The sequence below is a fragment of the Strix aluco genome, chromosome 2, assembly GCF_031877795.1.
Source record: "Strix aluco isolate bStrAlu1 chromosome 2, bStrAlu1.hap1, whole genome shotgun sequence".
Classification (NCBI taxonomy): Eukaryota; Metazoa; Chordata; class Aves; order Strigiformes; family Strigidae; genus Strix; species Strix aluco.
Window position 1 is genome coordinate 117,791,958 of NC_133932.1, and position 67,260 is coordinate 117,859,217.

Here is a 67,260-nt window from a genome sequence, read left to right on the forward strand (position 1 = left end):
GTATCTCTATCACTATCAAGAATACAGTCATGTAGATCTATGGGCACTTTATTTTGTTAGTTGCAATGGACGGTACCTGTTGTATTTGGTTTACTTCTTTTAAAAAGCTGTGGCTGGGTGGGAGAAGCAAGGTGGCTTGCTGGTTTGTTGCCTTGGACATCGTGTGGGGCTCAGGTAAGAGAGGGGACTCTATGCCTTCCCAGGAGCATGAGCACATGGGGAAAACAGGGGAAAGCATAGTATAAGGCAGATGGGAGACCAGGAGAGCCATGGATTAGTATTCACCGTGTGCTGGTGCTTCGCAAAGCCATGTTTGGGAGAGTGTTGCGAGTAGCCCAGAGCAGGCATCCACCAGAGATGGATGGATGGATGGATGGATGGATGGATGGATGGATGGATGGGACTCACTGTCATGACATGAACAGGCTGTGTGGTGTCACAGCACCTGCAATAGTCACCAAGATGGTGGTATGCAGCCAAGCCTGCAGGCCCACCTGCAGAAACTCAGCATGCAGAGGAAGACCAGTTCATAAATCTCTTTTTTTTACTTTGTCTCACCTAACAGATTTAAGCTTTATTTTTTAAAATTTACTCATTACCATTCCTGTTCAAACGACCCTGGATTTTGAGTTTAAGAGCCCTTTCCATATTTCTGGTGCACTCTATCTTAGTGAAGGCTTCCAGGAAGCCTGGCACAAAAGCTGTGCCTGAGGCAGGGCCCCATCCCTCTCTCTTTCCACTGCAGACCCCTGGGCTGGCCAGTGTGCCCGGGCTGTGCACTGCTGCTCAGAAAGCACAGTAGGGATGAAGCCGTGGGAAAACAGATCAGACTGAGCAAAAGCACGCCTGGGACCTAACCAGATCCTTGTGTAAGGAAGGGAGTGCCAGGGTGTGCAGGTCCTCACAGACAGACTTCGAGCTCAGCACAACCCTGACGCAACAGCTGAACGTTTTACAGGATACTTGTACCATGGGAACTGCACATGGAGGGCAAGGGTTGATAGAAAGAAGCAGCAAGATGTAAATAAATAAATGTTCTGCTTTTGTAAATGTGAGAGGTCTGCGGAGAGAGGGGCAGCAGGACTCTCAGAAGGGATAGACCAGAGGGCAGTGCAAGTATGTAAAGGCAGTCCCTCTCAGGTATTTACCCAGAGATTCGGTGGAGAATTTTTCAACTGGGCAATTCTTTACTGGAAAATAGTGATTCCTCAAGATCACCAGTTTTCATGGAAATTTACCTGTTCTGATTAAAGTTTACTCACAAAAGGGGTCTGAAGCACTAGATGAAATATGGGGACAAAGAAAGGGAAAGAGCCCTTGCAACATGTTGGTATTCAAAGCATCCAGTTAGGAGGGAAGAAAGGTTTGGCTCAGTCTAGACAGAAGTTTGAGCATGAGTTTTCCTCCTCATGAGTGATTCCAGTGACAACCATGAGATCCAGGAGAGCTCTTTTTCTGTGCTTTTCCCAAGGAAAGCATCAATATATCTTGAGGATATGTCAAACTAGAACTTCTTTTAAATCTCAGAGCTTCACGGGATAAGATCATTTCCCAGCGAAGATATCTGATCTCTGGTAGTTTTCTTTTCACACTGCAGTGTGAGCATCTTTTTGAGCAGGCACCCGAAAGCCACAAACAGCCTGTTCCCATGCAAGAGCCTGCTAGCTGGGGGGAAACCACGCAGACCCTCCTGAGGTGGGTATCCCCAGGTCCCCACTACTCTCTGGATGCGCACATAGTGACAGCAACTTTTCTGACAGCTCTACTTGGACAGTTTTGAATGGCTGCAGGTCACAAGGAGGAAGAGTTTTAGGACATAAGCTGCATCTCAGCACAGGGGGCAGGGGAGCTGCTTGTACTAACCCTGAGACAATGCAAAATTATTCTAGCTTTCCCAAACTAAGAACGGAGTTTGGAGGAGTGGTTTCTTGGTTCTACAAATGACCTGCATTTCGAACTGCCCAGCTCTCTTGGTGGGCATCGAGAACTACGCTCAGATGTGGATGACATGAGCAGAAATGAACCGTTGGCATGTGTTATGCCTCTCTCCTCCAGCCAAATGGCTGTTCCAGTAGGAAGCACCAGCTCAGGAAGGGGCAGAGAGGTAGGAGCAAAGTTCAGGAGCAAAGGCCATACCCTCAAATGCACAGCTCATGGGAAATCCCGCAACAATCCGGGAGTAAAGGTTGAACTTTGGACTCCTTCAACAGCACAAGCTGTGAACAATGACACAAGGATGACAGCCCATCCTCCTGTGTCTGTGTAGCTGTTATTCCTTCACTTAGCTGAAATACGTTTTAAGCAGCTCTGTGGTCAGACCATTGTGGTCTTCAGTTGATAAACAGAAAAGGTAGAGATCCTGCAAAAGAGCTAGAGATTTAAAACACTGAAAACCATCTGGACTTAAATTCTTCATCTTCTCCCCTCACAGACATTTTGTTCTTCATCATGTTTCTTGTCTCAGTCACCCCCAGAGATCCTGGACCACCCAGCCATGTCCTCCTACTATCTCTGTTGCCTTTGCTCAGTATTTTGATTCTTCAGCCTCACACTTCGCCACCCCCACCCACTTCCAAACACCCTATTCCTGGTCATCCTTTCCAGCCCCACTGCCCAGTAGAACAGCCCTCCCCACCCACTGAATGTCACTGCTTTTCTTCTAGGAAAAAAACCTCCTCTGCAAGTCCATCCCATCTTAGTTTTTTCTCCATTGCTGCTTCCACACCCAAATTTTTCACCTGTTTTTCCTTTGCCTGTGCTAAATTATACACTCTACTGCAAAAAAGGACTCATTTTATTTGCTTTGTAAAACATCCACATACATGGATGGAGCTGTATAAATAATTAATACATGCCTTAATCTAAAGATTATGAAGAAGAAGGTGGTGATTGCTGCAGAAAGATTAATGTGAATGAAATAACTCAACCAGGCTATAATTTTCTCTGGCGATCCATGAAAGAATTAACCCAAAGGAGGCCCCCTTAAGTACTTCTGCAGATAGCCCAATGAATTCCAGGTATGGCTTCGCTTTGCATTCTTAATTTTCCTCTTTCTTCCAAGACATATCTGCCTATCTTATATGCATACACATATCCTTGCCTGTTCCTCTGTGGGTAGTTTCTCCAAGGCATTTCATGCTGTGGCTCCTGATAAATAGTGTAATTCTTTTCACAGTGCAGGCAGGGTAGCTGAAGAGCAGGTGAGTCAGTTACCTACATACCTTCTTGCAGAGATCTTAAATCAAACAGTATATAGCTCTTGAAACAAGGACTCAGAGCTGCAAGCCAGGTGCAGAAATGCTTGCTGGTCCTAGGTTTCTTATTTTCTAAATGTATCCTCATCCTTTGAGCTCAGTTCCTGCTGGGAGGTAGGACAGGCAGATGAGCACAGGCAAGGTCTGTCAGCAAGCTGCACAGACCTTTCCAGGATAATTTTGTCAGCCCAGTTTTCTGGCCAAGTTACTGAATCTTGCAGGGAGACAAGAGTCATTAACAAGCAGTAGCCTGGTGCCAGACAAGCTACATTGATTCCTAGATCCCAAACTCAGTACTCTGTTTATTTGGATTCGCCTCGGATCTGCCTGACCCTTAGGAGACTTGAGATACCTCAAGTGAGTGGGAGCTGTGCATGTATTAGAGTGCAGAGGTGTTTTGCCCCCTAGCCAGAAGATCTCCAAGAACTCCCATCATGACTGCTCAGTGACCACCAACTGCAGCAGAAGTCCTAGCCTTGCTTTTTTCCTGGGGTTAGCCCAGTATTTCTTTTGTAAACCTTCCATTTGCTGTCCTTTCCTCCAAGAAGCTGTGAGAGCAGAGGCTGGATGGGCTGAGGGGACTGTGATGAGGGAGGGAACACAGAAAGGAAGAACCTGCAGCTGGGGAAGCTGAGGCCAAATCCAGCCAGTCCAATGCAGCTGTGAGGGGAAAGGTCTCTTTTTGCCTTTCTGCCTTCCTAACAATGCCTTACAGGGAAAGAGTAATTTTATAATGGCTGGAGCTTTCTGATGGAAACTTACTTAAAAGCCAAGAGCAGGCTTACACTAGACATCATGGTAGCAGCAGCCGAGTGGAGAACGGATACTTTCCACCCATGGAAAAGCCTTCACAAGGAGCAGAACAGAAGTTCTTTGGGCCCTCAGGGCTGGCAAAACAAGCTGAGCACATACAAGCCTGACATTATATGCCTAGGGTGGGATCTCAGTCCTGTTAAGAACTGTAGGGTGGGAACCTTGGGAAAGTGTACACAGCTGGATTAGGTATCTCAGTGAGATGCAGCTATGTGTCATCTGATGATGATGACAAAATGCAGAGTTCCAGCAGAAGCTGGAACAGAGAAGGGCCAAGTCCAAAAGACTTTCAGGCACCTCAGCAGGGCCTTGCACCTGTTTGTCTCTGGGTCCCTACATGAGCACATCACTGCCGGTTCCTGCTTTCCTTCTGTCAGTGACATCTTATGCCTGGTGAAATAGTCAAATGTGAAACTAGACACAATCATGGGTCACAGAAAACAATGCAAAGCATTGGGGACTGCTTCTGACTTTGCTAAAATTCATTTATCTGTCTTTTTCCAGGTGAGACCTGCTGCAAACTCTGTACTACATGCAAGATTCACAGCATCTGCACACCTTCCTGGGCAGAAGGGGGGAGCAGAGCTTGCTCTAGGGAGGAGTGACAGGCACCTGCCCCCCTACTGGGGACATCATCACTGCAAATCTGTCCCTTTCCTGCCCTTTGTGAGGATGGGAAGGAAGCCCAGAGACCTCACAGTGTGGCTCCTGCAAGCCTTCATTTAACCACATGTCTGGTAGCTCACTCTCTCCCTTCTAGTCCCTTTGAGTCTCTCATTGCTTAAATGTCACATCTCGCTTTTTTTCTCTCACAGGATTTTGATCTTCCTTCCAGATCTTTCTAGAACTTTCCTCTGATGTCAAAAAAACACCTCCAGTATTTTGAATACAATAAATCACCTAAGCCTGCTGACTCAACCTTTTGCAGAAGACATTCAACTTCCCTTGATTTCAGTGGGAGCTGAGGTTACTCAGTGCTTTACAAGATCAAACCTTAAAAGCAGGCTTAATGGTAGTCCCTGAAGATTAGCTTTCTCCTTTGGGTTACATCAAGTGATGATTACCATTTGTTCTCTTTTTCTATAAATTTGAAAATCTTCACCAAAGATACTGATTTTCTTGCTGGTGTAATCTACCACATTCCATTTATCAACCTATTAAAAAAAAGATGGGTACAGTAATTTCTGATATGGATTAGGTGTCTCAGATAATTCCCAGATACTGCTTTTATATTTTGCAGATTTCTGTGCCCACCTGCAAGCTCTGCCTTGACCCTTTTCTCTTCTTGGCTCCCGCATATAAAAAGGAGACTCAATTGCCCAAACACACATTCCTCAGTAACAGTTTACATTAACATCTCTCTGCTTATCCTGTAATTGCAGTGTAAAGTACTCTGGCTCTTTGCATTCATGTTTGTGAAAGTAGATGTATCTCATGTGTACCTGTTTTATCTATCATAACACCAAGAAAACAGAGACACTTTGAAGTACACATTTGGAAAGTGCACAACCAAACTGTTCATAAATATGCTGGTTAATCACTTCATCCATGAGTGAAAAAGTCTTGAGAAATGTTGGGTGTATGGGGCATTCTGTGTTACTACTTTTCAAGATCCAGAAGACAGATTAAGCTGTGAAGATTGTTCTTAAGTATAATTTTGGCCTTTTGGTTTACAATCAATGCCAGTGTTTGGGATACTAAAGAGTCACTAGCAGTAACAGTTTCTGATCACACAATTAAGTTCTCATGACTACACAATAAGTGAACCATGTTGCAGTTTCAGTTAACATGATGGTCTCTGACTCCAATCCAGATATGTTGTCTAAATAGTGATGCGTTAAATTAACTAAGTTGGATAAATAGATAATGGCATTAAATAACTGCTAGGGTGAATAAAATGTCTTTTAAATTAAATTAAATGATCAATGCTCCCTATGTGCTTGGACATACTGTGCATTGCAGCATGCCTATAGAACAGTTTAGGATAGAAAGATTCAATCCTGCTATGTGCTACATGTTCTGGATGCTTCCCAGAAAAGCCCTAAGCACAGTCTTGATTTCAAACAAATTAATAGTCCCTCCAAAAATTCAGCTACATATGCACTCTTAAGGATGAAGGCCATGGTTCCCACAACATTGAAGGATCCAGCCCTTGGCAAGGAGAAATTCAATATGCAGCAGTAAGCACCGCAGGCTAACGTAATAGGGAGCCTGGGAGTGGGAGGGAGGGACCTGCTCCCAGAAACAGTCTGTGCGCAGGCTCCTGTAGAAGTCAGTGATTCAGGATCAGATCAAAAGGGATTTAAGCTATAGCTGAAAAACAGATGGGGAGTTGGTGAGGTGGAAAGAGAGAGCGAGCAATTAATCCAGACAGCTGGCATGGCAGCGAGGCTGGCCTGACCACCAGTGGTGGAAGGGAGCGAGGGGAGAGCCAAGGGACGGCCAGCACGGGAGGCGTTGGGCAGCACGGATGGACTTGCACAAATGTGCAGAGTACAGATACAAAAGGCTTCAGAGAAGAAAAGGCTTCAGAGTAGAAAATGAAATTGCTAAAGGTCATACTAATTCTGAAAACCTTGTCGTGCTGGTGGTGGGAACCTCAGATATCAGTGAACCCCCTAACTAATGCAGGAACCCCTGCTTGGATGAGCAGGAAGGGACCCAGCAGCTTCTGCAACAGCATTTGTGGGGCTTTGGAAATGTGTCTGGGGAGGAGCAGGAGTTACAAAAGCATGAAGTGTCCAGCATTCAAACGAGTGATCAGCAGAGCATACATCAAAGCCAGGGAGCTGGACCTGCAGGAAGGCAGCTTGCCTTGTAGAAAACAGGATGTCAGTCAAAGCACCCTCCTGTCACCTGTGTGATGGGGCTTGCACAAGTGACACCAACACTGCAGAAGAAACAGAGAGGCAGAATATATGTTAAGTCCATGCTGACATGGGGGTACGAAATATTGTGAGCAAAATCATTGTGAGCAAGAACCTCTCTACCCACAGGGAGCTGCCTGGTGCACCAGGAAGCCTGTGGGCTTTCCTGGATTTCTTGGGATAAGTTTTACCTCCTGACACCCAGAGTAGTTCTTATACAGTAGAGTTTCAGCCATCACTTTCATAGAGTCTGGGGCCCTGCTGGTTACAGAGAAAAGCTTGACAACTCTAAATCAAGATCTTCAGAATTCCAGTCCAAAAATTACAATATTTTCTTGTATTTCATGGCATTATGGGGCTTGTGGTGGTTTGGGAGTGCTGGGGATGGGCAATACAGCAGCAGGCAGGAGATGGAACCACAACCTCCTACTGCAAGTGTGTGGGCAGCACGGCTGCGCTCCAGGGATGGTGCCTGGTCATCTGTGCACAACACGAGTCTGCAAAGCAGCTCCTGTCTTTGGCTGTCCTGGGCAACAGAGCAAACTCTGATTAATCCCGTTTTAGTGGGTGGAATGATGGTTTCCGCTATTCGGTAAATATTAACTTCAGTCAGCATGGACTTTACCTGTATTTCTTTTGAGTTTTCTCCCTCTCTTTTTAATCAGGAATGTACTTGCTATACAATTAGGCTGTATTCGATATCAAAGGCCCTGCAGAGTGGAGAATGCTTTCTGAATCCCTTTTGAAGGGGACCCTGTGATGTGGTTGGCTGCAGTAGCAAAGACTGGATTCAGTGACCTTAGAGGTCCTCTCTGGCCATGTCTATTCCTTCCTCCCTCTGTACAGCTTCATACCGTGTTATTTTATTTTTAAATACAAATTCTTAAGAAGTTTTTGTGCAATATTTAAAAGCTGCTGAAAAATCTATGAAACCACAGATTGTGATCTAATTTGTGAAGTGGACTTCAAGATATGTATCCCATCATCTGATCCACTAAACTAAGGTAATTCCTTCAGCAGCAGCAGCAGAGCAGAGCACTATGACACTGTAAGAGCATTAAAAGGTATCTTCTTGACTAATAAAATGACATGCCAAATCTAGGAAGAATTGGAAGACAACAGTACCATGAGGATGAAGTTAAACATGACTTCACCTCTCTAGTACTTACTGCAGCAATGGTATAACGCACGTTAGCTCAAAAACTTCAGCAAAATGAAACCAAACTACCTATTTGAGCTTCTGGTTTCATATGGCTGCTTTTGATAAAAAACTCTAGAATTTCAGGGTCCAAATACAGCTAATTCCATTCTAACTAATGTTTTTACTGGCTGAAACTCACCGTATAAATGTTTGGTTACATGTTATTTTAGCCTTCTGCAGTAAAAATAATTTTCTGGAAATAAATTGAACAAAACAAACCACATGAGTCTAAATTATTAATGATTTATGCCAGTACAATTGCTGAAAGCAGTACAATTAATCCAATTTTCAGCAGTTGTATGGTGTGAAATAAAACATGTATTCTAAGCTGTTAAATCCTTTTTAGTAGTATAAAAATTAAACTTAAGCAAATTTTCTTTCGTGCCACCTTGATGTAGAAATGTTTATTTTAAATTAAAGCAGCTAAACGCAACATTGGAGGTTTTTTGATATGTAACTTAATTCTAATAAATTATAATGGCTGTTACTTTTCATGTGTAGCATGTGGAACTTGTTAATTAAAGGCTACTTCCTTGTGTTAGGTCTTGATCTCATTCCAGCATCTCATACTTAATGTGCTATTAAAATCACTCTTTGACAGCCCAGACCTGGGAGGCACTGAATACCATCAACTCCCAGTGAACTTCCTAGGTTGCTTTGCACTTTGGAGGTTTTCTGTGGGTGAATGTCAGGCTAGACGGTTGTGATTGTCCCAGCTGGATGAACATCTACCCCCCAGCTCTCCATAACCCAGAGACTTCAAGTCCAGGTCTGTTCCCTCACTAAAATTAAATTTTGAGTAGTTAGAAACAGGCGTAGAGTACACATGTTAGCTACGCTTACCTGATGGCTCACTGGTTTTGCTCAGGGACTCCTAAAGGAAGAACTTCAGATATTGAACTCGGACCACAGAGCTTTAGAAAGTAAAAGTATTATTTTATCAGCTGTGGAGAAAAGCTTTGGGAGAAACAGGCTGCACAGAAGTGCAGTTCTCTTACCTTCTTCCACTGAAAGCTTGACAACATTTATATCTTTTGACTCCTGCAGAGGCTTATTGACATCATCTTGGTACCCTCTGCCCATGTGTAGGTCCCCAACGACTGCTCCTCCTCTGCAGAGAGAGGGACTCTCTGATGAGAGTGCCTTGTCCTTGGCAATTCAGATTTAAGTCCTGACTGCACAAACCAATGGAGGAGACTCAGCAGAAAGTCTAGCCAGGATCCCAAGATGCCTCTACGCCATCACTGCCTTTCCATCACTCACTGTGGCTTCTGCTCTTTTTGCATCCTTTTCCTTCCACTAGCCCAAGGGTCTGCTAGAGGCAGAAGTGAAGTCAGGCTCAGGTATTAGCATGGCCAGGTCAGTGTATGGCATTCCCAGACCATGACAGAGCAGCCCCAGCTCTAGCATACTGGACATCTAGCTGGACTCCCTGCATAAAGCTCACCACAGAATTTACCCCAATGGTTCCTCAGTCAAGAGCAATATCTTCCTAGGGAGACCACAGACAGTGTTTTAATGTTTCTAGTCTTGATTTAAAGCCTTCAAGTGATGCATTCTACTACATCTCCTTCATGAGCCTTCCCAATGATTAATTGCCCATGCCATTAAGATGCTCATCATGTGTATGCATTGTTCTAGCAGGTTTCATCTTTCAGTTTCTCAATTCTGCAACTTTAATTATTTTTTTAGTGTATTTTGCTACCTGGCTTCCTTGCCATTTGAAAAAGGAAACTCAATCTCATACTGCTTCTTCCACTTTTCATTTACCCTTGCAGAGTTTCATTCTTGGTCCTCTCTGTTCACCCTCAGTAATTCCCCCTTCACCATCCCCACCAGTATTCACCTTCCCTTTTTTCACTGTGAACCCAGTGCTTGGGGCGTTCACACACAGTGCTCCCACCCTGAGGTCCCATCTTGAACTTACATCTACTACCAGTGGCACAGTGAGCACTCGATGTGCAGACATCTGAAATACGACTTTCCAGCCTTGCCTTGTACAGCTACTCCAATCGCATGGTCTAGTTATTCCTTGGACTGTAGAAGTGTGGTTATGACTCTGCAACCTGGGCTTAGTGCCCTTGGAAACATCAAAAGCTAGATTCAGTTTCTGCTCTTGTGCTACTTAATATAAAACTATGAAATAGTGAAACAAAAATTCAGAAATTCAGAAATTTCAAATCTCTACCTGCACAGGTAAATAACCTCCTCTCCAAGGAAAGAAATGCTGCATGAAATCTTCTTTAATTAACCCAGACTTGGGGGTCATCAATTCATACCAAGGACTGAATTAAAGACTCTTTGCCCTTGCAATGTGAGGAGAGGGAGTCGACCAACATCTACAATCTGCCAGTGTGCCTTCCTCCCTCATTCCTGCCTTCCTTCACTTCTGAGCAGTTTAGCTTTGCTTAGCCAGGTTCTCACAGAGCTGGACGACCAGCAGCTCCTGACACAGACAGATACATTTCGTGGAAGCCTGGCTCTGCACACGGTGGTCCTCAGCAGTTGGCACCATCCCCAGGTTGGTGCCCGCTGGCCTCTGCGCAGCTTGGGAGGGACTGCTGAAATGAACTTTTTTGAGGCAAACCTGCGGGTGAGTGCTGAAGGTCAGGATGCTGGCAAGGAAAATATATAGCAAAGCATAAAGGAGCTTTTCTGCGGAAGTGCTCTTGGATAAATATACTTAGTTCTGAGGAAATGCCAGAGTAGGCAGTGAGGTGGTTGAAAGCAGTCCCATTAACCAGGGGAGAGGCAACAGTCGCATGCCAGCCTCCCAACCTGCCCTGCACCAGTAGTGCCCGGCAGGGCCACCGAGCAGAGGGGCACCCAGCTGGATGGCCCCCATTGACCCAATGATAAAAACTATTAGGAGAGCTTGAAAGTGCCAGTGGGATGGTTGCAGAGGTGCTAACATGAGCTCCCAGCATGGACTCATTTTCCTCCAGCCACTTAGTAAGTGTCATCAGATAGTGATGATATTTTCTTACTACTGAGCTGCACTGGATTCAAACCTTCCTCCCAGTGCCCAGGGGGGCTTCCTGCCACCCAAAATCTTTTTTTAAAAAAGGAAACTATTTACCAAGATGTATTACACGTGGCAGGTTAAGATTAACGCTATCGTTTTTACCAAACAAATAGCCATGCATTGCTAAAGGTCAATAAACTGGCAAAGCAGAATGTACAGCTAGTCATAAAGAAGCTGTTCTGTGAAAGTGTTCTTGGATAAATAAACATGAGTTCTTGTAAACACTCTGTACTCTCCAGATGTAAATATTCAGAAGGTGTGCTCAAAAAGCCTGAGATGATTCCAGCTCAGCATTTTATTAATAGGAGATGGTGAATTCTTGGTCAGCTATTAAGTACAACTTAATGTGAAAAAGTGTTTGTTTGCCTAACAGGACTTACTGCTTACACCAAGCTGCCTCCAAGATTTTGATAAGAGTATTCAGAACAGTAAAAGATACTTTGGATGTTAGCAAACACCTTGTGCAATATAGTGAGATTAGATACAGAGCAGGTCGCAGGATGCAGGCTGGGACAGACAACAGGGTGGGGGGGCCATTTGCAGAGTTCAAACAGGGGTAGGATGGGTTTGGTTCTGCGATATTGTTTCATATCATTAGAAAATTTTAGGCTATTTTTCTGCTTTTTCCCTTTGAATTTGAGCTTTACTCAAGCCTGGGAGTTGTTTGAACCCAGGATTTATACTTGCTGTGTGAAAGATGGAAAATTTGTTCACAAGACAGTGACCCTGCTGGGCTGGGAGGGCAAGGTGAGATGTTATTCCAGGTCAGGAGCACACCAAGGTTTAAAAACTCCAGGCTGATCCGAGGGCATAGAGGAGGTCTGAGGCATCACACGAGCACACCAGTCCTTGCCATCGAAGCAGCCGCCTCTCAAGGGCTGGCACCCTTGCCACAACCCATGGGAGTTTCAGGAGGGGACGTTGCCCTGTAGGCAGCCTTGCAGTCCAGCATTATTAAACCCAGCAGTTGTTTTCCTAACTTGTCCTCAGAGTCTTAATTACTGTTGCTCTAAGCACACCACCACCCTCCTTCCACAAAAGCTGGACAAAAAGCACCTGCTGGGGTCAGGCAGCTCACCTCCCTCCTGGTTTGGGATTACTCCTACTGTACACTTTCTTGGTTTTTTTCCCCCAGGATAACTCCAAAACCTCTAAGCAGCAAGGCTTCTGCTTCCTCCTCTGCAAGCCTGGTGCTAGTGGCTGGGAGAGAACATTGCCCTTCTGTCCCCATGCAGAAGTTGGAATTGCCCATTCTATATGCTCTCAGCTCAAAAATGGGAGCTTGGTTTACATCTCGATGAAGATTGTGCAAAAATAACTGTATGTGGTTGCACTCCAAACCAGGAGAAGATACACATCGTGCATAGTACATATGCAGTCTGGAGCTTAAACACAGGGTGGGTGTAAACTGTGCAGAAATGCATTACAGAGCCTTGTCATGCAAACAACACTAACATCCATGTATGGCCTTGTGTCACATCTCCTTCTCCAACAGGAGAAATTCGGCACACATGCACCGGGCTCACCCTGGGACCTGGAGCCTACTTTTCTCCTCTGAGCAACACACAGTGGTTTCCACCAAAGGCACTGCCAAAGGCCTGAGTCTCAAATTTGGGATTGGGGGGGTGGGGGTGGAGGTGAGCCCCTGGGGAGAGTCCAGCTGTGCACTAAGCCCTTTAAGGGGGCTGGATCGGATGTCATACAGCAACATAACTGCTGAAATTCTTCTGATCCCTCTGCTCTGGCCTCCATCATAGCTGCTTTCCAAGCTACGCACAAGTCTTCTAGTGACCAGAAATAAAGAGATTGCTATCCTGTGGTGTAGAAAGCTCTGACAAAAGACCAACACAGTGTGTAACCTGGCCCCAAGGACAGCCCAGAGCAAGGCTCTGAAGATGAGGGTCCCACTGGTGCTCTTGGTGCCCAGTCTCTGGTTTGGCTCCTGGCAGCACTGAGCTGTGCCACAGCCCTGCTGCTGCCTGGGCATCTCAAACACACCCTCACATCACTCATCCCCACACCTCTGCTGGGGCAGAGACAAACGGCAGTGGTCCCTGCAGAGCTCCCAGGCACCGGGTGCTGCACTGCTGCAGGTGCTGCAGCACATAAGCATCGACACCTGGACAGGTGCTGCTCCTGCTGTTGTTATGTGAGGTGTGCTTCACCACTTCTCTCTTTATTTGTCAAAGAACAGGGAAAGAGGAAACTAGCACTGTTTTAGTTGCAGTGTGAAGAGTTTTGCAATGTTGTTTCAGTGCCCGGGAATTTCCCCCAAACACACTCCCACACAGAGGAGTCCTGGAGCGGGTGGGGAAAGAGTGCCTGTGGGAGAGGAGGCTGAGCTGGCTGCCTTGCACAGCAGCCCCAGATCTCCGTCATGAATGCCAGAGGATACACAAGAACCCACCCCACGTGACATGTCAGGCAGGGAGGACAGGGGACCTGCGCACAGCTCTGAAGTCCTCAGCCATCATCCCTGTTTGGTGCTGCAGCAGAACTGGGCAGCTCTGGGATACCCAAAGCTGCTGCAAAGGGCACATACTTGCCAGAAAAGGTCTAAAAACATCTTCCACTCCTACAGCGTAGGCTGGGTCTCCTTTGCAGTGATGGTTGACCTTGGAGGACAGAAGTAGGAGGAAAACTTGATAGATATGATGTCGGCTTGCTTTTATTCTTACCATGTACCAGAGTGACTTTTTATGATTTTAAATCCTTTTTTATACTCACCAGAATGGAGATTATTTCCTTACTGCTTCTCTGCTGTAAGAAAAACTCATTTCCTTTCTTCTTTTTAGTCAGAGACCAAAAATGTTCACCAAAATCTAAGAAGAAACTCACTGTACTGTTTGATAGAAATATGTATCTTTACCTTATGAAGGGTCAAGCTACCAGGGGTCCCTCTTCAAGGTAGGATGAATGTGTGATATTGTCCCGTTTGTTCCCATCTTTGTTCCCAAGATGAGAGGACTTCAGCCTCAAAGCAGGCTCGGTATAGGAAACTGCTGAAAAATTGAAAACTCTGGCTACATCTGGAGATTTAACAGATTTGCACAAGTCCTCTTTTGTTCACAAGCTCACATTTGAATTGAAATTAATTCTTCCTCTCTCTTTTCCAAGATTAAAGCTGAATTTAGGGAAAGTCTAAATCGAAAGCATAAAATGGAAGAAGCAGAAGTAGAGAGAACACAGTCCTCACAAGGAACAGCAAAAGAAGGAGAGAAAACCTGATCATTTCTGAAAGCCAGATAGCCTTCACGCACTGGTTATACATGCAGTTCCTTTTTAGATAGCTGCCTCCATCCAGCTCACAGTTGTTCATCACCCGCCTAAACATTATCCTCCCCCTCGATCTGGGGGACTTTCCATTTCTTCCTCCCCAGCACAGTTACATGACCTTTATCACCAGGACAAGCTGCCTTCTTCCATCTCACTACAGATAGAAACCACGGGGGATATCATCCATTAGCCGGGTCTCTCCTCCCCTCCTCCTCCTCAGAAAGCTGGCAGAGACTGCTGCCTCCATCCTTTTCTCCAAGGCAGGGCTGTTTCCAAGAAAGGGTCTCCTTCTCACTTCAGGCATGTCCTGGAGGTACCTGCCTGTAGTGGACTGAATTGCACCTCAGTTTGAAGCCTGACACAGCCTAAAGCAGACAGCGTGAGCCACCTCCCTCCTATTTTTTCCCCTTGAACATATATTGGTAAACTCCAGACACCCCTTATTATACTACTTCAAATCATAGCATTCAAGATTTTTTAGTTTATTGACTGCTGCCACAAATCCTTTATATACTGTAACATAAGAGGCAGTTTTTGGCTCATTCCTCACTTCTTTATGTTTAGAGCAGAGAAACAAAGGAAGGGGAGGGTGGAGTAATCTTTACACTGTCTATTTAAAGGCAGCAATGGCTGTGTGCAAACCAAAGCACACAGCAATGGGAATTACATGGCTGGAGAAAACAGTTGGATGGGTGTCTTCTATGACATTTTTTTCCCTAATGCATAGCAAAGTAAAAGAGGCGCAGAATTCGCACATAATGCAAACTACAAAAATTTTTGAGAATGTACTAATGAGAATTAAATGCTGGTAGGTACTCTCAGATGTCATTTGAGAAATTGAAGTGGTGAGTACCAGAAATAGGCTGCCAGCTGTCTCTGGTCATATTCTTTGTACAAGAATGCTAACAGTTCCCCCTCCTATACACCCATGGACAAACTCTGCCACCGTGTAAATCCATGCAAGCCTCCAGCTTCTCCAGGACTGCACAGCTGTAAAAGGAATCTCACAGTTTTATTAAAGGCTGAGAAAAAACACTTGGCACTGCTGCCTGCTGTCAGCTACCACCTTTCCGGGAAGTGTAGCGGTCCAGCCCGGCTTGCAGCATCTCACCCCCCACAGCAGACTCAGCACATTCAGCACATCAGGATGGCAATATTTTAACTTGCCATGGCATGGGCAAATATGCTCTGCACAGGGCAAAAATGAGACGGGTGCCAGGCATGCTGAGTGTAAGTCAGCCCGGTTACTCACGGTTGCGTTATTCCCTTTACTTGCTCCCTCCCTGGGTGATGCAGCCTTCTTGCTGCACTGCAGCTCGTTGCTGTGCTTTGCTGCTGCATGGGGAAACCCTTCCAGGTCTGGCAGAGCGCAGACCCCGCTGCTGCCTTCTCCACAACACCCGGCACAGCGGACAGCCCTGTCTCATGGTGTACACCCTCAGGATCTACACCCACATGCATGTGAGAAAGTTATTTCCAAAAGCCCCAGCATTCTCTATGATGATGGTGCCAGCTCGACTCTCACTGTGACAGGCCACATATTTAATTTTGGAAATAAACATGCTCCAAATGAAGGCTGAACTGATTATCTTTTGAACACCATTTCTTGTTACAGACTTACAAATGTCTCTACAATAGTTGTATCTCTGGCTTGAAAATTGCCTGACTGGGATATCCTCTGCCACTAGCTTGATCCCAGCCCTCCTCTGTGTACAAAAGATACAGGGATAATTTCCAATTTTACTTTATGGTTAACAGTTACTGGAAAAAATCCCCCTTCCTCTTCTGTAGTTTCACCAATTATTTCTGCTTCACACCACATTTCTAAAGACTTTGCCATCTATGAATATCCCCTTTCCCCCTGTGTTCTTTAGTACCCAGACTTTGCAACTTGAGTAAGTAGCCAAACTTCAGTGTCCTACATGTTGTTTCCACTGGGAAGACAATGACACAGACAAGGATTTCTTTTATTTTCTGCTGTAATACTGTCTATTTAGAGACTGTACATAAAGCCCTGCTGCCCTGAAGTCAGCAGGACTCAAACCTCAGGAGCTGGTTTCTTTCCTCACTGACCCAGTGATTGTCCCATCCTCCAAGGCACCCCAAAGCATGTCTTGCCCCGGTCCCTCGAAGGCTTCCCTGCTCTCCTGCAGCCCTTCCCCCCTTCCTCACCCACTCCCCTCTGGTTTCCATTCCTTGTTCCATGCACACAGGTTTGCCCAGCATCAGCTTCCTGCACAGTCCCTTCCCACCAGCACAACAGGGATGTTAAGTCTCTTTGGCAGCTCTCTATGCTTTAGCAATCTGTAAGGCAAAAGCCACTTCATTCTCATGTTAAGCTTGATTAGTACCTTGTTACACCCACCAGGACCAATAAGGCCTCTCCCAGGTTATCAATTAAAAAAATATTATCTGTATTGTATTGTTCGCCCCCAGCTCTTGGCTGCATTTACTGGAGCTCTGATGAAGTTCTCAATACTTCAGTATTTATGGCAAAGGGGACAGTGTTGCGATGGCTGGGTAGAGCCTGACATGCTGGATGCTGTGTCAGCTCCCCTGGAGTCAATCTGACATTTTTAGAGGCAATGAAGGAAGCTTGTACTGGGCAAGCTGTGCACAACAAGCAGGAACCTTTTCTTCAGTAAAAACCTCTAACAAATGGGAATTGGAGGAAATGTTGCCGAGATGTTCTTTTGAAGGTGGAAATTGCTGCCTCCTAAAATTAAATTACACAAAGCTGGACAAAGAAAGCTAGCAAACCACGTGCCAGACCAACTGCCACTCAGCTAATACATTACTTTCTAAATATAAAAACAACCTACTGCTTACACTGACAGTTCAGCCCATAAGCAAGAAGGGAATGATGTATAACACCAGACTGAGATGAGACTGCAGAAGCACATACTCGTCTTAGTTTCCTTTCTGCAATTATTTATGAAAGAGTGCTGGAAAGATAGGAGAAAACATGTCCAAAGAAGAGGAGCAGCAGCACAGAGGTTGCTCAGCTGAGTCCCTTTTAGCCATGGGGGTTGTCCAAACCCACAGCTGACACCAGCCGCAGAGAGACTTCTACCCCATTCCCCCCCAAGACAATTTCTTGCCTTGTTCCTTTATGTAGCTGCTTAGAAACACTTAGAAAAAATGCCTGTAAGTCACTGCAGTAGCTTCTGACATGCTTGGCCACAAAGACAACCCTGGGCTCTCCCCAAAGATATCCTGAAACCCATTTGTGTAGAAAAGCAGGACATAAAATGCTCAGATGTTCATACCCTTCATTATCCCACTCAGCTCATTCAACACTGCAGATAACCTTCTTCAGTCTTAACCAATGTCAAGTATAGGACACCCTGCAGATTGACAGGTTTCTCATTTTATTCCAATTCCCTAGTCTCATGCAGCCAGAGAGTAAGACAGTGAGAAGAAGAAAAGAGCAGATAATTTTCTTACCCTTATTTCTGTAACCTTAATTTCTCATCTGGCCAGCCTCACCAGAATGCCATTCCTACACTGGGCTTCTCTTTCTTTTTCAAATTATAATAAAATCAATTCACTTGTGTATGAAGTTATTTTTAGATCTAGTTAAAAAAATAAAAATCCATCTGTAACACATCTTTGTAGTTGAATTTTATTTTAAAAAAAACAGCTTTCTGAGAGACCATGATTCATAATACTGAAACTCACATATACAATTCTATTGATTACCTAAAAACTTATGGAATAACATGAACTTTTGTTTGAAATTTAAAGCAAAAAATCAGATCTTGGGAAACCTTGAAGATCTCTGATCAGCTATAAGTATGCTGATGCAAAATGAAATTCTTTTCCTTTAGGGGAGAAAATGGATTGACTTTGGCAGGAGTTCATGAACTACTAGATTTTACCCTCATGCTGCTCCAGCATCATCATATTTTCTCCTCCAAGCTTCAGCTCTCAATATATTTTCCAGGCTGCACTCTGAAACTCTGAGAACTAGAAGCATCATGGTCAGTCATCAGCTCCAGTAGCTGCTGTGGCATTTAAAGTTGGGTTAAACTGAGAACAGGAGCTGAAAGCATTAAGAGAGCAGGGAGTAGTCCTACTTTAAAGTGCATGCTCTTAACAAAGGAAGGTAATGCATTAAAATAGATTTTACGTGGTGCTGAAATTTAGCATTATAAAAATTAGCAGTTCACAAAACCTAAATTAGGAAGGCTCCTATTTGTCCTTTTTTGTGTCCCTATGACAGCCAAGCACAAGAACACAGGTCACTCTATACCTGAAGGAAGCTGAACATGAAAGTTCTTGCCATGCCTACACTTTAGTGACCATTTGCACTGACAGGAGGTTCTGCCTGCAACAGGGTCTCAGTGAAGCCTCTTAGGTTTGGAGAGAGAGGAAACATAGCATCTTTCTGAATATTCATCTCTCTAAGTTCCAGGAAATTGTTGATAATTGTCACAATTGAACAAGGTAAAAATGTTAATAGGTTGTTTTGATTAATTAGATAACTCCTGCATTTTGAGGCTCAGCATTGCATAACCTATTTGGGCTAGAAATATTTTGGTACATCAGGACAGATAACTTTCAGGATCAGTTTTGACAGAGCAGGAAGGAAAAATCTGCAGCACTGACCTTCTAGAACCTTTTCTAGTGAACAAACCTGAAAAAAAAAGAGTTTGGTTTCACGGGTCCTTTCAGCAGCAGGATCCCCAGCCAGGGAGAGTGCTTTGTACTAATTTCAAACGCCTGCATCATGATGTGAACGTGTTCCTATGCCAAGTGGTTTCCACTAAGTTAACAAACAGAAGTATTCAGCCCAGTGCTGGAAATCTATTCACATTCCAGAGGACTTGAGTAGATGGGCACCGGGTTGTCATTCACATACTCTGTCTAGCAAAACAATGTTCCTAGCTTACTTACACAGAACAAAAGTGTTCCAGGAATTTGCAAGTGTGGTGTTCTTAGAAACAAGGACCTGCGGCCACTTCTCCTGAAAGCGTAAGGTTACTAGTGGTTTGAGGACAGATACTCTAGGGGGAACATTTGCATTGGAAAGGTAAAACAAGTAAGGGGTGAATAGCTTCAGGAAAGTCATAGTGCTACTCTTCCCCTGGGGGATATTTCACAGTGTTGTGAGCACTGGATACAGGATGATTCATATCAGGATGAGGCAGGGGGAACTCTGATCCCAGATGTCCACCTTTCTGTCTGTCTAGCTGGAGGCTGTAGGTGAACAGAGGTAAAACTTGATGATCCCATACAGGAAATACCATACCTATGCTAAAAATAATAGAAAGATATTGTCAAATGGAAAATATAAGAAGAAAAATCAAACTCAGTATGGAGCTGGAAGAAATGAACTGTTTGTAGCACTAAGCCTTTCATGTAGCTCAGACTCCAGACATGCAGGTATCAGCTCCCTGCATTTCCTTTTTTTACAACTGAAATGGCATCAACAACGGCATCATCTTAACGTAACTGTTCAGCCTGTGAGGGGGAAATGCCACCTCCTGTTTCCTCCAGTTTTAAAATAATGTTGCATCAGACAGTAACTCACAGATTTGCTCCTTCTGGTCTGTCATAATAAGGATGACAAAAGAATTCAACATTTTGCGACTCAGTCCTTTAAACCTCCTTGTAGCTTTCAGGAACTCCCAAAATCCCTCTTCGAATTTCTCCGTCTTTTTTTGTCCCCTGTGGAAGAAAAAGGTATGTAAAATGAGAGTAGCATGCATGGCCTTCCATGAGCTCAGATTCCAGTCTTACTGAAAATGTCTAACTTAAATATTGTTCAAATGTTACACATCCAAAATATATTTTCCACACAGGACTCTCCTCCTAAACTGTCTAGCTGAGCTGAAGTTTTCTCACTGAAGATTTTGGTTGCAGTCATTCTTCCACTGCTAGCAAATGAGGACTCCTATGCCTCTGAGATGGAGTCTTTTCATTTTAGAGGGTTTAAAATGTTAAAAAATCCAGTAAGAAATAATCCTAGCTGTTGCACAATGTCCTAAGAGCTGTGGTTTTTTCACATCTGTGGTACATGTTTTCAGATATAGACTGTCAAGTTCAAAAAAAGTATGCACCAGTTTGAAAAAACAGTGCCCTTTGTGTATATTTATAATGAAATTATTTGGTAGAGTAACTCAGACCCTGCTGAAGCCAACAGCAAAACTCTGATTGGCACAAACAGCAACAGGTGCTCACCTGTAATCTATATCATAAAAACCATTATTGGCCGTCTCCATTAGGACTAAAGTAAGAGGAATGTTGTAGGTCAGGACGAAGGTGTATTTGCAGCCTGCATAGTTTCTGCACACATTAATAGTCCTTCATGACTATTATGTTCACATTTTTCAGAATGTATTTGTGGTATTTTATTTGCTAAAGCCTGGTCGGGTGGTCACTGCTGTCTGAGACAGAAAATTATGACAGTCCCTGGCCTAATCAACAAAACTAAACAGCAGCTGAGCTCACTCAGGTTGCTCGATAAGCTGTACCCAGTCGGAAGCAGTGCTGCCCATTGAGTATCTTTCTCTGTCTTAGTTAGGACATTAAGAATTAGAAAGGAGAAAAATCTCTTTGGGAAGGATGAGAAATGCTGACAATGCACAGTATCTACAGCAGTAGAATTGTATAGTTTGCTTAATTTGCGTCTCTTTCTGTCCCAGCAGGAGAGGAGAGGAGTTTACAAAACACATAACTACCTAACAGCAGGGAACTTGCTTAGACAAATCCTGACTCAGGCTGCTGGTCTTTCTTGGGGTCAGGAGCTCCACTTTTGCTTACTCACTGCAGCAGCAGTCAAAGAAAATCAAACCTGGCACATTAGACAAGACCTAGTGTTATGCCTGGCAGCTGTCATAATGTTGGGCTTTCAGGGCCGAATCATCAGCCTCAGTAGGTATTTTTTGGTGGCAAAAGGATAAGCAAAAAATGCTCTAAGCAGGAGCTGAGCTGAAGCCTGTCTCCAAGACTGTGGGACCTTTCCCAGTGTCCCCAAGATGCACCAGCTGCATCCCCACCACAGGAGCTGTTGGCTCTGCCTCTGTGCTCCTCCAGCCCCTCGGGCACCGCTGGTCCAGGGGGGCTGGGTGTTGAGGACCACTTTGTGCGCTGGCCTTGATCCTCAGGCTTCCCTGCATCCCGGTAAGCCCATTTCACACAGGCAGGCTCTGAGAGCAGCAGCATTGCCCACCTCGGTACCCCGTGCCTGGTGGCTGGCTCACAGCTACTGCCTCCCCACTAGCTGCAATAGGGAGCGATCGAGCCTCTGCAGCACTAAAGCAATACATGTCACATGAAGGGAAATTATATTTTGATCTATTTCTCTGTACTTTGTTTTTCAGCTACATTTTCATGCAATTCAGACAAGTCAGTCCAAATTCTGGCAGTTCAAAAACTCCGTAATATCAAGGCATGTGAAACCAAATGGGAAAAAATTCCCCTAAAATTCCCCTGGTCCAGTTTCCACGGTAAGTATGGACCCTTTCTAAACTGCTTCTCAAATATTGCTTGTCATGAACACAAATTAAAACCAAGCCTGCTAGCTGCAGATTAATTAACATTCCAAATGAATTTTTTTTGTTTTCAGAGAAAGGATTTTGCTACTGAAGGTCACTTTGCTCTGAAGGAGCTGGGAAGAATGGATTCTGCTGCACCACGCTCTGCAGTGAGCACAGCAGAGATTTAGTCCTGTCAACCAAGCACTTCTAGCAGATGTCCACCTTTTGATATGCTTAAATAACTGGACATGATGCTCTAATACTTTAAAGCAGGGCCAAGGAAGAGGATGACAGTTCAATAACTGCATCTCGTGGTATGAAAGGGACTTGGCTCATTGGAGCCCCTTTATTTTTAATAAAAGAGATGGGCCATGTCTGCACTGCATAAAAAATGGGAAATGCTGTGCCCAGTTTTGCAACACATGCATACAGTTCCAGAGGGATAGTAAGAAACCAGAGAAGGTCTAAACTGGAGATTACCAAGATAAGTACAACAAATGACCTGGAAGGGCAGATAAGCATCCTACAGCTACCTGAAGCACAGGACAATGAGACCTGAGCCAAGATGGGAGCAGAAAATAAATCAAGGAGAAGTCAAAGGGCTTCCAAGACTGTATAAATAAAATAGCTACTTAGTTGAAGCTGAAGGTTCTGAATGACCCAGCCACTGCCATTTGGACCTTTCTGCCTCAGCTCACTAAGTAGGTATTCATTTTACGTGTTGCTGTTTAAGTCAATTTTCCAAAGACTTAGAGAATTCAGGAGCAAGAGAGCTGTTTTTCATAGATCTTACAAGAGTTTCAGTGCTAAATGCTCAGCCCCAAAAAGATTAGGAAAAAATTTAAAGCCAAAACTTTGAAAGGGTTATAACCCTTTCCACTGCTTCTTTATTTCAATATCACAGTTTGGGGTGAATTTTTTAGATTTATTTTGTTTAGCTTCAGAAATCCAATATTCTGCTATGTTTTCAATAGGCATATAATGTTTTTTTCATTTTTCCATTAAGCATATAGTCAAATACAAGCTGTGCGGTTGCAATTTTAAACAGCTGCCTCACGAAGTTACAATATACATTCAGGTATTAGCTCATCAATCACTGTTCCAGTCCCCTTGCAATGATTCCATTTGTGCAGGTTATTTCCAAAACTCCTGTATAACTCATTAGTCACAAAGTAGGAACTACCTGTCTGTTTTTACATTTTTTGGAGATGTCCCCATCCATGTCTTCCAAGAACCAATGACTAGTGCAATCCTTCCTCCTCGAAGTAAAATGGAGCAGGCAATTGTATGTGGTTCCCTGTGATTTTCAAAGCAATTCAGGGCCAAGTTCTGCTCAAAATCTCATAGTCTGATATATTTAAGATTGCTATCAAAACAAGTGTTCCCTATTAGAGATCAGGGGCTGTTCAGCTCTGTCAGTACACAAAGAGCCATAGCCTATTTAGGCAGGGCGACAATTGCTATTTACAAGTGTATTCACACGGGGCAGTTTGGTGGCTGCATTGTGACTTTGCTTCCCAAGAACAGCTGCAGGTGAGCTGCTAAAATACTGTCAGTTCAGCCAAGCTGTGTAGAAGACACTGAGCCAATCTCAGTTTTTGAGTTTGATTTACCCTGCTGTTACTTCTGTAGAGTGAATTTGTATTTCCACCAGTTTAAATGTCAGACTCTTGGCCCAGGCTTTCTTTGAATGTTGGGGAAAGGGAAGAAGAAGGTTCTTGTGCATCTCAACAGGAGCTGTTCTGTGTGAATGAGCAACAACTTTGCCTGCGTCACGGAGAACATACACCTTTTACTCACACCTTTTAGCCAGGGCAGGAACAGCAGCATGAAGCTTCATGGTCAGAGCAGGAGCAGCAACATAAGGTTCAATAGATGAAGAATTGCCTACTCTTACAGGAGGTGAACAGAGGGGTAGCAAGTACCACTAGATCAGTGTAAGCTGTAGTTCCTAATGAGGAAACAATACCAGAAAATGCAAATTTTCAGCTAAGGTCTAAAGGTAGCTTCTTTGTTTTCTTGGGGCAGGAGAACCGATTTAAGAAAGGTGAATTCATTGTCTGCATCTTCTATAAAACATAACAGGTGACAAGATCTGTTCTTCTGATATTTCTGATATTTTCTGATATTTCCCAGCATCATAACAAACAGCATTTTGCTTCCAGCTCAACAGTCAGTTACCACCTCAAGTGATAAGACAATGGTACACTTGATGGTCAGTGTTTGGAGAGAATAATCTCTCCTTTTATAAAAAGGGACCCTTTCTGCCCTTTTGGAAGACAGAAGCAAGTCAAAGTGCCAGCTTTTTCCTTAACCTCACATCTCCTGCCTTGTTTCTAGAAGAACCACATTACAATGGATTTCTGTTAGTCTTTAAAGGTCCCAATTTAGGCATTAGCCTTATGAACATGATTAAAGCCCTGTCCACCCTAATTACCTGCAGACACAAATTTTCAGTTTGAGAATGGGAAGAAGAGGAAGAGTCAGTTCACAAAAAGCTGCTGTTTGCCTGGTTTTTACTAGGAAGGGTAAAATACAAAGAAAAGAGGAAAAAGCTCGTTGATCCAGGGGCATGTCTGAAAAAATAACATTGAGACATAAATTTTCCCATTTATCTTAATCAAATCTTAACTCTAGAAGAAGCCCCCATTTTTAAACTAGATATTAATTCTGAAATCCAGGGAGCTTTTGCTGAAAGAGAGCTCAGGGATTGATGCCAGCACTTAAATGGCTTTGGTCCTACCCACCAGTGCCACTGCTTGAGTGCATGAAGACTGGAAGAGCTGGTCCTTGGTTCCTCTGAAGCAGATGGCCACCACATCCTTCCTGTACCAGCCCTTACCCCCAGTACACCAGGAGGAGTGAGTCAAGGGCAGGGAGCATGCCCCATGGGGCACTGTGCACCCTGCCTGCTGCTGCCCATAGAGACAAGCAACAAGTCCTGGGGACAACAGTGGTGGAAAAAGCCTGAGGTTACCAAGATGTCCTGCTTCAGATATTTCATTTTTGGTTCAGACCAATCTAGAACTAACCATATCTTATTTTCATAATCTTTTCACCCTAATTGATGTTCACGAAGTTGTCTTCATCCTACGTATGTATTTCTACAGCAGGCTATAGCTCCAATAATACATCCTAACTGGCTGTTGGAGACCATGCAGTGAATGACCATGACCCCAGAAAGAGGAACACCTCTACAAAAAAATTGATTCGTGACTGTGATGAGCAGCACTATGGAAGAAAAGAAAACTTCAAGGCTATCCTACCTTTCCTCACTATTAAGCCTGATTCTTTGGTTGCATCAGTTATACTGATTATACAGGTTTTTGTTTCCTCCAAGCCAGGGCTTAGCTCTAAACTCATTTATGTGAAGATAAAGTAAGAACAAATTGCCTGCACCTTCAGTAGCTGCCAGTGGCCACCTGGAGATTTTGCAAATGAGCACAGATGTCTCCCGATGCCAGGCATGGCCTCTACTCAGTAGACACCTTTGTTGTCACCACCACAGTCCAGCACACACCTCGGCAGACCAGGCTCTGCAGCACCCGCTCATGTCAACTGTGAGGCTGTTACAGACCTCAGTATAGGGAGAAAGGGCCCCCTAACCCCAGAAAGGGAGGTCTGCTTGCAAACCAGACCTCTTCTGTGGTTTGTGCCACTTGAATTATGGAACTAACTCTTGAGATGGATCACTCATTAGAGGTGTGCAATGCATGATCTTCTAAAGTTGCTAAGAAGCACCAGTTACTTCAACTACAACTCATGATAACTGGAAAGTGAAGAAGAGTGGGTGTGCTTGTGGGAAAAGGAGCAGCACACAGGCAAGGCAGGGAGAAGAAACAAACATTTGTATTTCTATGTCTCTGTCCCTGCTTCCAGCCTGTGCTACTGGCAAACCCAGGACCTTCCTTGTACCCCTTCTTAGACGAACCCTGATTTCTCCATTTCTCTCTCTGTTGCCTCTCTCCCCTCTTCACAGGGACATGGCTTCCCCTGTTTCAGAGAGACGTTCCCTGTGGTGCAGACAAGCGCCTCAGCCTGTCTGAGCATGCACTTTGCACATGCACATGCACAGGCAGCTGAGAGGAAGGTTTAATGGGCATCTGCAGCAGGTGGGTAGTAAGCACTTTTACTGTGCATCAGAGGCTCCACATACCCATGTAACAGCTGAACATGGTCTCCAAGACTACATTTCTGTGAAAAAATCACATTTTCCATCAAGAAAGAAATGTGCATTCAGCTGCACATTGCTTCATAAGCTGTGGAGCCGTTACCTGACCATTAGCACAACTGAAACTATGACTACAAGTAACATGGCTTTGAATTCAAGATTTCAGTTCAAAAGAGGAACTGGAAATAAACTGGTTTGCATGTACTCTCAAGCCTGTTGTTTATCTAGATTTTTTTTCTTTAACATGTCACAGCCACCAAGTTTATATATTGAAGAGAGTTACTGACAACTGAGACAACTTTGCCTGTTTTCCATGACACTGCTGCAGGAGAGTGGGGATACTCCTGGGATGGAGTATCCTACCTTAATCTAACCAAGCAGGCATGTTTGTCTTAAAGATAAGAAGGCTATGAGATGCTTCTAGCTATCCTTGGGAGAAGATGCAGTGTACCTGTGTGTGTATGTACCAATACGAAGACAGGCCACATGAGAAGAACACCAGTCTGCTCAGAACAGCCTTCTGGCATACACCAGCAGTGCAGTTTTCAGATAGATAATGTGGCCATAAAAATAGAAACATTAATTACATGCATGGAATATGGGCTGAGGTGGGAAAGATAAGAGGTGTAAATTCTACTGAAGCCAAGTATGAACTCCTTCATGTGGTCCCGAAACAAGGAAGGTGGTCTCTTCCTGAGGAAACTCCTTGTGCAATACAATAAACCAAGAGACAGCATCTTCCTTTTTATACCAAGCAGCAGCTTGGCAGGCACACTGTTATGGAGGTTGAAACAAGCAGGAGACATTCAGCTTGGAAAAGAGCAGGCTGATCTCAAAAACCAGAAATTGTCAGTGGCCATGGCAGTGTGTAGGAATAGCCTTTTAGCAGAGCATTCAAAGAGCTCATTGTGCATGAACTTCATAGACATTAAAAAAAGCTTTTGCTAGGATGGCAGATAATATTACTTTGAAAATAATGTGACATTACAAGACCCCAGACAGTTAAGAGTATGGAAATCTCTTAAGAAGGATCTTAGCATGAGCAAGATCACATTAGCTCTCCTTCAAACCCACTTTAGATAAGGGGTAACAACATAGTGGTTTATTTTCCCTCACTGTTTCTTCCAATTTTTTTTTTTTTTTTTACTGGATAAGGACTGGCATGATTAGAAATGAGAGTACATTGAACCAATCACAACAATTACAAAATACAGGTTTCATTGACAGTATCTGCCTCAACACCCAAATACCACAAAATGATATTAGAAAGATTAAGGTATAGGAAGAAGCAGTTAAAAAAAAATGGTTGAAAGAGAATATTTTTTATTAAAAGGAAAAGAGGTATTAGAGCAGGCCATTTGGGAGCGATTTCCATGCACATTGAGGAGGCCAAGAGAACTGCTTTCCTCTGAAGGACAGCAAAGTGGATTGGTGCCAGTGAGGAAAATATCCTTACTGGAACTGGGGTGTGTACCTGACTTTCATTCTTCAGAGAACAGTTCAGGTCTTACAACAAAAGTGATTGACAACCAAATGTATCTTTAACACACATGTCAAATCATGATTAAATGAGTTGCGAACATGAAGAAATACAAAGCAGCTGATGAAGAGATTTCAAGTTAATAAGGAGATGCCTATGATGGACTTCAGATATTAACTGATCTTAATGGATAATAAACAAGGGTTTACACAGAACACTCTGTGGAAGAAGAAATGAAAAGGATATGCCACATCTGAATAAATTGACATTAGATATCGAACAAACTTCTAATGATCCTAATAGGAACACAGGGGAGATAAAGACCCAAGCCATCCTGAAGAGGAAGATAGGAGCACTGATTCCATCTGGAGTCAAATCAAACAATGTCTCAAGGATGAAAACGCACAGAGGATCATTACCAGCAAGTCTCCTGCTTCCCTGGGATGAAGATAAGACAGAACACACAGTCTTACCACGCTGGTTCTTTGTGAAGGTTTGTGAAACTAACTACAGTCCATGAATATAAAAAGATTGATTGTAGCAGGAATAAGAGAAAAGAAAAAATAAGGGCCCTAGCTGAGAAGTTACTGCCTGGTCTGCCAAAACATAAGAGGTCCAGAAAGAGAAAATTGGCTTAACCAAAGAAGACAGAGGTACATAATTTGGCTGTAACTAGGTCAATGTGTGTAGGACATTCACAAGCATAAAGGTTTCTAAAAAGCAATAGAAATTACGTTACATAAGAAATGTAAAAGAAGTATGCATTCAAGAGCACAGCTGTGAGAAAATATTTCAAGACACTGTTTCAATGTTTCAATGTTTACACCTATTCTCTCAACAGCGGTAGAAATAATAATTTTAACTAAAGCTACACTATGCAGGGGGAGGGGGGATGTTGTCAATAAAATGAATGAGTTGCAACATTACAGAAATGCTCTTTTCACCTAGACTTACTGCCTCCAACAGTAAGATATACATAAATCCAGGCCCTCTGGACATGGAAAAAAAAATCTACAGGGCATATTTTGCATATCACCATAATTTGATGGTCTGTGACTTCTCAAGAAAACAGAAATGTGAGAAACATGCTGAAAGTTCAGCCTAATTCCAGAATTCTTTTGACTATGTTGTAGTTGCTACTTATGAGTACTGCACATAAAAATAACTTCCCTCAACCTAAACAAAAAATATAATTTTTTTTCTTTTTTTTTTGCTATTAGGTGAAACCCCTCTGCATCACTAAGAAATATGGAGATAAAATTTACTTTATATACAGCTCTCCATGACAGGATATTTGTGAGTATGAGTTCAAGAGACAGATGTGGGTTTAATAAAGCTGGCATGACTTCAAGATCATTTGAAAAGATCTCTCCTGTGATAACAACAATCTACAATGTATTAAGGCACAAGTAACGTTGTAGGTCTCTGTGTGATAGCTACAATAAGACAAGGTCATCCTATGGACTCTACCAGCTACTCTGAGCCCAGCAACAGCATCTTTTTAACACATGTAATCCTCTATCCTAACCCAGGATCATATGGCAACTTTCCTGCCCTGGGGTTCAGACCAGAATGACTCTGAAAAATTATACAAAGACAGCGGGACTTCAGAAATAATGAATGAAGAATAAAAGTGTCTTTTCTAATACCATGAGGTAGAAGAAAATGTACACAAGCTATTAAAGATATATAACCACCAGGGAAAAAGGCAATAAGACTGGGCTTTATAAACTCCTTTGCAGGTGGAACTTGATTATTATTCTCATTTTAAATTTCCTGAACATCAGGTAACTTTTTCTGCATTCAAACTTCACACAACTGAGCTGACAAGGCACCTTGCACAATAGTGTTTCTTCGTTTATAATTACTAATTGTCTTTCTTACCCTTGACTGATAAATTTTATAAATCCTAAAATTTAAGATGCTAATTAGCCATGCCCTGATCACTTCACAATGCCAAACTGTTCAGCAACAAACTGTAGGGCAGGCTGTTTCAGCTTCTTGACAAGAGGAGGTGAGGTTATAGTACTGGTACTTATTTAGGGGCCAGATGGTAAAACCACCTTGTACTGTTTTGGTAAGGTGAAAGATAACACCAACACAGAACAGAACTGACCTGTGAGCAACCCATGGAGACCTCTAACAATTTAAGAACAGAGATGAAAGTCTGGGAAACAGAAGTCTTCTGGTTTCTATTCTCAGATCAGTAAATGATATGCTGTGTGGAAAAAAATACTGAGGACAACGTTGCTTACTTCTTCCCCCAGAGTCCCTATTTACAAATAGGGCTGCCTACACATACACAGCTACATGAGCAGGGGCTGAGTTTCCAAGATTTCGTCAAAATTTCAAAGAATCCAGTACCTCACATTTCTGCAAAACAAACTGCAGTTGTAAGGAACCCGGCCATATTCCTGCCGCTGTGTCTGCTGATGTACCTCACAGGGACCTTGTAAGAATTCACTAGCTGGGGCAGGAGTTCTTACAAAGGGCACAGCCCATCTGTTTCTAGTCCTATAATAATGGGTAACAGAGTTGGACCTTATATTCGCTTCTTTACTTGATACAAGAGTATGCAGAGCAGAGCATAAGCTAAGATGATGATGCAAGGGACTCTGAAAGACATGCTGCAGATGCATCTTCTCTTACCTCCTGCCATATTCTGTCTCTAAAGGAACTTAGAGACTGCCTTGGAAGCAGTCTCTTCCAACTCCCTCCTATTTGTATATTTATTAAACCCACATTTATCTTCTTCCAGGGGGACAATAGCAATGCTTGACTTTTTACACCAGAGAGTCCCATCTCCAGTCTCCACATGTTACAACCAGTCATTTATGAAAGGCATCTTTTTCTCCTTCTAGTTGGCAGGCAGTTTAAGTTCTGCACTGATTGGTGACAATTTAAGACAGCTTTCCTCCGATTTTTCTCTTGCCACTCTCTGCACTGCCCAGCTCTGATAGGTTTCATCCACTCCACTTAAGTTTGGGAGCGCTGCCCAACACGTTACCAGATGCAGCAAAAAAACAGCCCATACATAACATTGCTCTGGCTCTCCATCACCTTTTTGCCCATGCTGCTTGCCCAGATAGATCTGATTCAAGTGAAATGCTAAGGCAATTCTTGCCAAAAAGATATTCCACTGCTTTCTTCCAATCTAGCAAAAAGATATAGAAAATATTGATGGTTTTGGTCTTCCTGGAATTTTCTCTCACCCTTTCTAGGAACAAGAAAGGACTTCTTTGTGCAATCTCGTTGTTACACATGTGCATGGTTATAAGAGCATGCTCTGAAGGGACATCAAGCAAATAATACCAATTTTCAAAATTCTATAGCAATGTATTTATACAAATTACAGAATTCTGTATGTATTTACACACCATTACAGAATATCAAGTATATAAGACCAATTGTTCTTTTGTTTTTCCCTCAGATTTTTCTTCAAGTGATTTTAGTGCTCAAGAAAGGTACCAGTTGGACAGCACTAGAAAATTAAGACTTCTGTTTGTCCACAGCACAGGAGGAGCAGCACTGCAAGCCTCCCCGCTTTGCCATGTCAGCTCTCTCCAGCCCTGTTTTAGCAGGATCACATAAGGAGCGGGAGGGCTTCATGCCTTGGCAAAGGAGCTAAGCAGCACCCAGGTAATGATGGTTTTGCCCATCCCCCGCAGAAAACAAATAGAAATAACTCATTTTACACAAGTGACCGAACAGAATCTGTTGTTTGCTACCCAAAACAGGCCGAATTTGACCCAGTGAACCTGCAGGGAGTGGCAAACTGGACCATCCAGTCTCGCAATAATGCCTATGTTAAATTACATGTTTCTATATTTACATAAAGTCAGTATTTACACACCATTATGGGTTATTCGAGTAAATCGGTTACAGTTTATTGATATGGACTGCCATAAACTCATAACATTTTTCTTGCATTTAATTCTTTCTTTAGAAAAATACAAAAAAAATAAATTAAATAAAACATATTAACTAGTAGTAATGATTTGCCTATGACTAAAAATCCAATTCAATTTAACATTAAAACTCAAACCGTGGCCTAGTATTGTGGCCTCAACTCATGGTATTTTTAACCTTTGCAATTAATTTCCTGGTGTATGTCAGATTTAGTGAACAAGCAGAGAGTTGTAACCTCCCTTCCTTGTGGTAGGGTTGATCTGTTTAATACTGGGCGATGAACCCTAGTCCTCCCCAGAAGCATGCTTTCTTTTCCTATGGTCCAGCATGGCTTTGCACCACCCAGACAAACGATTCAGCACCCGGTTGACCCGCAGGAGCCAAACTGCCTGCGGGTCTCAGCAGCTCCGAAGGGTTAAAAACAAACTTGTGGGCTGCAGACGAAGACTGTAAATTCCTAGGCAGTAACAGTCCCTAGACAAGTATGTCTAACTGTATCCTACAAATCAACTAACGTAATTCACATATCTTTATCATTCATAAACAATTATAATAAAATGCCACATTTTATTTAAGATTATTGATATCACTAGTTGAGACGTGTCCCCCCCCTACCTGCTTGAGTACAGAAAGGTCATGTTCGTTCAAGACACTAAGCCAGAGGTTATTCCAGAACAGAATTATGTTTCAAATAATATATATCACATGGACAAGAGTGCCTTAGAGCAAAAATTACTTAATTATGAATAGGCTACAAACTTATGTATAGCTCCTCGACAGCACATCTGTGCTCAGCCTCTGTGCCTCTGCAGACAGCCATGGGTGTCAGAACCAGCCACGCTCCCCACAGATCCAATGGCAAAGGTTACACTCAATGTAATGGCACTGGATTCAAATCCTAAGGGATACAACAACTACAAAATGCATTTGTCAGACAGACCTTACGTGATTTCTCTCTTTTTTTTTTTCCTTCAGGGTACTGGGGAAAAAATGCCTCTTCCTAAGGGTTAATTCCCAAATGGTAACTGCTAATCAACATGTTTGTGTGCTTAACATAAAATGCTACAATGCCTTAAATATTACATACTGTCAGCTCACTTATGGTTCATGAATATTTGAACATACTTTAGGAAAAAAAAAAGTCTAATACTGTCCCCCTCATTGTCATTATTGATAGAGATTTATTAGTTTCATTTTGCAAGTTTTACTTTAGGAAGGGTGCTAATATCATGTATTATGACAGTTCACACTGAAAGCAATTTTCCATAAAAGATGTTACAATGACCCCTATGGAACTTGTATAATTTCATAGTAGATAGTCAAGTGCACAAATAAACATGTTTACAAGAGTGATCCTGTTAACCTGGTTCTTGCCCTCTGAAACCGTTATGTGCTATTTGTGGAATCTTAAAATTAGTACAATTGTTGGTATTACTTATGTTGTTTCTGGCATTCTGCTTTAGGAAAAAAAAAAAAGGCATGTTTATCATTTAGCTTTGGTATAATCTGCAGTAGGTTTTAACAAGTAGAATATATTCCAACCCCTATATTTTCCACAGCTGTGAAGTTTACAACAATGTAAGAAGTCACTTTATCAGAGAGGAAATATTACAGACACATAAAGTTGAAGACCCAGTTTTCTCTTTAATCCTCTGGGGGTAAGCTATGAAACAAGCAGTCAGAAGAGTGAGGACTCAGTGTCATGAGTGGTGTGCATACTTGTACAATAATACGGGCACAAAAGAGATTGTCGCCTTTAGTACATGAGGGTCACTAGAATTTATTATTATTATTACCTTTTTATTGTTGGTTTTTTTTATCCATGCACCTTTATATTTACTTGCATGAATTTACCACAGGTTCATAGTGGCCTTTGCCAGTTTAATGCTTACAGAGCCTAGAGCTTCCAAAATGCCTATCTGGCCTGTACATATTTCATTAAAAATAAACTCTATATAATAAATAAATATATAAAATAAATAAAATGTTGCCTTTGGAATTTCTATAAATAAATTTAACTTTTTATTTTTATTTTTTTACTAAGAGGTCTTTGCTTTAAACTCAGTGGGGTGAGACCCAGAGAGCAATTAACTGAAAAGTCTCTTGTTTAAGTAAGACTGCACCCTCCATGCCTTTGTAAATGCAGCGTACACTTGAGCAGGCCACCAGCCAAAAATCCTGATGAATCAAAGTATGGCAGCTATGCTGATATATGATGAAGTACAACTGATCAAAAATTTAAAAGCGTGTCTATTCCCCAGCATGCATCAGGCCTTTCTCCTCCTCCTCCCCTTGGCTCCTCTCTCTCGCGCTCTCACTCCCATTCATCCTCTCCCTTTCTCTCTCTCTCGCACTCACTCTCTCGCGCTCCCTCTCATACTAAATCAAGCGAGTGGGCATAGGCTCTCCTCCAGGAGGACAAACCTTTAAGTGCAGAACAAAATCAGCATGTTCCATCCAAGCCTCCATCATACATTATGCATGCGACAAAGTTTGGCAACAGTGGAGCTGATGTGATGACACAGCTAATCAATAAGAACCCACCGCATGAAACCTTTATAGTGGTTACTTTTTAAGGGCTCAAGTGAAGGAATTGTCTTTGTCAACTTTGGCTTAAAATATCCTTATATAGTTCCGGTACTTTCTCAGGGTCCACTGGTCTAGGTAAAAAATGTGTAAATTTTTGATGCCGTTTAGTCCTAGTCCCTTCTCTTGGAGTCCCATCTTTATTTAACGCAACGTAGTATCGTCTTCCAGTGTCCACATGTTTATATAGATTTGAAGAATATGTGTTATACCAGTTTTCTTCAAACTGCTCTCTGAATACACATTCCTGGGTTAATTTTTCCTATGGAAAGAAAAGAAAAAGCAGTAAGGAGATAGATAGCCACAAAAATAAGCTGTTTTTAAAAGAATTACTATTTTCACAGCTTGAAATCAGTACCTCCTTGCTCAATTCACAAAATGAACTCAATATTTCTAGTTTTAGCTAAGTAAAGTTGTATTGCATTATAGTATTTCATTAGTATTGCATCATAGTATTTCATTAAGCAGTCATAAGGGTAGATAACTCTATGTGAAGAAAAAATTATTCTCCAAAAGCCTCACTCTCCAAATCAAAACTGAACGACAAAACTGAAAACAGATATTTTCATTTCTGATCATTCCCAAGCAGCTCACAAGACATGACTGGACTTATATAACTAATTGCTTCAATCGTGAGTGCAGGCGTTCGAACAAACAGACATAAACAAAGAAAACTAGAACTGGTTTGCAGAGCTGCAATACAATTTAGGGCCTTAAAATGTCTATGTCCTTTCATTGCATGGAGAACTCAATGTATTTCATTAATTTTAAAAGATACAGTTTACTATCCTTCATTTGGTTTATGATTTGTATCACAGAACCACAACCCAAGACAGCTTCAAACAGGAGCACAACCCCATGGGCCGAGACAAAGTTAGGTGAGGAAACTCCTCCAGGCTTCCTTTACTGGGGTTGTCCTCGTGTCCTGCCCTACTGACAGGACCCACTGAAGACATCAACCATTCATCAGATCCCCCTGCCACAGACTCCCACTCCTTCCAGTTCACCCACTTATTCAGTCTGTGTGTACCTCTCTACATCCTTTTGGTCTAAATAGATGAGGTTCACTTAAAAAGCAGCCACCTGATAACCAGATTAATTTTATGAAGAACTCACACAAATGACTGAGTAAGAAGACTGAAAAAAAGGTGGTGGAGCTCTAACATGGGAGAGCCTGGAAACAGTCTTTTCAGCTGGCACAAAAAACATAATAATGACAATTTAATATATTTTTTCATAACAAGAGTTCTCACTTGAATAGCACTCACACCAAACTGAGTTTCCAGCTGAGGATCAATTTCTAATTATTACAAAGCTCCACACAACACAGACTTCTGTGCATGTGGAAATTAAATCTTAAAACAGTCCTTTTAGATAGATACACAGGGAGGGAAAACATAGAGAAGGAAGACCAAGGATCAGATGCAGCAAAGCACCTAAGCCATAAATGTGTACCTGAACACAAGTAAGGGGCCACAGCTCAAGGTCCAGTGTCCCCAAGAAGCCATCATCCATGGCTTAATCCAGGAGCTTCCCAAAACCCACCATCACTGAAGCTTGCAGCTTGCCCTGGGACTGCAGGCACCTTTGGGGCCACCTCGGCTTCTCGGGACTCAGCTGTCATTGCTAGGTTAATGGTTGGACTAGATGATCTTCAAGGTCTTTTCCAACCTAGACGATTCTGTGATTCTGTGATTTCACTGCTGCTTTGCATGGCAAGCATGCTGCTCCTGGAGTAGAGCTCTGCAGCCCAATAGGGTTGGGGACTGGGGTCCCAGCCAGGTCCAAGGAGCCCTGTGCACCTTACAGGAGTCACCCAGAAACTATCCCATGTGGGGAGAACAACTCCTGCACAAGTGGATAGAGCAAGCCAAAGCACCCCTCTGAACTGAGTACTGGGCTACAAAGCCAGGGTCCTCCTCAGTGCCTAAAGGTTTGGAATTTGGAGGTTTCTTCTAAGTTCAACCTGTGGCAGCTCCAGTAGGCAAGAAAGGTATCAAGTAAACAGCTCCTGACTTCCCCTTTGATGGGCATTGGGAACCTCATCACCCTTCAGGAAGGAGAAATCCCCTTCAGGACCAGGTTTTGGATGTTAAATACAAGTATTCACTGCAGCAGTGGCCATGTCCTGTGTGACCTGGGTGGCTGCAGCTTGCACAGGCACAGGAGGGGCCTGTGGCTGACAAGAAGACAGCAGTCCCATCCTTCGCACCCTCTCCTGCAGTTCGACCAGGAGACTTCCCTCCCTAGGGTCCAGCTGAGCAGCGCATGCAGAAACGTGAGCATGTGCATATGACGGCTGTATATAACATTTTAGAGGTGTTTCTGACTATAATATTTTTAATGTGCAAAGCAGCTCAAACATAGCAACACTCCATACTGGTTGTAGGGAAAAACAGCATAAATCTGTTTACATTAAATCCTTATCTATGGGCCAGATCCTGCAACCTCCTATTGATAATTACCTCTATGTCCTTCGACAGCTAGAAACTGCGGCAACAATGAGTATTACTGGAGCTCAGAGGCAGCTGAAAGTTGCACTCATTGCAGTAGCCCCCTTGTACAGAATCAGTGTATGAACTATTATAAAAACTACTCAGCTGCTGTAAAAATTGTCTTTAAGTACAGCTTTCATTAGTGTTTTATTTTGCGTGAGATCTAAAATCACTTTGTTTGCTTTAAGGTAGAAGCAGATGCTAAGGGGTATTATATGCTGGGCCTATAGGTCCATGGGGAAAGAGAAACTAATTCAAATTGTTTTCCTGCTCTCAGAAGGCAATAGGATCACATGACAAGCACTGCAGAAACACTCCCTGGTAAAAATAGCAACATTTTAGGAAGATATTTCAGTCCTGTCTTGAATTCATTAATTATTCACTTCATCTGCATTTTTTTTAGCATCATCATAAATTTCTATCTTTGAAAGAACAGTACTTCCCCATGCCCTGAAGGGGAAATTTTAAAATAGCCTCTCTTTATCTGGCAGGTTTGATGGATCATGGCAGTGCTGTGGTACACTTAACTAGCAGACCTTGAATAAGAGGGTTTGCATTGTACTGTGCTCTGGATGAGTTCAATGGATTTCAAGCTCACAGATTCAATCTTTATTTTACAAGCTTATCCTGTTTTAACTTTTCATCCTCTTACAACACAGCTACATATCTTTTGTCCTTCACCAAAATTCTCAGAAATTCATGTATAGACAGCAGGCAAATACTTCAACATTAACTTGCAGAACATGAGCAGAGCAATTAGGATGCAGGTTCAGATATGTAGGGACACTAGCAATCACACTTTCAGAGAAGTGAAATAATTTCTTTATAAATTCATAAACCATTTCCTTCTAGGACACCTAGAAATTGTGGTTGTAGTCAGGAGCACTGGAGTAAATTGGTGTTGGTGACTTTGGATCGGGCCCTGAAAATAATGCGGGGACCAAAATCCCAGCATATCCTTCTTCCCATGCCCTGGAAGATCCTTACAATAATGGCTCATCTAGTACCACGACAGACAGAAACCAATATCCACTAGGATAGTCATCTATGTAGAATTATAGAATCATTTAGGTTGAAAAAGACCTTTAAGATCAGTGAGTCCAACTGTTAACCTAACACTGCCAAATCCACAACTAAACCATGTACTACCAAAACACTACCTAACACTAACTTACACTCATGTTTTGAGCACACATGCCTCTATTCAAGCCAGAAATTAGAATAATACAGGGGTGAGGCTGGTCCTCCTGCCAACAAGCACCTTCTTGCCTCACCAACTTAGAATGGAAAAGCCTTGCTGAAAGCCTACTCCCCCGGTATGGGAAGGAGATGGTGTTTCCTGATTACAATTGGCTTGCATTGCCCCTTCTTGCTCACAGTCAAAAAAGCAAGATTTAGCCCTAGAATACAGCCATTTTTGCATGCTTTTATTCTAGCAACTGACTTCTCTATCATTTTTCCAGTACCAATACTTCCTTGCACCATACTTAATGTCACTAGACATCTTTGTCGAAGACTGATTCAAACATCAAACATACTCAACTAGAACAGCTATGGAAAGCAACCTGCACTCCTGTGAAAGGGGAGGCTGTTTGCCTTGATCAAATCATTTATTTCAGGGGTCAGATAAGGAGGTGACCTCAAAATTATATAAATCAGATGTTGTACCACATACCACATGTTTTCTTTGAGGACTGTCCATAGAGTATTGCACTACAAAGTGATTGATTCTCATTTTACTACATTTCCATGCTTTATCTGTTGAGTTTTTTTTAACATGTTATTTAATTCAGAACGTTCAAATAATTGAATTATGCAAAGATTCACGTATCACAAGGGCAGAAACCCAAGGCAGATTTAATTTAGAAGTCTGCTAATGCCTGGTCAAGCAAACCCTGAATCCCTTTCCCTTCCTACATTCTCCACCATCTAACCAGGGAGAAAAATAATTATGTCATCCTATTTCCAGGTAGATTGACTAAAAGTGAGATTGTAAAACAATAAAGTACATAGTTACAGCCATCACAACATAATATTTGCCAGCTTGTTTAAAAATAGATATCCCTGTGAAGCAGCTAATTGGAAATAAGTGGAGATAGGCAAAACACATGTACACTACCCATAGAATGGTTTCATGACTCTAAAGAATGGTATGACATTTGTGCTGCTTAGTAGTTGAAAGCAAAGTACAGGATCCTGTATAAAACACATCAGCATTCTTTTTTCTTTTAAATAACCTTACAGAGCTAAGACTCCTATTTATTTTGTAACCTGACAAAAGGAAACCCCTTCAGACCACCAGTCCTAAAATCACAACAAACACATTTCATGTCTAGCAAACTATTCTGTTCTATGCCACATACAGTTTCCCCTTTTACAGACTGCTACACTGATTAAATAGACACTTCACAAGAAAACACCTAATCTAGAAGTCCAAACAGCTATTAACAAGAAGTATATGTGATGTAGTCAGCACTTCCTACATACCTGCTGCACGTTATCACCACGTTAATCCACCCTGTCTCTAATAAAATCATGTTTAAAACAGTCTCCTAATAAATTCATGCAAATCCCTCATTATGGCTACATGACGTTAATAAAAACTGCATATGTAGCAAAGACAAACAACAACAAAAAAATCCCTATTCTCTTCCAAAGTGGTTTTCTTTGCTGTTCTGACTACAAACAGACACATTTCACATGCAGTTGGCCCTTCCCATGCTGTAATGCAATCAGCCTCTAGAACATACTACTTTCAGCTAATAATTAACACTCATCCAGAGCTGTAATAAATAAAGGTGTAGTTTAGCATTTGCTGTGGTGTTGTCTGATCTCCCATGTTAAGCCTGTTAGTCTCTGGCTGGGTGGACAACCTCCAGCCACAATAACAAGGCAAAAAACAGTGTCTGAGCAGTGCCACTTTCCTTTCCAAGTTAGACAGCACTGTGAGGCAAGCCCTGCACACTGTCTGACTTGGTGGATGTCACAGAGTTTTCTTTGAACAGTTTCTCCAAGTAGTGTTTTTTCAGAATGCTTTGTTTAATAATTTGATAGAACATGGGGAAAAAAAGAAGAGAAAAAAACATCTGCCAAAAGGACTAGCTGACTGTTTGTTTGTGTTTGTGTCAGGGCTTCTCCAGGAGCACTTCAGAACAACAGCAGGAAACCCTGAGGGGCCAGAAGAGAGACCAAGCAAATAGCCAGGCTGCCACTCACATACATGCATTTCATATTTCATGGCACTTTTTATAAGATGAGGGAAATTAGGCAAGATGTCCTAGCAAAACCACAGTTGGGCAACTGCATTCTCCCTACCTGAGGCCACCTTGTACCTTCACAGAGATGGAGCATTCATCTTAGTTTCTCCTCCTAAACTTCTAGTTAATTTGTATAAAGTTTTTATTATACATAAATCCTCACCAAAAAAAAGTGTCACTGTTCTGTACTACTGCCATGGAGCAGTTATGAGCATGCTTAAAAACTAATATTTTTCATACAAAAAGCTTGTAAAGTTCCCAAGCTCAGGCAGAACCTGCTCCCCTTTGGAGCTTTATCATCAAAAGCCACAATAGCTACACAGATACAGACACCATGGCACTTCCACGTCCCAATGAAGGCTACAGAAAAGCAGAGCTTCCTGAACAAAGCAAGCAGACTCCAGCATCAACAATAAAATCCAAGGAGACTGTCAGCAGGGATTTCATTGCTTCTCCCCTTTGCCCCACTGCCTCTCTTTTCCTCCTCCCTTGCTCTCCACACCATCATGGACCTCCTCTGGAGGAACCAGACTGGGATCCAGCACTACACTATCCCAAGGTTGTTTACAGAGCTCTTCTGACATGAGCTGCAGGAGGATGAGATGCCGATTAGGCCTCCATCCATTTTTGCCACTGCCAAATCCACAGCTCTTGATTTTACTGATATCCACTCCTTTGGGATTTCAAGTTTGCAGCATCTGTCAAACTTTAAGCATGCCCTCCCTGGACATAGAATCATTATAGGAGAGCAACCCCACTGTGCCTGAGCTTGCATCTGCCAGCACAGGCTGTCTACCAGCAACCATGTTTATGTCCATAAAGGTTTCATTTGGATCTGCCCAGCCAAGTGCATTAGATGAAATCTCACTTTCACCTAAACACCCAGCGTCTGCTTGTGCTGCTGTTGGAAGTAATGACAAAGCTCCAGGGACACGCCTTGGGCCACATAAGCTGTCACAGAGCCATTTCTCTGGGAGCTGAAGAGCTTCCTTCTCCGCGCCACAACAGAGCAGGACAGGGACGAAGTCAACTCTTAAAAAACAAAATAAACAAGCAGGTGTGTCCCCCTCCCTTCTGCGCCAGCAGAACCGGGCCCACACTGTGCCATTTACTAGTCACACTTCTGACCTCTATTTTATTTTTGGTTTCCCTGGCACAATCAAGAACTGCAGTCATCAATGTTATCTAAGCATCTAATTCATAACGCTTGGCTGAACCCTTCCAAGAATCAGAAAGCAAGGTGGTATGCAATCTGATATGGGGGCCGGAGCCAATTTTTAAAGAAGACAGGAGAAAAGTTCCCATCAGCTTAAATGGAACTTGGATCAGGCATGCAATGATAAAAAGGCAACAAATATTTTAAGAACTAAAAGAACCATTTCAGGCACGCTCAGATTTACTGAAAGCTGTAACTTGACCTACCCCGGCTCCCCACTCCACAAATTCTCTTCTATCAAAAGAAAACGTGTATGTCAAACCAGGGCTATTATCCTACAGCTACACACACTCTCTTCAGCCTGAAATACTAGTTAAGCTTTTAACTGAATAGAGATTTTTAAATAAAACATGCTTTCCTTAAATACAACTAAGATGGAGCATAGCATCAAAGTGTTTTTTCAGTATTTTTTACTTTGCTTACAGTATTGTTTACTTTATTCTCTAAGCACAGAACACTGGGTTAAAGGAAAGATAGCCCTCCTTCAGCAGAAAGTGCTGCCTTTTGCAGGAGCAGCTAAACTCACATGCTGAAAGACATTGTAAAGTGGGTGATAAAAAGTACTTAACCTGCATGAGTCTCTACACTCAGTGAGTACCCCCCAAACTGGATTTATCCATCCTTAGACAAGCACCTTATCCCTCACCTTCAAGGTGTCATCATAAAAACAGCAGAACACTCAGGGCCCTTCATAAAACACTTTGCCGTGGGGACCAAATAATTAAAATACATATCTAGTGATGAAAATGTATGCTGTAAAAGTACTTCATGTTTTATTCTTTCAGCAAGATGATTTGGTCAAGGAGTGATGAACAAAAGCCTGTCTCTATATTTTGTTATTGATTTTATGTAAAGGTACCTGCTAGGTACTGGCTCAGAGGACAGGCACATTACTGACCACATTGTCATTCTGGATGGGGGTAATCAAATAAACAAAGCTTCACAGACTCACATTTTGGAAAGATCCAGTCCTCCTTGCTGAAATTCCAAACATCCCCTAGAGTCTTGGAAACCAATACATTTGCCAGAGAGATTTTAAAATCTACAGCACTTTGGTGGGCAGTACAGCAAAGGGTTGGTACTCTAAGATCTTTACCTGGCAGGACTCAATTGCATATGCAGTTTAAGTTGTTTAAAAATGAGGCCTTTTAATTTCCCACCTTTTTTGGACACAAAGGAAGGCCAGCATTTCAAAGAGTTGCTGCTGAAGAAAAGATGTCAGGTTTGCCCTTTTAGACAGCAGTGCTCCTCCATTGGCAAACATTTCTCATAAGCGGCCTCGCCAGAGATGACTCTTTGGACACTTCCCCCATTTCTTTTCCCAGAGGCAATCCCACCATAAAATCATGGATCTAGATACACAATTTTTAGAATTTCACTTTCTGAGTAAGACAAAAAAGATTTCCCTAAGATTTCTCAGAAAATCCACATATCTTTGGTGTTGCTATGCCCTGTCTTAGGTTCTCAGTGACAGAGCCGACCCAGCCTTTGGGAAACACTGGAGGAAGTTGGGTGGCTCTGCTCCTCTGTGAGCCCCCTACTCCTCACACACACATACACATCAGTGGACCTGTCTTTCAGTGGGTCAGACTTTAGCCATGCAGTTAATTTCAGCAGTTAATTTCAGCTTTGATGAAAGAAGTTGTCAATCTGTCAGAAAAAAAAAAAAAAAAAAAAAAAAGATATATAATAACAACTTCAACAGAACTGGTGACTGAAATGCTCAAAGACCAGGCAGTTGGTCTACCAGGTACCAGCAGCACACGGACCTTCCAAAGAGTTCAGATTTTTAAGGTATAAAGAAAAAAAACCTGATTATTTTGTTTAAATTTTACAATATTTGTATATTCTAAAATGATTCAAAGGATTTTCCTGAAGTCTTCCCCAATAAGTTTCCTGTTCCAAGTCCAGATTACACACTAGATGCTGTCCTAACAAAGGCATCAGCAGGCCAAAATCCCCCTTGCTATGCAAAAGCAATAAACATTTACATGTTAAAAGACTGTCTTTAGATTGCAGACTCTCATGTGCAGGAACCCTGTCTAGATTTAGGTTTTTAAAATGATGAATACAGTAGAGCTCTTATCTTGATTGGGGTCTGCTGACACAACCATAAAATTAATTGGTGGTTTTACAGGAGCAGGTCTAATCCTGATTCCATTGAAGTCAATGGCATTTCAACCATAATAGAATCAAGTCAAAATTTCTCCTGAGTCACAGTTGCCTCCATAATTGTGTTAAATTTGAAGAGTAAAGTTTAGCAGATTAAAGATACACAGCCTGGGCCAGACCTCAAAAGCATGCAGCATCCACACCAGAAGCCAAGTTTTTCCTCAGCAGCAGACATGGAACACGAATAAAAAATCTGATCTTGAAATCAAAAGTAACAGCAGAGGTCTGCCTTTTAAAAAGGAATGAAAAAAGAAACCAAAGGGCTTTATAGAGGGCGGAAGAATGGATTTGCACTGTAACGAGCTTTATTTCTTAAGCTTTTTGAATGCAACACAAATGAAGTGCATACTGCACATCACCAAATCAGCCTCAGCACATTCAAACGGCAAAGCAAATCTCAGCCTAGACAAAATCCCTAATGAAGTCCCCGCAGGGCAGACTTCTTCTACTCTGTCTTTGAAAATAATGAATGGTAAAATGAGAAAGAGTGCCACATTCACATCCCACTGGCTCCTGAGTCAGAAACAGAGCACATCAGATCTTTATCTGATGCAGCGAATAATCCCCAAGCATATCTCAGTATGTCACTGCTGCTGATGCTCTTTTAGCATGTCACTTCAACATAGTATTCTCAGATCAACTGAAGACACTGAACCTTTTCACACCTCCGTATCGTTAACACAGCTAGCTCCAGAAACATTCAGGGCTGCAGCGACTGGGGAGCTACTCAACTGCAAAGAACTGAATCTGAAGATATTCAAACTGAACATGTCCCACACTTCCTCGCTGGGTAGGATTTGGGTTTGCAATCCAGTTATGCCACTTCAACAACTGCTCGCTGTTGACAGTGCGGTACTCAACTCCTCTCCCATCCCACACTGCAGCTGATCCTCCCGTTGAGCACTAGTGCTTCCCCAAACAGGCAACAAGCCAGTTCAGGAAGCTAAACCGGCAGAGAAGCAACCCTACAAAAAAAAGGCAAGTTTTCTTCTGTGGCTTTAGATTCCTAAATTAGCCTCCTGACAGGTCAGATGGGTGCTGGAGTTGGAGCAAGGAAGGAAGCAGAAGCACACAGCGGAGGCGGGGAACCAGGACTGCCCTTTCTGGAAGGGGGTTTCTGCAAGGTGTAAGATCACCTTGCTTCTCCTCAAGCAGCACCTCTAATCTCTCATTTTTGTAAGAATACAAAATTTGAGACATCTTTAATTAGGGGAAGACAAATCATTAAATTAAGGTTTAAGTAGAATCTTGCTTTATCAAAGCTTACCTTTATAAGCACACACATATATAATTTAATTAATCTAATACTTTCCTGTCTCAGGCATGTAGTGAGAATCCAAGTTCAGCACAGAATTGAAGACCAAGGTAAGGATATTACTGGGCGTTTTCTCTCATATAAAATTATCCTCAGATCTAGTAAGCATCTGGAATTAAGTCCTCAGAGGAAAATCAAAGACCCACAGGACACTATTAGTAGGTGTCCCTCTTTGGTGACAGGTGTTATAATCTGTGAAATTCTGATTTAAAAAACAGACTGAAGCCTTAGTTTAAAAAGAACCACAATAGCTGCAGTGTCTCACAGAGCTTTCTCCCATATAATCTGTGTTAAGCATCTGATTCACCTATCAATTCTTCCTACACCAGTATCCACATCTCAAAAGACCTTTTTTTTCTACAGAGTCTCATACCTTGCTTGAGTGGGTTTAAGTTTCTCTCATCCCCAACGCTGGTACCTGTGAGGAACACCATTTAACAGTACCCAGCTTTCAGCAAGGCTGCCCATCCTAATTCAGAGAGAGGCTATCTGCAAAGGTGAAGTAGATGAGGTTGTAGACAAATCTTCCCAAGTAACTAAAGCTTCAGGGCTTTTCTCAGACCTATGCCTTCCACAAAGAAAACATTCACAATTACAAAGCTGTTTCCTACCGTACAGCACAGAGAGAAAACATTTATGCTTCATTTCCTACCTCCCTGCAAATACTCCTCAGGCCAGCTCAAAATCTTACTTCTTCACGACCTGAAACTTCTTCATTATGCAGCCTACGCTTTCTTGTGACCCATTCAAACCAATTCATTCTTGTTCTCTATTTCAAGAACTTTTTTACTCTCCTTGGTGTTAAACCTCAATGTATTTACAGAGACCAAGAGCATACCCTCTCAGTTTTCATTCTGCAGGCTAAATAAACCAAGATCTTTAGACTCTATCATTTGATAGTCTTTTCATCCCTCTGATTATCCCAGTAAGTTCTTTCTGCACCTGTCTGAGTTTCAATTAATCTTCTTTAACACAGGTGACCAACTGCACTTTGCATTTAGACTGGATCCTACCAGTGCCATATGCAGTGGCACTGATCGAGCTCTCCCTGAGCACCATGTATAAACATTTTGGATATTTTAGGTCACTACGTCCCTTCTGTGAGGCTGCCTTCTGTGCTGAAAATACTTCCCAACTTTGCAACAATTTCAATAACACACTACTACTTTTTTTATGACAAGATGTTTAATGTCCCTAATAAAAAACAGGGAATAAAATCAGCTCAAGGACCAACCCATAAAAACTCCCCTAATAGCTTCACTCCAGTCTAGTACTTTTCAACACTCCCCACTGCTGCCTTCTCTTCAGTTTTTTCACCATCTATCATCCAAGTCTTCTAATAATACTCATTTTACCCACTGTAGCAAATGCTCTCTTCTGCGGGTCATACCTAACACAACCCTGCAGATTAGCACAACCGTATTTCCCATTTCTAGAAAAAGAAATTCCTACCAAAATAAAATACTAGGCTTCCTTGAAACTATTTATCCAGCTTCAGTAAACTCCTGTTCCCTTTTCATTTATATAGCTAAAAAAGTTTTTGCTTTATATTTTAGTATATGTTTCAGGGCCCCAGTCAGCTTTATTGCAGCAATTTCCATTTTATCCCTGTGCTTCCACACCTCTAAGCCACATGCTTTTCTGCAACCTGCCCTTCTCCCATTCCTCACAGACCCTCTGCCAAGCACCCACAGCCTATTAGTCTTCAAATCCTTCCTAGCAGTTTCACCCTTGCTGGGATACCATTTCCACAGGATTTCTGCATCTCTGACGATGTTTCAAGTTTTCTTCACATTCAGAACCATAAGCACCTTTTGAACTGGTCCTCTTCAGATCTCAAAGTTTACCCTTTCATATTAGCTACAGGCCTGTTTCTTGCAACTCTTCTGCTTAAAGCGGATTAACTCAGGAAGACACAGGTATCTGTTACTGCTAAAAGACACCATCGGGTTTTTGATCACAGGAGTGCCAGGTTTTCCTTGCAACTCAGCCACCTCAGGAACTTCCCTCTGCCTCTCTACCATTTGTAACATTTATCAAAAGGCGCTTTATTATTTTAGACACAAACAGAAGGGTGTTAAACCTGCTGCCGTAGCCATTATCCCTCCAGGGATTTGACCATTCTCACCCTAGAAGTCTGCGCCTTCACTCAGGGGAAATTGCATTTAATTGTCCCTCCAGAAATTGTTGTGTGCTGCAGCTGTCCTGTTTCCAGGCTCACCTCAGCCACAGGCACCTGCATGTACACTGACAGACAGATAATCCAGATTATTAAAAAAAAAAATAAATAAATCTGAAGCATATGGAATCGCTTTAGATCAGAGGTTTAACAGGAAAGTGTGAATGATACTGCAGGGTAATTTATTTATCTATCCTATTCTTAGATATCTGTAGTGACCATATACTTGGCCCAAATTCTGTTTCCAACATGCACCTTCAACCTGTTTTTTTCTTCATGTTGTTTCCGTGCACCTTGACCTACCATTTGAAGGGCTGAACAATTCCCTTCCCTTATTTGCATGGGAACATAAAAGATATTTTTAGAATGCAGCAAAACAAATCCTTACTTAGACCAAGCAATTCTGAGTTTTGAAAAACTTTGAAAAATTGTCCTTTATTTGTCAAAAAAAATGCTGTTCACCCGTCTTTGTAGCTGCATAGTCCTTCCAGGACTGTGGGCACCCAAACAAAAGCACAAAACACTGCAGGTGCAATTTTGCTGGGACAATGAAGAGGCATATCGTCACCTCCCCACAGACTTACTAGGAAAACATGCTTCTTCAAGGACAGTACTCTCTCCTCCTCCACCCGCTCCCCAGTAGTTTTAGGAACAAAAGGTGGATTTAGTGTCCCAAAAACATTGAGACAAGCAAGTTTTCAGTTAATTTTTGAAGGACAGCAATTTATTACCCTGTTACAAGCAGTCCTAAATCTGACTTTGCTGCACATATCCTCTAAGTCTGAAAACCAGAAGTGAAGAGCGTCCCTCCCTGGCTCTACATCTGCGCTCTTCGGCTCTGTCAGCACATGAAGCCTTTCTCGCTCTCTACCCTCCCCTCTCCTTCCAAACACTCCTAGCCCTCTCCCCCTTCCCCAACAACTCCACTCCTGACCTCCTCCTCCCCTCCTCACAGCTCCCCCCTGTAGCTGCTCCAGATCTTCCAACTCCCAATTTTCCTCCTAAGCATCCAACCTGAGCTGCCTTTTGTCACCTGCCAAGAACACAAGAAGCAATGCAGACACCAGCACTTCATAGAATCATAGTATGGCCTGGGCTGGAAGTGACCTTTAAAGATCATCTACTCCAACCCCTCTGCAACGAGCAGGGACATCTTCAACTAGATCACGTTGCTCAAAGCCCCATCCAACCTGGCCTTGAACACTTCTAGGGAGGGGTACCTACAGCCTTTCTAGGCAAGCTGCCTAGAGTTTCACCACCCTCATCATAAAAAATTTCTTTCTTATATCTAGTCTGAGAAGAGGAGTGAGGCAGGTCCATATCCATGGGAGATCGGTGGGGCAGGGATGGCAGCAGTGGGATGTAGCACAGCTCTCTACTGCAGGAGAGCCCAGGACAGTGAGGGCAGCTGAGGTGAGGGTGTCCCATTGTCCTGCTGTGCTCGAGGTAGCACAGGACTGCCTCAGAGGACAGCCTGCAATGCAACTAATGGGCACCCCATGGTGTGGGTGACATTGCTGCCTGCCATGCGGGTGCCAACTGTTGATATTCCCAAGGGCAGCAGTGCAGGGCAGCATGAGGGTGGGGAGAGCCCATGAAGGCATGAAGGTCATGGGACTGAACAGAAAGACCTCCCTCACCCCATGGCATGGCACTGAGGAACACAGCTAACACTCTTGTCAGAGGTGTTGGCAAGAGCCGTTTGGCGTTCAGGAAGGAAAAAGGTCTCTGTGTCTCATCTTAACACCCTTTGGGTCCTATCTGTAGTTTGGATTTTTCCTCCTCTCCAGTGACAAGCACAGTAGCTGTTGTGAAACATGATGAGTCATAGCTGCAGCTGCAAGGGGAAGGCAAGGTAAAGGGAGAGCAGGAACAGAGCGAGACAGGAGGGAAAGAAAGCTGCTCACACCAACCAGCCTCCAAGTCTATAGCTATATAGCTATGTGGCTACCACTGGCTTCTCTGCAGTACCACATACATGTATCTTCAGCGTTCCTTGGCTAAATCTGTGGGAACTTGAGAACAACCACCTTATGTTGTATGTTTCTGCCTGAGAGCAGCATGAGAGTCACTGTGCTCTTTTAAGCAGAAGATGCAGTAGAAACTTCCCCCTGTAACGGCGGCAAGTTGGGAAGTTTGTCAGGCAGCTAATCTAGGAGGAAAGAAGCACTTTGAGAAGGCCAAGAGGAACATGTCTGGATAAAGATACGCTGAAACTGCCTTTACTGTTGCCTTTCACAAAAATTGGCAGCAATCACCCATTCTGGCTGCTCTGCTTCACCATATGTCTGATCTCCAGTGGCACCACAAATATGCTGGGAAAAATTTTCGTGTGCCAAATGTTTCAAACACAAATATAGAAGGAGAGGAGTCTTTTAGGTCGCTGATTTGATTCACACCCAATACATTTTTCATACAGTAATTTGAATATAAATATGATAGTATCATAGACACAGGGCATCTATTCTGGCAGTTTCAAGTGCTGCAGTGCTGAATGCCTGCAGAAGCACACCTGCTTAGATCCACAATGCTGATGTAGAGCAGGATCAGGTATTTCTTAGGTTGCTATTCAGTTGTGCATGGGAAACAGTGTACCTGAGTGTACCTGATCCATGACAAAGCTGATGCTTTTCATGGTCCTTAGTGAAGAAACCAAGACAGAGAGACCCACCTTCCAGCACAAGGACAACTTGCTGGTGCTACAGAACAGTTCAACTCAAGTGACCGCTCTGCTTAATTCAGGTAAAAAACTTGAACTTTAGCCTATCACGTATCAGTCTCAAAACTAATTTCAGTTAAAGTGATCTCTTCTCTCTCCAGAAAAATAATCCTGTGCTGGACTGTGCTCTGCTTCTGGTTCAGACTGCAACATTTGCTCCATCAGAGAACTTCATATTCAATTAACTACATTTTTTTGACCAAAAGCAAAACACTGTCACTTAAAAATGTCCAGCCAATTCTACATGAAAATCTGCTCTGAGGCCTGCTTATCTCAGTGTTTCTACGAGAGCTGACAGTTGCTGAAATATAGGCACTAGGATTGCTAGTGTTGACAAGGCTTTAAAGCATCATCACGCTGAGTAGCCATTAGAGGTTATATTTCACTGGAAGTAATGTAATTCAATTATCATCACTCTTTAGTATGTCCCATCTCTGGAGGCTGACAATAAGCCATATCATCCATCAGATTTTAACCTGAACTTTGAATTCTGGCCCTATAGATTGCCAGTTCTCCATTATGAATGGCTTCATATTTTTAGCGTCATTTCTTAGGGAAAAGAGGTTATCCAATTATATTGTACATCCATCTGCCTGCCTCTCTGTCCTTCCTTAGCTTTTCAACCAGTTTCAATCAGGAGGCAAAGGTCTTCAAGAAAATTAAGTTCCTATCAGCTTTGCGACTAATCAGAGGCAGAGTAAAGAAGAGAAATCATTTGCACGTCCCACTTGGGAGTGGTGAGCTATGTAATCCCTGCAAACTGACAGTCTGGTGAGCATGGACAGCTAACGTTGTCTCTTTCTCCTGGACAGCTAACTCTGTCTCTTTCTCCATGCAAGAAACACAAAAGGCTGGGGAATTTGTGTTACTGCAGGGACAGAAGGTCAGGGAGACCCATGTCTTGAACTGTGAGACACAAACCCCTAGGAAAACAGGCTCCTTGTATAACTGCTGTTCATGGAGCAACTATTTTATTAACACAGTGAGCTTAGCAATTTACAAAGAATTTCTTGTGCATATTTCTTCAGCAAAGAATGTTTTGAGTAATTCACTCTGACAGTCAAACATATTGAAAACACAAAACATAAACTGCATGGAAAAGTGATGCAACATTTGCTTTCCCAAGTCTATGCATTTAAGCTCTATTGATAACCACATTTTCTTTTCCTGAATATCTGAAGTGTAGAGTAACTGATTCACTATGTTTAAACGATTACTCTTACTGATGATTATCAACATTACTGATTCATATTACTGTTATTGTTCTGCCTTTTTGCCATAAAAGCACTCATGACTTCCACGGTTCTTCATCCCATTCATCAGCTGTACAAGGATTGTAACTTACGACAATTTACTCCCCACAGGCAAGTTGTTTACATCTGTCATAGCATCCATTCCCTTTCACTCTTCCTCTCCATCTTCCCAACTTTCTCCTCCTCCATATTGCCATTTATGCCAAATCCCTTTTCTCTGGCCTTTCCCACTCACTGGTTCTCACCATCTCTGCACCTCCCCTTCTCCCATGTCTACACATTCTCCATCCCAGCCTTACCCCTCATTCTACCACCTCTTTTTCTGCCTCCCACATACAGTGTCATGATCTGTACCTTCTAGCTTCCTCCCCTAGCCTGCTCTTTGCTCAGAAGACAGTCCTCTTCCCCTCTCTACCTTCCCTCTCTCACACAAAATGTTACTAGAAAGGGATCGGTGAACTTGGACACCCCTATAAAAACGCTTCTGCTGGACCTTCCTGGTCTCACTTCTTCACACTCCTCCATGGATCACGTATATGAAAGCTGGACTTCCCTCGTACTCCTTCTGTTTTCACCTGCCCACTCATCACCATCTTCTTATGTTTCCTCTCACTCTCACTGATGTCCCACTTAGTTATCTACCCATCTTTTCCCCGGTTACCATTACTCCCCTCTGACACAGGTATTTTCAGCTACACCTGAAGCTACTATCACTTTATACTCCTTTTTGAGTGTCTCTCTTTGCAATGTTTACACCATCAGTCGAGCATTGACACCTTCTCCTCTGTGCTTCTAATGGACCCCACAGCCTCTCTTCACTTTAGACATTTGTTTACCCTTCAAACCTGCCATCCTCTTCCTCAAATACAACTCTTCTCTAGTCCTTGTCACCTTTGGAAGTTGATACTTTACTGCTAGAAGAGGTTGGTTTCTACTATTTGGGAAATTACCTGATCGATTTCAGATTCCCCTTGCCCATGATCTACCCTGGGTGTGAACGCCAGTGTACATCAGATGTCTCAAGTATTCCCAGGTAAGAGTCATGTTGCACACGCGTGTGCTTGCGTGCACACACACATGTAGGCTGGTTTGCCAGCCTAACTCCCACATCTGAAAGATCAAGTTTTACTCCTCCCTCACACCTGTTACTCATTCCTGCTGCCAACTTTCAGGGAGCAAGCACCAGATGAACTTTCAGGGCAAGATCACCAAGCCTCATGCCCTCATTCCTATACTTTTTATAACTTTTATCCACACCTTTTTCTCATTTTCTCATCCACATATGCCACCTTTTACTTTCCCCTCTACTTTCTTTTGTCAATTCCTACAAAGCTCTCTGCCTAAGCACAGAAGGCAGTAACTTTGTCTTGTTTTAGGTCTCTACTGAAAGGACACATTTACAAATCTTACAGTACATCCTTTAGTCTTCAGTGACCAGCTCTGGCCATCAGTCTCCATTGCTTGTATCTAAATTGATATCCATTTGCATTATCGCTCCTTCTTGATTTTGTCACCTTTTCCCTCTCCCGTATTCATTATACCACCCGCAGGGTCTTGTTTCAAATTAGATTGCAAGGTATTTAGAGCAGTAAAAAGTGCTTCTACAGCACCTAGTGCAATGGGAGCTTGTAGGAGCTAGCAAGTATTTTTCCCACAGAATGTAAGGCTTATGACTGCCCAGGGCTAGCAGTAACTTACCGAGCCATACAGTTCCCCTTTCTCATTCATTCCAAGGTAGAGTCCACTGTCGACTCCTCGGATGCTGACCAAGCCCACTGCTATACTGATAAATTCCAGTATACCTATAAAATGCAGGAAAAAACAAACAATGTACATATTGTTTCCATGGAAAGATACTTTTTATTCAGATGTGACTGATCCCTGAGTGACAAGCAGCTATTTTCAAAGGTGTTTTCCCATTTCCAGAGTTGTTTGGACAAAGATAAGGAACAGATGAATAAATCTTAAAGTACGATACTCGAACAGTGAAGCCCTTTGAGTCTCTGCTAGAATGATGCATTGCAGACAGCTTTAACGTACCAGATTAAAAGATTACTCTCAGTCTTTCTCATCGTTTATAAACACAGATCTAAAGCTCAGTCATATTCTGATTTGCACAACAAATAATACATTCAAAGAAAATAACCCCAAGTTTTCAGACTGCCAAAATTAACAGTATTAAAGTGCCTATGAAATTTGTCTTGCAAAATAAATTCTGAAAACATACATTCGAATCAGAATTGTGACATAAAAACGTTACACATGGAACCAAAAGATCTACTTGCAGGCATCAATGAATCAGGAATATGGGGAAAGATTTACTCACAGTATGATCTTCTAGAGGTTTGAGAAATGAAAATCCTTAGTATAGTCCAGTCCCACACATTTCTGCCTAGATAGTAACCATTCTCTCTGGTGTATTATCTTTTACTCATCTCAAATTCAAAAATTAAAATATTCTAAACCTAAGTAGCAGTGTATAAATTATTAAGTCTTACCATGCACATAACAGCAAGCTCACACAGACATTTGTGCACTAGAGATGAGAACATTTTGCAGAGAAGGGGGCACTGCTTCTGTAAAGCTCCTAGGTTCAGCATCAATGTGCACAGTAGAGCAAGTATCTGTATCAAATAGCAGCTCATCTGGTTCTGAGGGTTTGGGGGTTTTTTGGCAGCCTTCCCCGCAAATTGCTTACCTTTTCAATGGGGATGCCATCAGCCAAACCTTGCATAAACCTAGAAGTCTTGTGGAAAAAATGGAAATTTCTTCCTATTTTGGGAGTGTTCATGTAAGACTGCAGTGATCGCACAGGAGTTATCCAGCAACGTTCAGAAGCACGTTGCTGCGTTATGCTACTTTCTGAGCCACAAAATAAATCAGAGAGTAGCATTTTCAATATATTTTGTGAATGTTCATGTAACTATTTTTAAAGCTTACTGGAAACTATATTTACATGGAATAATAAAACAACAATATAGTATGTGTCAAGTCTCACGTGGCCAATAAAAAAGCACTTTCATGGATTTTTTTAAACAATTAATTTGGCATCTCCCACAAAATAGTTGTGCACTAATCAATAACAGGCATGAATCACATAAATCTAACACAGCACAAGTTGAAGCCAATAGTGAAAATTTATAGCCAAGCTAATGTAAAGATGAAATGTATTCCCTGTAAGGGACTATTGATCACTACCTTATATATTATTCAGTACTACAAACACCATAGTCTTATTGTTTTGATAACCCTGTTTTGAGGCCTGGGCATCTTAAATTATTCTCTACATATGTACAAATAAAAAATACTAGGAGGAAATATTTTGTAATTATGGAAATTTTTTTTGGTAATAAAAAGTGGTAGCATGCTGTTTATGTGATATATCTAGTATCTCAGATACAATCGATCCATTGAAACAATTTAAACATTCCCATTATATCTGGACATGCAATACTACAGATTTCTTACTAAGGCTCTTTCTGTAAAGCTTTTACCAAACTATCATATTACCTGGTACATATTACCAAGCAATTTTAACTGAGGTTAAATCTTATGTTAAGTGTGTATTATACCATACTATAGCTAGGTTAGTAAGTCTGGCATCTTTCACATCAGTATAAATGTAGTCTTTAATTGCTGTCCTCACTTCAGATATTTGGGTGCATGCTGCTTAGTGTGTCAGAAGAACAAAAAAGCACTGTGAAATCCTATTTTAAGTGCAGAAGATGAATTCAAGGTACTTGGCAAAGAGCATCCACATACTTGAGATCAGAATAGAGACTTCTTCATTTGAAATATTCAAAAGCCAAGTTTTGTGTGCCATGCTGTTAAGTCTTTCAGGAGGGGCCAAGCATGCAGCCTTACACAAGTCTTGCCAGTTTAAGGATTGCATGATTTGGCCCAACATTTCTGTGAATATTTTCACTGTATAGTTTCATAATATACAGATAGTACTTAGGACCTGAACCAGATATTAAAATAGATATTCTTCTTCAAAATGAGGCTGGACCAAATGAAAATCGGGACAGCTCCATACTTTAAAAGCTAGGGCCCTATTTATAGCTAAAAATGGGGAAGAAAATGAGAGAGGAAATAACTGTCTCAGTACATGGGATGCTGAGTATCTTCTTGTCAGACACTGAGCATTTTCTTTAATGAAACCCCTTCAAGGCAAAGACCCACTCCTCCACAAAGAGGTTAGGAAGAAAGTTTTGGGGAAAGTTATTCCTTACATATCCACATCAGCCCTTCATGCACCTTATTCCACATGATCCAGCTTGGACCACACTGAATGGCAGCAGGACACCAGCCTGACCATAAAGGCCAGTCCTGCTTCTCCTGCCAGGCTGACAGGAGAGAGGTCGCTCACACAACGTAAAATTTTAACTTTCATCTAGTTAGCTCTGGTGAAGAACTGACCTACAGAAGCATTTGTCTTGGCTTTAAACAATGAACATCTCTGCAACTACACATGTTTTGTTGTGCTGCTCTGCCCTTTGCACATTTTTGCCTTTGGCTATATATAGGCTCTCTTTGTATTGCTGGATTGAAGCAGTTTAGCTTCCACTCAGCACCCTAACACACCGTCAAGGAATACGGTGAACAAGCATCTCTGCCAGCCACTTCTTTGTACACCCTCCCGGGAGAGCGGGGAGAAGGGAAGCGGCCGGGGACCCGCGGGCTGCGCGCAGCTCCCCGTGCCTGTAGCGACCAGTCGTTCCCCCAGGGAAGGGCAGAGGGGCGAGGAAAGCAGAGCCCTCCGTGGTCAAGAAGCTGCCGGGAGGTCAGCGAGGGGCGAGGGCAGGGGCTTCCCCGGCCTCCCCCAGCCTCCGACGCCTCCCGCCCGCCTGCCGCCGGCCGGGGCTGCGGCGCTGGGCCGCTCCGCCGGGATGCGTCCCGCCTGTCGCAGCTGTCACCGCTCCGCCCGCTGCCCCTCATGACGCCAATTAAGAGACGGGAGCGCAGACAGCCACAGCCCCCCCGGAGGCAGCAGGGCCCCGCTTCAGGTTCTGGTTCTTCCAGCGCATTTGCCCCCCGCCCCAGCCGCCCCGCATCGCCTCCCCTCGGTAACAGTCAGTAGCGGGGGAGGCTGCGGGGGCTTCTCGGGGCCTTTCCCTTCCTCTAAAACTTGGCCCCCAGTTTCCACTCCCGGGGGCCGGACCCCTCCGCATGCATCGCCCCCGCCCCCCCTCCTGTCCGGGTCTCCCGGCTCTCCCCGGAGGCAGCACGGGGGAGGGGGGGAAGCAGCCCCGGCCCCCCGCATCCAGCAGCAGAAGGGGCGGGCGGCCGCAGGGCCTCCCCCGGCCGTAGCCGCCCCCCGAACCCGCCTCGCCCGCCCGAGAGCCAGAGCAGGAGCCGCAGCCGGAGCAGGAGCCGGAGCAGGAGCAGGAGCAGGCAGGGCGAGGCGGAGGGGCGGGAGGGCGGGCGGCTGCGCGGCTCCCGCAGATGATGAACGCAGCGGTTCCTTGTAGCAGCAGGTCCCAGGGAGCGGAGGTCACCTGCTGACAAGCTTTTTTTTTTTTTCTTTTCCTGCATGCTCCTATTTTTTTAATGCTGTGCATGCAGTACTTGTGCTGACGCACAGAGGCACGCCTCTCCGCTGTTACAGAGTTCCTGAATTTACAATGACTCTACTGTCTAGCAAATGCCCTAGACTAAAGGAGACTATATCAAAAAAATTTCTTTTGTGACCCAGGAGAGATAAGGCTTTGATCACCGGAGATCGCATTACGGGGGGGACCGAGCCGGGCTCTCCCGGGGAGCTTTTCTTTTTGAGATGGACATCTTGCTGCAGGAATTGCGAAATACCAGGGCTCCCAGAACCGGGCGAGTATAGACACACAATATGGCTCGGTTTATTGTATGCAATAGGCACACATCCAACATAGCATCACAAAAGAATTACTCTTATCTGATGTCTCTCCAGAGGTGTGTGCAAGTGTGTGTGTGTGCGTGTGTGTGTGTGCGAGGAGGGGGATTCCCACAGGGCAGAGCCCAGAGAGGAGTTTACGTGCAGCCCCCGGGGTTTTCTCTTTGTCCGCCTTATTCCTGGAGGAAAACTTCCTTCTGACTCGTTCCCCCACATACACACACACACACACGCGCAGTTTTCCCGCACACGCTTAGAGGAGAGCAAGTTAGCCCCCTCTCCCCCGGGCAGCTCCCACGTTGGGATGCAGACCTGCCCAGGATCATCACAGGACTTTACAATCACCAAAACCCAAATAGCATCTGCTATTTGGTGAACTCCAAAACACCACAGCAATGTCACGGCACCGATACAAGAGCAACGAGATCCACTCCCCGCCCCCAAATAAGCCGGGAGCCCCAACGCATCCCATGGATGGCTTTGCCGTGCCCGGTCTGCCTGACCCCGGACCAAGCAGGGGCATCACCGGCGCACTCCATGGGAGAAGAGTTATCGCAGGGTGCATCCCGGGGAGGCGAGGGCGATCAAACGGAGAAGGGGGGGAAAAAAAAAAAAATCTATTTAAAGCCAAGGCGCTGCAAAGGCTGGAAGAGCTGCCCCTCGGAATTGTCAGCTTCCTACAACTGCGGCTGGAAAGCCATTTTTAAAAATAGACGCCGCGAATAATGTGGTCACCACCGCCTTGCGAAGGGAACAGCTGGCGGCCCCCTCGGGGGGCGGCGGGGCCCCGCGGGGTGCCGGCCCCCCGCAGCCCCGGCTGCCGGTGCGCGCAGCGGCGCGGCCGCCCTCCACCTGCCGCCGGCCCCGCACCGCGCCCGCGCCTCCCTGCGCCCGCACCCGCACCCGCTGCGGGCAGGGGGAAACCTGCGGCTCTGCCCGGCGTCCGCCTGTGGCAAGGGAAGTGCCTAGATGCAAACCGCCCCCATTCCCCGCGCTGCGCGGCTGCCTAAAACACTTTCCGCACTTTTTCTCGCCCCCAAGCGTGGAGGTTGCGCCTCCGGGAGAGCCGCGACGCTCCCCCACCCCCCACTCCCCAGCCCCCCCGGGGGACCCCGGGCGGTGTGGGAGGGCGGCAGAGCCTGGAAGCGGCGTGAGAGTGTCAGGGAGCAGCGGCTGGCGGGGGATGGAGGACAAACCTGCGACCATGAGAGCCTCAGCCCTCTCCCCCTCGCGCCCCCGCCCCTTCCCTCTGCGCCCTTCGGAGATCGTCTCCTACAACACCGGCATTACCTAAACAGCTTCACAAAGCAATAAAATACAGTTTAGATATCGTTCGACATCTGGCATTAAAATACGAAGAGGGAAAAAAAAATCACCACAGGACTTTGTTTTTACGAGCGAATTTAAGTGCTGTCAGGTCGGTTCACTCACAAGTTAACTCCTTCCAACAGCTGGGAGCGTGGCGAGCTAACCTGGCGTATTTTCCTCACCCCTCCTTAAAAACACAAAGAATCAGCTCGTCCAGGCTGGTTTCGTTACTTTCGTGCGTGCAATCTGCCGGGCCTTTAACAGTCTCCCTGGCAGCCAAGAAGCTCCAGGCCCGCTTGACTCGCGTGTGCGTGTGGATGGGTGGATGTGTGCGCGCACGGGCGCTGAGGAGCGGCCGAAGCCATGAGCCCTCCAGCCCTCGCTGCTGAGTCACAAGCAGCGTCCCCTGGAAAGGAAATCCAGGGAACGCTCTCGCCCGCTCCCTGCCAGCCTGACACGCCGGAGCGCCGGGGAGAGGCAGGGTCTGGTGCGGGCTTCCCGCGGGTCAGGGCTGAGCGCGGCCCCCCCCCGCGCTCCCTCCTTCCCGGGGCGCCGGGCAGCGGCCGCGGGGCCGGGCTCGGGCGTGTGGCGAGCCCCGCTGCCGAGCGGCGGGGGCTGCCGGCGGATCCTCGCCGAGAAGCCCGGTAGGCTGGGTTTGCCATCCTAGCAAGGCTGGGTTTGCAATCCTGGCAGTTACCAGGGCAGGTAATCGGCAGAGAAAACGAAAGAAAAGCCCTCGGTAATTTGCGTACAGGACGACGACCACTCCCTTCAGGAAACTCGGTGAATCTTAAATTGTAGTGGTTAATGATTAAAAACCCTTTAAACTCGCGAAATCAAATCATTCGGCAGAAACGTCCCGAGCAAAAATTCCGCCACCGCCACCGCCACCTCCCAGTCCGTGTCTGCTCTTAGGCAGAACTTGGGGCTACACAAACATCGCTACCGAGCACCGGCGGCTCCGGCGTGGGCTCCTGCTCTGCTGCGGTGGTGCCGCTTGTGTACAGCTCCAATCCCGGACACATTCATTTTTTTCCCCTCGGCGGATCAGCCATCAGCACAAACCCCCTCCCCGCCCGCCTCGCACCCCCCGCCGTCCCCCCGCCCGCAGTTCTGCCCCATTATTTCATCACATGACCACTAAAGGGTTAAGGATAATACCTACCAAATCTGCTGTGGTCTTGCCTGGTTCCCTGGATAGTACCATTGGGGAAGATTTCTAAATGAAATCCAGTCCTGCAGTATAGCTGCCTCCGCCTGAGGATCCCCTTTAAATGGTCCAAGTCCGTGACCGCAGGCCCCCTGGGTAGCCCACCTGCCTCAGCCTGACCCAGGTGGTCACTTAACAAAACCGGACTATCCACCGGCAAAACGGGCACATTCCCAAAGGGTACTGCATCCTGCACACCGAAATAGTTCCCAACTTCACCTAAGGGAGCCATCAGAAGATTCTGCTTTTAGAGAATAAGAATAAACAATAATGATGGTGCCAAACCCAGGAGATATAAGATTAGGTATATTCCACTCCTCTCCCCTCCCTAGCGCAGTTACAGAGAAAATGTTCTTTCTTCAATCCATTAAATGCATAAATAAAAGTAATATTCTGTTTTGACTGGTACAGGTTCAAGGTCAAACCAGTTAGTCTAAGAAACCACCACTTTATACTCACACACTGACATATTTATAAACATATAGATGTGTTTATCTATATAAATGCATATATCCCCAGCTCTTAGCAAGCAATACGGTCTTCAGCCCATCCAACTGTAATAAAGAAAAAAATCCGTAGTTTCTCCATTTGGTTTAAGATAAGAATGACCATAGCAACTTAAATACCTAGGCGTTATAGGGATTTTTTTTTTTTAAGATGCACAGGCTACGTCAGGATTTATGGATTCTGACTCCAGAAAGGCATGCGCTGTTTTTACTCTATAACAGACTGCATACATCAGCATGAATCCCGCAAAGGGGGAGGGGGGAAATCTCACGTTGTTGGCTGAGATAAATCCAAAAAAAAAAAAAAAAGGAAAAAAAGAAAAAGGAAAAAAAACTTTTGACGTCCAAATCTATTATCCAGAATTCTCAGGAGGCTCAGCAGATGTCCACTGGTTTAGGATTATTGACGATCCACAAGCAAAGCAGCAACATACAAGTGCTTGTGTCTTTCTTGGCTGGCTCGAAACAGGTGTTGCTTCTGCAGGGCTCCCTGTGAAATGTTGTACTCCAGCACTGAGCTGCAGCTCTTGACTGTGGATCTCCATCCAGCACGCAGAGTGGCGCAGGAAGAGGCATTGGGCTGGGTTTAAGGTAGTCCTGATTGCTGCTGGAAGGATTCTCCGAGGTCCTAGCGCTCAGCCCTACCTGCTGCAATACAGAGCCGCTTCCAGCGCTAGGCACGGCGTGGAGCGGCTCTTACTGCTCTGCGGCAGCGCGGCGCACGCAGGCAAATAAATAAATAACTGGGCGAAACTTTGGGGGAGGAAAAAAAAAGCGGCGCGATGCTAAATATACCGAGCCCGCCCGCTGCGGGAAGCGGGCTCCTCGGGAGATGCCCGCATAGCCCGAGTCCCCCTTGACATTGGCGGGGGGAGCCGGGCGGGCAGCGCCCTGCCAGCCGAGCCCGGCCCCGGCCCCGCCGCCCGGCCCCGCCGCAGGGGAGGGGGAGGCGGAGGCGCGGCCGCCCCGCAGCGCGGCCCCGGCCCCGGCCCCGGCCCGCGCCTCAGGTAACCGGGCTGCTGCTGTCCCAAGCGGGGCTGCAACTCAGCTCCGGAAGGCAAACCGGCGGGGTCGCGGGAAGTTTGGGAGCTGGGGGGTGTGGTGTGGGGGGGGTCGTTATCGCCCACGCCGCATTTTGTTCCCTTCTCCACTCCGGCCCCCCGCCCCGGCAGCCCGCAGCCCTCCCGCTCGGCCCCTGCGCTGCCGGGGGCGGCCGCGCCGCAGCCGGGTGCCGGGGGGGCAGTTTCGGGGATGCCGCCGGGGGAGTGGGCAGCGCCGGGGCCCCGCCGCCGCCTCCGCCGCCGCCCGGGGCGCTCCGGGGGCGAACCGCGGCTCCCCGCGCCCCGGCTCGGGCCAAGTTTTTAGGAGCGCGGCGGAGGGAAGGGAGAGGCGGGCAGGAGGTGGCATGGGGGGAGGCGGGGGTGTCGATGCGTTCTGTAAGTACGCGTTCTCCCCCTCCCTCAAAAAAAAAAAAAAAAAGTTATTTAAAAACGCCAGGAGAGACCCGGCGAGCGGGGAGAGGATTTGTTTCTTCTTATGATGCCGAGGATTGGTGTTACTGTGGTTTTGCCGCTTCGCTATAGCTGCATTAATTAGCAAAGGGACAGAAGGGTCTCCTGCCGTTGCAGAAGCATTGCTTGGGCAGGGCTCAAGGACCGGGCACGATGCAGACAGAGGCTTGCGTGAGGGAGAGGACGGCTCCGGCAGCCCCTTGAATTCAGTGCAAAACCTGAAGACAGCCTCTTTTGGGGGTGGCGGGAGGAGAGAGAGAGGCAGGGAGAAAAGGAGAAGAAACATAATATCTTGGGGGCTGAGGGGAGAGATTGCACGGTGTGAATGATGATGTGCATCGCTGAGGTGGTGGGGCCCAGGAAGGTCACTGGTGGAGGCTGGAAACAGAGCTCCGGACAAGGAGAATTTTGCGACAGGGTTAATTAAAAATAATCGACTCTCTGCATGTCCTCCAGCTCGGTGGCCATGCGGTGGAGGGGGCAGTTCTCCTTGCCTTCCCCACCACAAACACCAGCAGCCCAGCTCTGACTGGTGCAGCCTTTCTGCATCCCCCCACTTGCCACTGTGACTTAACACTTGAGAGGAAGGAAAGAGACTTCTAGTTTCCATGTCTAGCAGGGAAACTGCAGCAGGAAAAGGCTGTGTCCTGAATCCTCACGGACCTTTAGGGAACTGACACACTCCACGCCAGTGGCGCACGAGCCACCTCCCTTTCATTTGACTCCATTGGTCTTTATTGCTATTTGAAGGACGGGATGCAGAAGCTTCAGAGCAGGGTCCCATCACGCTAGTTCTGCACAAACCCACAAAAAGAAACAGTTGCTGTGTGTCAGTCCATGCATTTTGATGTGCAAGAACAGAGAGCCCCCCTACACCAAAGCAGGAAAGTCAGCGCTCTCTGGTAAATAGTTCCACAGCATTTACCCTTTATAATGGGTTTAAGGACACTGCTCACACACACACCCTGGTTATATCAGCGTGAACAACTGCAGAATGACTTGGGAAAAACTGCAGGACTCACCATGTCAAAAATCATTATTCTTTATCAACTGGATCGTGGCAGTACCCGGAGGCCCTGCTCAGGGCTCACAGTCCCATTGTGTCGGATACTGTAGACACATGTAATAAGAGAGATGGTCTATGCCCAAAGAGCTTATGATCTTAACCCATGATGAAAGACAACAGGTGTATACTACAGACCCGTGGGGGAAGGATAAGGGAAAAGCAGCCTTGAGAAGAAAAAGCAACAGGCCTGGCCAATGACAAGTGTTTGGTGTCAGAAGGAAGTTTTAAGGAGATTTGAAGGAGAACAATAAAGGAGCTTTATGGTTATTAATGGGAAGGTTTTTCCATGAGTAATGGCTAACTTGGAAGAGAACATAAAATTGCTTGTTAGGAAATGGACTGCTGAAAAGTGAAGGTTTGTGCCACTGGCAAAGCAGAGGGAATATTGCAGAGTGACTGAAGGGCCTGGTATCTAGTGTGCTCTCAGCCTAGAAACAACTGGGAAAGAGGCTTCCAACTCCTTTCCAGTGCTTTAAAATTTACATTTCTAGTCCCAGTGAAGAGTATTATATGGATTTTTATTTTTTTCTCTTGTCCAGGCTTCAGTATTTTCTATCTTGTACTTCACACCAGCATACCTTACGAAAAATATCTGAAGGTAAAGAAGAAAGTATTGCTATAGTTGCTTTTCTTTTTAAAGCAACTTAAATGAAAGCCTATGGATTATTTGCTATAGGAAGTTTAGTGTTATAAAAGTGTTATCTAAGTTGAGGCTTTGATGTCTGAATTACTCATAAGTATCAAAGCCACACATGAATTATGCAGGACATCCCCAAAATTATACCCATCTGTGAGTAGGTGGTGTTCCAACCCTGCTTCACATAAAATCTGTGTGATGTGTAATGTCAACCTTACCCCTTACAGAAGTTTGGCTTTACTGATAGCTGGGGCTGTATTAAAAATCTACACTTTTATCCCCAAGACAATGAGGCAGGAACATCCCTACCCCTAGCTCCCCTCTACTCGAGATTCACACCCACTTCCCTTATACCCTCCTGGAATTAAAGCTGCATCTGCCATAGTGAGTCATCAAGAGCTTACTCATCAGCTTTATGCAGGATTTTAACTCCTGCAAGCAGAGCTGGTCAGAAGGATCCTGCATTTCCCGAGGAGTTCCTGGCACACATTCTCCTCACATGTACCACACTAATGTGACACCTCTGGCAAGTTAAAAAAAAAAAGTTGTTTTACCTGTACTCTGCCAACCAGTTCAGCTTTACATGAACTTTTCACATATCAGTTTTTGAGTGTCATCTAAAAAAAAAAAAAATCAGCCTGCCATAAGAAAATGTTGGTTTTTTTTTTTTTTTCATTCTCCCAGATTGCATAATTTCACCAAAAGTACAGGATCCTGTTCTGGAGCTACAATGTATCTCACTCATTTATTTCCCAGCCTTGCAGATGGAGAACTGAAAGGCTTATATTATTAGAAAGAGAGGTGCTACAACTTTTCTGTGAAACACATGGCATTTGCCATTTTTACTAAAATGTCTTGAGTCAGCAAACTTTTAAAAGTTGCTTTTTTATAAATCAAGAATAATATAGAAAGTAATGCTATTTTCAGTTTTCTTTACAAATAAGAATTTTTAGTGTACTTTGAAGCATGATATAAACCTGGATATGGTAAGAGTATTAATTCATCTCACCTCACTTGAGGCTGCTACAGTGCAGACATCAAGATCTAAACTACTTGTTCTTTAACGCAGAGAAATAGGAGCAATTTTAGGGCACAAACCATCTGACCTATTCTAGGCATCTGCTTTAGGATGACATGACTCATGCTCTAAAGATGCCTAATTCTTCCTCATGTATGAAGGGAGCCTATATTAGATGTAGACTTCTACAAGACAGAGGTCTAGATAGGACTGGATGGATCCCATGCTATAACCTGTGCTATACATGTGATTCAGCATTTCCCCACAATGGCTGGTGAGGGCACTAAACAATTAATACAGCTGCACAAATTATCCTCCAAAGAAAGCTCATGTTATCTCAGCAACGAAAAGTTACTGAAAGTCATGATTATGAAACATTAGATTGCCTGGAAATAAATAAAATATTTGTGAAAACCTATTAGCCATGTGATTCAGGTTAACTGGATTAACAGAGAAGTGCCTACAAGTGTAGAAAACTTGAGTTAGAGGAATGTATTTGCTTTCTCACTTCAGAAACTGTAGAAAAAATAACAGTATTTATGACCAAAAAAAATGACCTATAAGAATCCCAGAAGACAACATGAAATGGCCTGTTTCCCAGTTCACCAAATTTTCATACCAGAGGAGTGTAAACCATGCCGTTTAGATGGAAAACTCCAAGAAAACACCAGCATCAGTGTCAACACACGATACGCAGCCACAGCAGGGTATCTGACATGTATTTCTGATGGCGTTATGCCATATTGCCACATACAGGAATTAGTGAATGTACATTAAATAAGCATTGGCAGAATATGATCTTTGTGACTGTCCTAGGGAGACAGTTACCAGGTTATATGTTTTAAGATATCTTAAGTAAAGTACAAAAGTAATAAAGTCATTATGGGTCAGATGTAGTTGAGTGCATTGACATAGGTGTTGATACAGTCCTTCAGAATGCCTGTCTTTGTTGGTGATACTTGAAGGTAGATAAGTGATGTAAGTGTGAAAGCTGTTTAAAATTTCTCCAATGCGTGTATTTATACATGGCTTGTATCTGCTGTTTTAGTAATGAATTGACTGTCCATGATGTTGCAAGTCCCTCCAGCTCAAGAGCCGTTGATTGGAAGGAGAAAAGGAGAAGGAATGAGAGTTGCCATGTGTGCAGGTGACCGCAGAGGCCTCCGCATGGCAAGCGATTTGCGTGGCACGGCTCACAGGACTGCTCACTGTGAGAACGGGTCTGCCACTGCCCCCCCTTTGCCTTGTGCGCCTTCCCTGCCCGGGCACACACAGCAGCTGATCAAAGCGGATTCCACCTTCCTCACGCTCCCATACTGTTGGTGCTCATTTGCGACTGCAGGCTCAGCAGGGTTTGCCAGCAGGCTGAAGGGTGGCCCTGAGGTTCTTCCTTTGCCTGATATACTCCCGTTGTAGATCGTTCACTTACCTGCAAGATGAGGCGGCATTCGTCTACCAACCAACCCAGACCATCAGCTGGACGCTACTTACCAGTCCTAGGGGAGCTGCCACCAGCAACCAGCTCATCGTCCCCTCCCTGGGGCCAGGGAGAAGGTGCCTCTCGGCGTGCGCCCAGCCGGGCAGGAGCTGGGTGCGTGCCCCCGCTTACCGCTCTGCCTGGCGCAGCAGCCCGGTGGGCCTTCGCCCCGCGGAGAAGGTGGTCCGTGACGGCTGCGTGACGGCTCCGTCCCGCTTTCTGGAACGGCCAAAGGCCTCGCTAGCTTTCCCGATGGAAGCGATTGCCTCTCCACCTACGGCACCGTGGCCATGCAGGACGTTCCCTCCCGCATCACCGGAGCCCAGGCGAAGGCCTCGGGCCCGCTGGCTCTCGCCGCCTCCAGGAGGCACCTCCGCGGGGGCTCCTCGCCCGCCGAGGGGGCGGCGGGGCCGCGCCTGGCTGCCTGCAGCAGCCGTCCCGGGCGGCTCCCCGCGGGGCCGCGGCGCCGGGACCCCCCAGTGGCGGGCGCGGGGCCGGGCTGGGCGCGGCGGGCTGCGGGGGGCTGTGGGGCAGGGGCAGCCGCCCCGCCGCGCTTGTGCGGGGCTCTCTTGCCCTCTAGCGGGCAAAGCCAGCGGGGCGGCCCCGCCGCGCCCCCCGCCGCCGCCACCCCGGGCCAGCGCTCCCCCGGCGCCGCCCGAGCCCCGGCCCCGTCCCGCAGCCGCGGCTCCCGTACCGGGGACAGCCCGGCCGCCCCGCTCCGGCGAGCGGGCGGACGCGGGGCAGGAGGCCGGGGCCGAGCCCAGCGCCGGGCGTGAGGGTCCCCCGGCTGACGGGCGGCCGTGCGGCGGGTGATGGGCAGCCTGGCTGCGGAGCGCACCCGTGCAGGGCGCCTGTCCAGGATGCCGCCACCACGGCCCAGCCAGCAGCGGGGAGAGCGACCCAGCGCCACGGGCCCAACAAGCAGCACGAAGAGCTGATGAGCGAGGCCGTGACGGGGCAGGCGGAGGCACCATTCGTCTGTGACGGGTGCGGTCCCTTCAGCTGGTCCCCGTGGCCGACCATGTCCCGCTGCTGGGACACTGCCCGCCGCGCAATGGATGGGCCCCAAGGGGAGCACGGGGCTATGCACCCCCAGATGCTGGGCAGACATGGGGTGCCCGCTGCTGCCGAGGACGGGAGCAGTCGGTGAGGACAGGGGTGCCCCAGGCACGGCTCTGCCACGCAGGGCACTGGAGGCAGCTCTGCAGTGAGCCCACAGCTGAGTGGGGATGGAAGTGGAGGCTGTGCTTGGGGAAGGGAGGATGTCCGTGCTCATGTGGGGTGTTCTGGCGTACCGTAGGAAGACCAGTTCCTTAAGTTGTTTACTAAAAATTCTCTTTTTTTTGCTAATGAATTAGAAAATTATTTCAGTATCGCCATCTCCATCATCTTCTTCCTTCCCAGATCCAAATCAGTAAAAACTTTGTCCTTTCCTACATTATTTTAGATGTACTATCTCCATCTAACAAAAGATCTTACACCGTCACTAGGAATTCTTGCTTTACAAATGTTTTAGAAAATTTGCATTTCTTTTCAAACCTGTCACTGACTGAGTTTCTTCCTGTAGTCTTCAGCTTGACTTTATCACTTTTCCCCATTTTGTAAATGTTTTATAATTTTACTCCCTCCCCATTCCTAAAAATATTTTCAGTATTATATATTGCATTTTTGCTCTGACTGCTGTTGTAATCACTGAACCACAACAGGCGTAAAAGTTGTCCTTTTTATGAAATATGGCTTGTTAGCCATCTAACAGAGTTCAGAATTTGAGTTTGTTTTCTTTCTCTCTAAAGCTTCCCTCCTCTTACTTTCATTTAAAATTTCCCATTCTTTGGGAAACCCTGATACCCCTGGGGTGACCGTCCCCTCTCGTTGTGGTTCCTTGAAGTAGGGTAGTGATGAGAAAGTCCTCTGTTTGCTGGTAGTGAATGTAGTCAGGTCACTTGGAATGTAGTCACTTGGAAACCTCCCCTCTCTGCTACAGTT

General features: G+C 44.6%; 1 protein-coding gene across 1 annotated transcript; it reads right to left on the reverse strand.

Moving 5' to 3' along the window:
* Positions 1-31,428: 31,428 nt before the first annotated feature.
* FGF9 (fibroblast growth factor 9) lies at positions 31,429-60,274 on the reverse strand. The gene is made up of 3 exons (XM_074816026.1): positions 59,015-60,274; positions 52,371-52,474; positions 31,429-34,328 (listed from the first exon to the last, which is right to left on the reverse strand). Exons 1-3 carry the CDS (start codon positions 59,289-59,291, stop codon positions 34,083-34,085), a joined length of 627 nt encoding a protein of 208 aa, XP_074672127.1. The 5' UTR covers positions 59,292-60,274; the 3' UTR covers positions 31,429-34,082.
* Positions 60,275-67,260: the final 6,986 nt, after the last annotated feature.

Excerpts from the sequence above, each read along its gene's own strand:
- FGF9 (XM_074816026.1), bottom strand. The coding sequence starts at position 59,291 with ATGGCTCCCTTAGGTGAAGTTGGGAACTATTTCGGTGTGCAGGATGCA. Across the intron at positions 52,475-59,014 it reads GCAAGACCACAGCAGATTTG|GTATACTGGAATTTATCAGT; the intron begins GTAGGTATTATC and ends TGCATTTTATAG. Across the intron at positions 34,329-52,370 it reads AAGGGGAACTGTATGGCTCG|GAAAAATTAACCCAGGAATG; the intron begins GTAAGTTACTGC and ends TTCTTTCCATAG.